This window comes from Magnolia sinica, chromosome 5, assembly GCF_029962835.1.
Source record: "Magnolia sinica isolate HGM2019 chromosome 5, MsV1, whole genome shotgun sequence".
Taxonomy (NCBI): Eukaryota; Viridiplantae; Streptophyta; class Magnoliopsida; order Magnoliales; family Magnoliaceae; genus Magnolia; species Magnolia sinica.
The window spans coordinates 6,625,834-6,697,922 of NC_080577.1; the positions used below are offsets into that span (position 1 = coordinate 6,625,834).

General features: G+C 40.4%; 4 protein-coding genes across 4 annotated transcripts in view; 2 read left to right on the forward strand and 2 right to left on the reverse strand.

The window, feature by feature from the left end:
- Positions 1-9,253: 9,253 nt before the first annotated feature.
- On the reverse strand, positions 9,254-10,251 carry LOC131245279 (fasciclin-like arabinogalactan protein 13). The gene has a single exon (XM_058244619.1). It carries the CDS (start codon positions 10,170-10,172, stop codon positions 9,402-9,404), a length of 771 nt encoding a protein of 256 aa, XP_058100602.1. The 5' UTR covers positions 10,173-10,251; the 3' UTR covers positions 9,254-9,401.
- Positions 10,252-25,926: 15,675 nt separating this feature from the next.
- Positions 25,927-26,595, forward strand: LOC131246907 (probable O-methyltransferase 3). The gene has a single exon (XM_058247373.1). The coding sequence runs from the start codon at positions 25,927-25,929 to the stop codon at positions 26,593-26,595; it is 669 nt and encodes a 222-aa protein (XP_058103356.1).
- A 9,308-nt stretch (positions 26,596-35,903) lies between these two features.
- LOC131245280 (trans-resveratrol di-O-methyltransferase-like) lies at positions 35,904-38,663 on the forward strand. Its single transcript, XM_058244620.1, has 2 exons — positions 35,904-36,760; positions 38,346-38,663. Exons 1-2 carry the CDS (start codon positions 35,969-35,971, stop codon positions 38,646-38,648), a joined length of 1,095 nt encoding a protein of 364 aa, XP_058100603.1. The 5' UTR covers positions 35,904-35,968; the 3' UTR covers positions 38,649-38,663.
- A 30,790-nt stretch (positions 38,664-69,453) lies between these two features.
- LOC131245281 (uncharacterized) overlaps positions 69,454-72,089 on the reverse strand; it is a 5,885-nt gene continuing 3,249 nt past the window's right edge. The window contains exon 2 of the mRNA XM_058244621.1: positions 69,454-69,619. Within this exon, the coding sequence (XP_058100604.1) occupies positions 69,582-69,619 (38 nt within the window). The 3' untranslated portion in view covers positions 69,454-69,581. The remainder of the gene's footprint in view (positions 69,620-72,089) is intronic.

A 72,089-nucleotide genomic window follows, 5' to 3' on the forward strand; every position in this document is an offset into this window, starting at 1 on the left:
ATGTGGTGGGACCCACTGTGTAGATGGATGGAAGATGTATCATGCTAGTCTACTCATTGGGTGGGCCATAGTTTGGAAACAAAAGGAGCAGCAAAATGATTAAATAAAAATATGCATTTTAAGTAATTAAAAGGGCATTTAGGTAATTAGAGTAAAGTTCTATTTAAAACGGACTAGGTTCGCCTCAACGTGGAAGAGCATCTTATCTATCATTGAGCTATGGGTATGAATCCCAAGGGTTGTTGTCTTCAAAATCTTCAAGAGTGGAAGATTGTAGACTTCTAATGAATGGTCCCAAAATCTTCAAGGCTGAACAATACCTCATTGGAGACTGTCAATTTAAAGAAAATGACTTAATAATGAAAGGGTTGAAATATTTCAATATGAGATTATTATTTTTCTGATTATCTTTTTTTTTTTTCCTCTCCTATTTTTTTTTTCCATAGATCCACCGTAAATGGGTTTAATCATTAAAAACCAATCCATATCTTGTAATAATGCACAAGTTCTTGTACCAACCCCCACAGCATGTCTTTTAGTCCATTTCTCTGCCTCCCATGACTTGCAAACCACTTCCCTCTTCATATGCATTGTACATGTCACCCACCTCTCATAATTGAATTTTGTTAATTAATGTTGAAGCCGTTGTCATCAAGTGGGACCCATGTAGATGCTTGGAAGATATATGAGGTCAGCCTACTCATTGGGTGGGACATAGTTGGAAGCTACAGGGGCAGGCAAATGATGCAATAAAAATGTGCTTTTTTATGCAATTAAAAGGGTATTTAGGTAATTACAGTTTAGGTTAAAACAAGGCGTTCAAACCCTAAGCCTCAATGCAGAAGTGCATCCTGTCTATCATTAAGCTTTGGGCTTGAATCCTAATAACCATTGCTGTAAAAGTCTTCAAGAGTGGAAGATTCTACACTATTGATAACTGAGCTCAAAACAATGATTAAGGAGATAGTCAATTTAAAGAGAGTTAAATAATCAAAGGTTTTTTAAAAAAAAAAAAAATTATTTATTTCTTTTCTTTTAACACACATACTCACACTCACACCCACACACACCACAATGGATACTCGAACTCATACTCGTTGTATTAAAACTCTTACGAGTCTTCCACTTAGCCATGAGTAGAGACCCAAATAATTAAAGAGTTGAAATATTGGAATATAAGAAATTCTTTTTCCTGTTATTTTTCTTTTATATATATATATATATATATATAATCCTTCATCTACCATAGACCCATCCAAAATGGGTTTAATCTTTCAAACACAATCCTACATCCGCTGGTTATAGTGTCCAACATATTGATAACGCCCAATCTCTGAATATATCTCTGAGCAGTTAGAGAAATTCTAAACACACTTATCATTATTATCTTAACCAAATTTTGTTCTAAACATTTTCTATTTAAATCAATGATATCCCATCATATCATATTAGGAAAAATCAGTATCACAATAATTGAGAAGTCTTTATGGTATCAGAGCGAAAGATCTTGTATTTGAATATCATGAGTAGCAAATATACATCCCTAATATATTATCCCATGAGAAGCCCAGTATGTTCGATTGCTGCTTGATTAAATTAAGAGGATTTTAGGGCTCGAGCTTTTAGATCAAGTGGTTGTTCGACGTGCTATGTTCAACTCCTCACAGCATGCTTTTTCATTCCTCGCAAATCTTCTCCTATGACTTGCAAGTCACTTTCTCCCTCCATGTGCTTTGTACACTTCAATTTTGGAGTGGGAGTGGCCCTAAAATGGACCAAACCTACTTTTCATGCCTGATGCCGGCACTAAAATAACAGTTTCAATGTTCATCTGTTGTTCTTCAAATGGTCAGCTATTTTTGCTGAACTTTTTTCTTCTTTTTTTTTTGCCAACTTAAATGGATCTGATTTTGTAGGGATTGTATTGCCCCACATAGGCCTTTGTGGTAGATGGTCTGGATCATTCACACGTGTGAAGGATATTGTTTTTCCTCTCGCATGAAACTGATTTTTCAGGATAGATGCGAGCGGCGTTTTCCCTGTCCATCCTTGCAAACTGACAACCAAACAAGCCCTTTGTTAAAATGGTTCAGATGGAGCTAGATTTATTTTCAAATGCTCGTGTAGTTGGTTATCCTATTGCTTTCCATTCACAGCTGGAACCATAACTATATATCAGAAGCGACTGAGAGACGCGATTGCCTGCGCACCCATCCCAACACAGTATGCCACCCTGTATTGGAAAGAGTTAAAATTGTCAAAGATCTGAAAAAGTCTAATCTGAGTTTTTTTTAATTATTATTATTACTCCATCTCATTATTATTTTTAATCGTTGGGTTCCACATATATATTAGATAACTGATACATGACTCCAGATCTAGCAAGGTCTTTAGGTCACACATATGTCCAATGGGAACTACTACATATGTTTTTAAATTAACCATCCCATACAAGTGTTTCTACACATATATGTATAGAGAGATGCTAATGGGCTAGTTGTACGTCCAACTACTTTGTGTGGGGCCACATGGTGTTCGTGTGAGATCTTACCCATCTTGCAGGGTTGTTCCATAATGAAAATGGAATTCCAAAATTAGGTTGGATCGTCCTGATTTTTGTGACAACCTTGCTGGACGGACGAGATGTAATACAAACACCATGGTGGGTCCCACATGCCAACTAGTTAGACGTAAAACTAGTTGTGTGTGAGCATTTCTCTCAAGGTTTTACTAATGTCCACACCTTAATGGGACATTAGCATCGTCCCGAATTCTTTTTAAATAACACACGAGATGACCGTTCATTCAGTTGTATGAGTAAATCATTGTGCAAAAATAATACCAATTGGGTGATCTTAATCTTCTTCCTAGTAGCCTAGAAATGGACAGTTTAGATTGATTGGAGAAACAAAATATGTTCAATTATCATCTTGAAGTATCTAATAGATAGATCACGGTTTGTATTTTTTATGATTTTAAAATAACACTTAAATTTAATAATTCTAACTATGTGATTTATGGCTCATGAGCAACGGTTATTTGTAGCAAGTTTGCCCCATTTGAAGGGTTAGGATCATCCAATCATCATGATTCTTACACCATGGTTTGCTCATAGTTGTACAAATGAATTGTCCATGTTGACAAAAAGTTACTTCACATGTCATTTAAAAGTTTAGGAAATTGTTACTAATATCAGACTTTTTTGCTTTTCTATGACCTTACCAACGTCTCCAAAGCTTTTAATTGACACTTGGAAAGTCCAATTATCAATCAGGGTTCAATCAGGGTGGTTCATTCCATAGTATTGCTGAGAGCAAGCCATAATGTAAGAATCATGCCTATAAGATAATCCTAACCTTATGAACGGGGCTGATTCGTTCCAGCCCTCTATTTTTTACGAGCCATAAATCACATGGTTAGAATCACCCAACAAAAGTGCTACTCTAGAATCATAACCAATTCAAAGTGAGAGGGTTCAAGATGATGATTAGACCTATTTTGTTTCTCTGCTCAATCTTAATTCCCTGTCCATTGCCAACCTTACTTGATTTGGTTTCATTTCATTGTTTTATAACTTCTAATTGACTATTGAGACTAATATTTTAATATGAAATTTTCTATATATCTGACCTGAAGCTTTATACAGTACATGTGGGTTTCCAGTTCTTATAAATATGCTTATGCTTTGGTAATCCAAACCACTGTTCCCTTGTGCCCGACCATGGATGGACCAGTCTCCACGAAATCACCTCAATACAAAGACTAACATTTCGCTTTGTGGTCCAATAATTGCCAGCTGAGAGGAGAAACACATTTCTGAATTTATTTATTTATTTATTTATTTTTTTAAAAAAAAAGGAAGAAGAAAAAGTCCAAGTATCAATGGCTAGGATTTTTAATCTAGAAGGTTATAGAACATGGTCCACCCTCCATTACCAAAGGTTGTTTTTGGCCCGAGTTGATATAAATCTAGAACATGGTCGATGATCATTGGGTGAGAAAAATGGCACCACATAACTGTTTGTTGTGGTTTCGCTGCCCGAGCGTCTCTATCATTGGAGGATTCCTGCATGGGATAAATCTCATTTGGCTTGTGGTTGTGGAGGAGCTAAATGGGCTTATCAATTAACCATCTGAAAGTGATTGATGCAATTTTTCTAGTGGCCCACATTCACAGAGCCCTATTAGATGGATAACCCAGATCCATCCACCATTATGGGTGTCGGTGGCTCATAAGTTCAACCCAAAATTGACCGGCCACACACTTAGTAGGCCCAAAACCAGTTTGTAGTTTCATTTAAATTGAATCTCACCTTTCATGGCCTGGCGTGGTTGTCTGACAAATGAGAATTCGAGTATAAGCTTTAGGCCCAACACATCGAGGCCGTCCAACAATGGTCAGGCTAAGAATCAACATGACTTTGACCCACTTACTAAAAAAGCCCAGAATTAAGGCCCGATCTCAACTTGTGACCCAGTTTTAGATGACCTGGCCTGAACCACAAGGATATTCCTATGGCCAGGCCGGCCAGACCGACTAGTAAATAGTTATATTTGGATGACTACTCAAGCCCAATCAATTGCCTGAGATGAGATGCTAGGCCTGATCCTTGACCGATTACTAAGACATGTCCAGTCCGGCCTAGCCCATTTTTATTTTTTTTTAAAGTATGAGGAGGCCTCGAACCCAAAACCTTCCGCACATTCTTCCACAGAAAAAGCACGTATTTTTCTGCTCACACATGAGTGCAGGAAATGGTTTAGGAAGATCAAACACCAAACCGATCCTTTTACTCAAAATGGGTTACACTTTCTAACCTAAGCATGACCTGAAACCCAACAGGCTCAACCCAGGCCCTTTAAACACCTAACTGGTTTTAACACTTGGACTCAGTCAGACCTGATCCAGCTTGACCCTACTACTTTAGGGCGTGAATCCTACAATTTGTATATAGGACAAGCTTTGAACCCCAATCCTTTAGGGTATGTTTGATAACACCACAAGAAGCTACTTATACCAAACAGGCAAGGGTACATTTAGTAACACCTCTGGAAGCTACTCATAGGTCTGAGTGTTGAACCCAATCCTTTAGGGTATGTTTGGTAACACCTCTAGATGGTAGTTCTGATGGCTTCTTTTACAAAATAAAAAAATATTATAAAGTATAAAATGTCGTAAGTTTTGATAGAGAAGCTGCCGCCAAATGCACCCTAATTAAATGGGGTTTTAAGACTCAGTTGTGCCCCGTGTGACCTAGGTTCCGCTCCACCTTCTGACACTACAAGTATCTTTGGATTACTCAAATGCCTTCTGATAAGAAATTAAAAATAACAAATTACAATCAGAAGAACTTGACAAAAATAGCTAAATAAGAGATGGTATGCAAACGTGGGACCCACCCGAGTTTATCTAGTAGGTGGAATTATAGCAAAGAAAGTAGCATGCACACCTCATAAAACCAACATTCATGCATTATGTTACTCTTTATTTTTATTTATTTTATTTTTTATTTTTACACACGCACACACAACCACACACTCACGCCATGGTGGGATTTCACCACCTACGAGTACTTGAACCATCAACCAGGTGTTGAAACTCCTGAGAGTCTACCACTGGAGTAAAACCAACATACATACATTATGTTACTTATAAATGTAAGAAAGACTGCTAAATATAGATGCATTAAGCAACCAATTGATAGAAAACTTCAACAATGTAGGTTGCCATGTCCTTGTCAGTGCCTCACCCTGTGTCATACATGGTCCACTGCTCATCTAATGTAGTGCCATGCATGTCAATGTCCACGTAACAAAATGTCCTGTATTTTTTTAATAATCTTTTATATAAGATGTGTGAGGCACTAACCTTACTTCCTGTGACCGCAAGCTCTACGGAGCCCACCACCATTTCTGTCCATCAGTTTTGCCAGATCATGTTAGGACATGAGCTCGAAATAAGCAGGTCCAAAATTCAAGTGGACCATATCACAGGAAATATGCGATAGAAATGACCGTTGAAAATATTTGTATGCCATCTAATCTTTCTGCCGTTTCTTGTGTTGTGGCCCACTTGAATATTAAATCTGTCTGTCTTTTTAGGTGGAATCCTAACATGAGTTGGTGCATATGGATGGAGTGGATGTAACACAGACAACACGGTGGAGCACACAGAGCTCAGGGTTACAGAGGGGCTACCCCGGTTAGAGGAAATTCACGTCCGTGGGCTATGGCCCATACAAGAGGTGGCAAACTGATTTGGACGGTCCGGATGGATGACCAAGTAGTGGATAAACATGGTTCATAAACTGAATTTGGGTGTATATTTTGGGCTATTGGACCTGCTGAAAGGGTACGACTATTAGTGCGTGCATATATACAAATGGTGCACAGGTCGAGATCATACAAACAACTGTCCATTAATTGGAGATTATGACGTCCAACTGATTTGATGCACCACCTTAGTGGGCTCACGGATTGGACGGTTAAGTTTGAGGTACATGTATGATACGTATACAATTTTGGTTTGCATGCTTGTAGATCAGAGTATCCATGTTATACGTACGTGGCGGGCACGTGTGAATTTATCATTGCTGAAATTCAAACTGATCGAGCAATCCTAAACGTCCAAGCTGTCTGTCAATTGGATGATTGAAGTAAACTGGTGAACGGTCCAAATTCAAATGACAAAATCAAATGATTAACACTGTCGGCTCAGTATCATTTTTTGGGTTATGCTTCATCCACGATTCAGTCAGCGATTTGTACGGCCTAGATTACCGTGCACCTATGCCATATGCAAATAGATGAGTCAACACGATAATAACAATGCAACCATTGACCGCAGCGTGGGAATCCATACACGCCACACGCAGATCTGATCCTCATCGTCACCACCTAGGGTTGCAAATGGGCCGGAGTGGCCCGTGGGATTTCGGGTCTGGCCCAGTTTGACCTGTAATTGCCGGTTGTGATTTTGGGCCTTGGATGGGTTTATTATTAGTAGGCCCTTTGGATGGGACAATCTTAACCTTTCCATTGTTGGCATAAAAATACAGGAAGAAATGATCGAACACCTTACATTCAATGTATGAAAGACCAAAGAATAGATGGCTAGGATCTTTAAATTTGGGAGATTTGGGGGGCCATCATCCATCCATGATGAGTTTTATAGATCTATGGATTGGATGGACCATGGCCCCACGTGTACAAACAGAAAACACGGCCTCGGTTATTAATTAGTTATTTGGAAGTGTGCATGTCAGGTCAACGGACTTGTTGGAAGCCACGTTTTGGCTTCCAATTGGTTATTTGTTTGCGACTCCCCAACACGGATCGCTAAAACGGATTAGGTGTTACCCGCGTAACACTGTATTGGTTGTTTCCCTGACCGTGGGGCCTACCTTGATGTATGTTCTATATATCCACGCCGTCCATTAGTTTTTTCAGATCATTTCAGGCATGATCTCAAAAATGAAGCAGATCCAAAGCTCAAGTGGACCGCACAGTAGATATTTAATTTCTACCATTAAAAACTTCCTGGGGTCACGAAAGTTTTGGATCAAGCTGATATTTTTGTTTTCGTCTCATCCAGGTCTGGATGACCATATCAACAGGTTGGATGGCAAAGAAACATTATGGTGAGCCCTAGGAAGTTTTTTAATGATGGGGATTCAATGACTACTATATTTCCTGTGGTGCAGTCCACATTAACTTTTGATCTCCTTCGTTTTTAAGACCATGACCTAAGATGAGTTGAAAAAAAAAAAAAAACTAATAGACGGTGTGGATATACAGCACATGCATTAAGGTGGGCCCCACGGTCAGGAAGCACCCTCCCACCACCGTGTTACCCGGGTAATTAACACCTAATCCTGGCCAAACATGGTTAAACGTTCTGATGATCCTCACCATCTATCTCTCGAGTCCACAATGGATGGTTCATAGCCCAATACAAAACAAGACATATTCTCACTTCAAATTCTCCAGGTGAAAGTGGACCATTAACTACCCGTTTGAACGCCACAATCAGATGGTTAGGATTTTCAATCAGCGTGATTTTGGATTGAAACCTCTTTATAACTGATCCAACAGATGGACAGTCCGTATCATCCGACAGAACAGCACTTAAAGGTTCGATCACTTGGCATGTCCAAGTCATGGGCTCACTTGGTTTTATGGTCCAGCGATCTGCACCTTTCATCTGTTGGGCTACCATTGACAGGAGTATACAAAAGAAACCAATGGGATAGTTTTGGCCTCCGTAAATTTCCCTGTGAATCTAGATCTTCAGCCATTTTTGCTTTTAACAGTTTCTTTTAAGGCCAATAACTGGACGGATAGGTTGTCTAGCCAATTCAATCTTCATCCACACTAAGGCCCATCAGGTGGATGGTCTAGATCATACGTCTATACAGCCAACTCACATGTCTGCGCTTGATATCTATCGTATGCATTTACACCTTGCTTGAATGTATGTTCTAGACCGTCCATATTGGTGGCCTTACTTTTGTCCACAGTTCTACAACAACTAATGGTCGGCTCTAAACAAGATGATTAGAATCAAAATGGTCCAGAGTCCATGTTCAGTGGGAAATGGGTGATTTCTGTGGCCTTCAATAAATGGTACAGCCCCCAAGTGGATTGCTGTGATCATCTCAATCTGACCATTCAGGAGATGGGCCCACTATTAATTGTCAGTGATCTTCTTCCAAGAGGAACTACCTCAAACTCAACAAAGCCAAAGCCAAAGCCATCCGTGCATGTATGTAACCACCTGGAGCCTAAAGAGACGGTCTGAGCAACTCAGAGAGAGTACTCCAAGCAGTGATTCATATGTCAAACGGACGCCAACTGGAGCCCGGGCAGTTCCGTGGGGCCCACCGGGATGTGCGTTACATCCACTCCTTCTATTATTCGTGCCAGCTCATGTTAGGACGTGTCCAAACTAACTATCATCCGATAGTCGAGTGAGCCAAAAGTAGCGATAGGGACACCTACGATTGGAACCTTCTTGGGCCAGAGAAATTTTAGATCAGGCTGATAGTTGGTTTTTCCTTTTATCCTGATGGGACTCATTTTATTATTGACCGTTTGGATGGCATATAAACATCATGGTGGGCCCCAACAGAGACTTTGGTTAGACGGGCTCTTTGTAGAAAATTCGCGTCGGTGGCGAACGTCGAGAATGCATGTGGTCTTCCTAATATGGAAACGCAGGGAGAGAGAGAGAGAGAGAGAGAGAGAGAGAGAAAGAAGAAAGTATCATCATCAATAAAGAGAAAAACCATATGACAACAATGAAACAAAATCACAAAGAACACAAATGTACGTGGGCATGCCAAACAACCCACGAAATGACTTTATACCATGAAAATAACAAGAATGCCATCCATCAATCCTCACCAAACAGTCCCCATGATCATCATCAACCCAACCCCAACCACAGCACTCCACCTTACATTCATCTCCCTAGAACCAGCATTGGGTGTCGAATCCGCCGATGCCGATGGCCCACCAGACGATGTAGATGATACCGGTGGGGACCGATTGGCAGACGGGGACGAAGGTGGTGGGGCCTTTGCTGTCACATTGGGCTTAGGCCCAAAGATATCCAAAGGTAGCAACACCTTATCCAGCTGGTACACTGCCAATGGGAAATCCGACCGGATTGCATTATTGATCTGGGTCTCGACAATGCCACTCGACACGTTCACCTGGTTGGCTGAGCTAGAGAAATTCAGGTTGTAGAGTCCGCCGTCGCTGCCTGACGCCTGTGTTCGGACGGGGTTGCTTACCGTCTCGAACATTGCCAACGTGTAGAACTTAGGTAGCACATGGTACAGTAACAGTTCAACCTGTTGTTGTGTGGTTAAGCCGTTGAGCGTGCCGGCCTTGAGGTTGTTGAAGGCGTTGTCGGTGGGGGCGAGGAGTGTGAGCCCTTGATCTGAGTTGTTGACTTGGTTAACGATCTGAATGCCGACTTGGGTGGACCCCAGTAGGCGAAGGAGGGTGGTGTATTGGCCAGCTTTCACTAGGGTGGCAGTGAGGTTGAGTGGGCCAGGGGCTGGGGCTGGAGCGGAAGGAGATTGAGCTTGGACATGTGAGGTGGTGAGGAGGAGAGCTAGGGATAGGGCTAGGAGGAGCATGGTGAAGGGAGATGGAGTGGCCATGGAGTTTATGATCTGTGGTGGAGGATTGTTGGTGAGGGAGAATGGGGTTTTATGGGATAAGGTGGGAGAGCTGGGGATATGTTGGAATGAGCTGGCTTTGGAGGTGAATCGCGACATGCCCACGGGCATTATTAGTAACTCAATTCATGGGTTGACGGTAAGATTAGGTTGACAAAGTAGGCCGGGTTTTGTTAAGAATTACGATGTTGCCATCCCCGGGTCTAGCGTCATTGGCGCAGTTAAAAATCGAGTCTAGGCCGCGGGTTGGTCCACCCGGTCAAAATCTGGTTAGATCTCTGCTTGTTGAGTGATGCTTGAGTGCTCTCTCTGTAAGTGACAGTGCTATTAGCTGTACTGGTTCACTTGGACAGTCCAATTGATTAATCTGAACTGTTCATTAAGTCCATAAGACATTTCATGCATGAAATTGCACAAAAAATTGCATTACTGAGATGATCGAATCCCTTGTTAATTTAGCCTTATTTTCTATAGCATTCTTTTTGTGAGTATGATGGGATGGTTATGATTGCCTAACAAAAGCCTTCCTTTAGAATCATAAGCAATGCCCAAATTGTTGATTTGACCTATTTATTTTTTCTGTAGATGATCACAATAAAAGCCTTTGATCAAAAGGTTAGTATTTTTTGGATTAATGTGTTTTCATGGTAATCCTGGAAATCGGCGTGGACCTGAGGAACAATTTAGATCAATTGATTGTACTAAGTGTACGGATGCAATGGATTGAGATTTCACGAGCCACACATGTAAGAAAGTTTGTTCACACCACATGCATGTGTCAAGAGGCACCGAATCTGGACGATCTAGTCCATCAATTGGGTGGTCCCAACTCCCAACCATGTCTATGGCCTTTGTTTTTTAAAATAAATAAATAAATAAATAAATAACTCAAACCTAACTTGAAAGTGAGGTCCAAGGACCCGATGGGCACCCACTCCGGATTGGATCCATTCCGGATAGGGGTCCTCATAAAGACATGACAAGAACCCGATTGGCCAGGGTGCTTTAAGGGCCCAACGCGAACCCAACCCTCTAACAGTCCTACATTGGGTTTCTAATTTGGAACCCCTCCATTTGATAAGATGGGCCCATATTTAATGATCCGAACCGTCCACTTGGTTGATCTATGATCTGAGATCTGAGCTGATTGTACGATCCTGATCGTTGCATTAATAGACGGATAGATGGTTGAAAGTGACTGAACACATTAAAGTAGTCAAACGATCTCGAACGTTCAGCTGGCGGACATAATTTTGTTTCGTTCCCTATATCTTGTAGTACGGTTGGAAAGACAAGTGTCTCTTAAATTGAGGCCCATCAAAGAGATGTCCCATTAACTGGACGATCCAGATCAAGGGATACATGCGTGGATGGTGTGTGTAAGATAGTATGATTCACATGGGAATCATTCCAATCTATTATTGATTGTTACTAGTACAGAAATCGTTAACAGTAGGGGTGTTGAGGGTTGATATGATCCGTCCCTTGCGATTATGATTTTGAAAAGCAATTACAAGTCATAACCCACATATCATATTTATTTAGCCATCCTAATCTTACGTATAAGACATTATTATTATTATTATTATTATTTGTACAATTTGAGCCGTTGGCTATTTTTCATTTTAACCGTTCATTAGATGACATCAACTTAAATATAGTGTTTGGTCAATGATCCATCTAAAGTAGACCATCAATTTGAACGGTTCAATTTTGCTAACATGTGCATTCAAACTTACACAATCGTAAAATCACAACGTGGTTAGCTTCCGTTGCTATTGAAGATAATTAATGATTGACCTAATGAAATGACACTTTTGCCCTAAGAGAATTTTTTTTTTTTTTTGGGTGAGATCCTACGAGCTTGGTATGCGGCAACAACATGGCCATGGCCTAGACCATCAAATGATGCACTGTATTCATGACATTTGATCTAAACCATTTAAATTGTGGATCAAAAGGGACCAAATAATGTGAATAACTTTTTCGTATTGGTATTGGGATCAAATGTTATTTCTTGTAGTTTGTGGTTGACAATTTTCTTTAAACGGTCAACTTCAACAGAAATTAGTTGCAGGGTACTTGTATCCTTATATGAAAAAGGGCTGATATGCCTAAAAGTCTTTAAAAAACAATAATAATAATAATAATAACATTACAGCCGGTGCAACGAGAGCATTGAGAATAAGGACATTTCGGTCATTTGATGGGAAGGTAGACCCGCTTGGGCAGTAATGATGGCCGCGGGGCATGTGCATCATGGCTGGCATGTTGTCATCACATGGCATGAGGAGCCGGACATGCATATTCTATAATCATTTTAAAGCTAGCGTAGGATCGGATATCATGTCATTTCCAGATACGGTAATATTTTCGGGTCGTATACGGAAAGTTGTGTAATTTCCAGATACGGTAATATTTTCGGGTCGGATATCATGTCATTTTCATTAGGAGAGTGAGAGACATGCGATTGATTTGATTAGGTTCTTAACAGTACTAAATCTTCCATCAACAAAATCACATTACACGTGCCTTGGCACGTGTTAGGTACATCTGTAACGGTAACCGTGTTAATAAAATGGATGGCTCAGTCATCAGGTTGGTTTTACTGTACACAAGCAACCGACGGTTTTGAATGAACTTGACAACGATACGCATTCAATTCCAATCTGTGGTCCTCGTGATGAGTGGATCGTGCTGATTTTTATGATTGTTTTACGGTCATGCTTTGAGATTCCTTTGGCACTGCTCAGATGTCCCACACGTTTGCTAGTTCTGCACGTGTGCTACATGCAAAAGTGCATGTACGGATGGAAATATTCCTCGCGCTATAGTAACTTTTCATTTGCCAACGAAGTTTGATTATATTATTGAGAAATTATCGAAGTTCGTAAAGTCTATAATTAGTAAAGATATTTGGAAGTCCTGCACAGCTCGACACGCTGACCTGGCACGTGTGCAGGAAATCTAAGTTGCGCATAAAGTGGACTTAACCATGGAGATTATCTGGCACAAATTTAAATCCGGTACGCTCATTTGGTGGGCCACCAGGTAAGGAAAACAATGGACGGTTCAAAAGTAAATTTAGTCAGTACTTGATGACTGGAAATGCCTGATACTTCTGCCGGGTCATATTATGCTTGTGGCGCACCTTATGCACGGCTCAGATGTCCCACACAAGTGGTCTTGGCACATGTGCCGCGAATGATTTTGATACAATGCATCGCCAAGCATTAGTGCCTTTTATGCTGAGACTTACCCGTTGGGTGTGGGACCATGTTTCAATGACCTGAACCGTTGATATGATAGAGTTGGGTGTGGGACCACGTTTCAATGATCTGAACCATTGATATGATAGCGGTGGGAAGCCAAAACTTCTTCAAAACTTGAAGATCTTATCGATGGCCTACAAACAGTTAGAAGAGACGGTTCATATTTAAGGAAAAAAGAGTTAAATGATAAAGTGTCAAAATATAATTATTGAGGTTTTTTATTATTTTTTTAATCGCCATCCACAGTGAGGCTTATGATATGTTTGGATCGTTGATACATGACCCCTGATCAAACGGCTAGAGTCACGACAAAAAAAATTAAAAAAAAACACATCCGGACACAGGTGCCACGCTGGACAGGGCCCAACCTGACCACTATCACTCAGGTAAACTCCATTTCATAATACACGGTTGTCGCAGAGCCATCAATGGTTTTTTTTTTTTTTTTTTTTTTTTTGGAGTGTTTTGATATTCATTATTCATGCCATCTCACTCACAGGTAATTCATGGGACGCCTATTGCCTGTGTCCCGCCACAGCTGTTAGCCCAAAGAACATGGCCCCACCATGATGTTTGTAAGAAATCCAGCCGGGACATCCGTTTTTCTGGTTAATTTTAGGAGAAGAGTCCAAAAATAAGTCAGATCCAAAGCTCAAGTGGTCCACACGAGAGGAAAAAGTGGGGAGGGAAATGTCTATCGTTGAAAGCTTTCAAAGGTCCACTGTGATGTTTATATGCCATCCAAACCATTCTTATGGTCATTCCCCACTGTTTTTTGTTGTGTGGCTTACTTTAGTTTCTAATCTGCCTAATTTTTTAAGTCATGTCCTAAAATAAACTGAAAAAACGGATGAGGTGGATTTCTTGCAAACATTACATTGAGCCCCACGTTGCTTCTGCCCACGTGAACTTCGTGTGGGCCCGACCTAACCTGGCCGCAACACCTTTTACGCAGCGCCCAGAACCCATGGTTTTAGGAGCAGCTTTTTACATTATTCTCATTGGTGTTCTCCATCAGATCTTTTCCAAAGGAGTATATTCTGTACTTATGGATCAAATAATAGTTCTAACCTAAAGGACGGAATGGATTTATTTATAAAACATGGTAACCCAGCTTCGATGTTGTAGACCATTCCGGTCCTTCTTGGTCCCTGAAATTTCACACGTCATCGACCAGAAAATATCAATGGGCCAGGCTTGGGATTGGCTTCTGTTCATATTTTTAACTGTTTTGGCCCAGCCTGATGGGCTGTCCCTATTCAAAAATTTGATTTGACAGGTCGAGCCTGGCCCATTAACAGCCCGCTCTAAATAGTGCATGCGCACATTTATGAATGACCCATGAGAAAAACATGTGGGGGTGCTTGAAAACAGAAAATGATACATTAGTACACAGGGTACGAGTAGAAGGCGTAAGAGGGCACAGGAAGATCAATGGTGGCAAACTTGGCGACGTGGGCGCAAGTGCACGGAAGATTAATGGTGGCAAACTTGATGACGTGGCCACAAGTGCCATAGTGGCACATGGAACACGTGTATTACTCGATTCATGAGAGACATACACATGTGGGGTGCTTGAAATGGAGGGTGTCACATGTCACACATGTAGAATATTGGCACATTTTACAATATTAGCATTAGGAGTGGGAATGGGCCAGGTTAGGCCCATGCCAGGCCAGATGCTTAAAACCAATGCCAACAACAAATTTTAGCTGGGTCTAGGCCTGGCCCAAAATTTGATAAAACTCTATCTCTTGCTTGTGTGTACGTGTAAGAATGGTTGGACATAAGAATAATATATATACGTGTGTGTGTGTTGGGCAGGTTTGGACCCTCGACCCACAGAGCAAGCTACTGGGCCAGCCCAGCTTAAGGCTGGGTCAGCTCATTGGGTTGGGCGGGCAACCCGGTCCGTTGCCACCGTTAATTAGCATATTTGGCAAGCAAGAATCCTTTCCACTTGCAAGATGGCATTTTTTTAGAGGGAGCTGAGAAAATAAATAAGTTCATTGTCAGGAATTTTTTCATCAAAACTACACAAAACCGTGGAATGGTTAGGTTAAAAAATGCTACAAACTAAATGTCTGGGATTATGCAATCAAGAAGACTTTATATTTTTATCAGCTAGCAAATTGAATCAACATGTTGCGAAAAAACACCTGCACAAGATTAACGCAAACAATGCAATCTAACAAAAGAAAATGGCTAAATTAATATTCAAAAGATAAAGGAAAGAAATAAAAATAATAGACAAGAGACACACAAATTTACATGATTTGAAAATATATTTAATTTGTAGGACGGTAATTAAAAACTTTCTTCTTTATTAAAAGAAAAAACAAAAGTACAAGAATTATCTTTCTTACTCTTCCCCTTCCTTTGTATAAGAAACTTTCATCTAGTGCAATGGGCTGACATTGGAGCCCACCACAATCTCAGTCGAAATTGCTTCCCATTTATCAGTTTTGCTGGCTGAGGTTGGCATATAAGATTTCAAAAAATAAAAAAGATTCAAAACTCCAGCGTGCTGCATGGTTGAAGTGGTGGGGATGAAAATCCTAGCATTTAAACCTTTCTGAAGCCCATGAAGACGTTTATATGCCATCCAAACTGTTAATAAGGTTACTTTGAAATGAAAACCCAAACATTAGCCTAATTCAAAACTTCTGTGGCTCCATGATAGGGCTGTCAACGCCCCGGCGTGGGATTGACATCGGCACATGCACTGCTCAACTCATGAGAGATACATGTTTGGGATGTTTGGAATGGACGGTGGCACATATCACACACATAGAATGAATATTAGCATGTTTTACCATATTAATTAGCCTTAGGAGTGGGATGGGCCACACCAGGCCCGACACCTAAAACCAAGGCCCAAGCTCAAAAATTGGTTAGGGCTATAGGCCATGCCCAAAAAATAATAAAACCATGTTTCTCGCTTGTATTATCTTGGCCTATCACTTGATCAAGTGGGCACACATGGACAAAGTAATAGATATTTTAGAGGAACAAATCAACAATATACCTTCAAAATAGATGAGTTACATAAAATGCTTGGATTAACATATATTTGTGTGTGTGTGTGTGTGTGTGTGTGTGTGTGTGTGTGTGTGTTAGACAAGTTTCAGCCTCCAACTCACAGTACAAGCTATTGAGTCCAAACCCAACCTAAGGTTGGGTTAGCTCCTTAGGCTCGGGCAGGTTACCCATTCCATCGCAACCATTAATTAATTAGCAAAAGTCACGTACAGGAATCATTTCCACTTTCAAGATGCCATTTTTTCAAGGGAGCTGAGAAAATAAATAAGCCAATTTTCAGGAATAGTTTTTATGAGACCACACAAAACCATGACATAGTTTGGTCAAAAAATGTTATAATCAGATTGCTAGGATCATCCAATAAGAAAAACTTAAAATTTTTATTGTCCACTATACTAAATCAACATATTATCAAATAAAACCTACACATGATCTTTACAAGTGATATCACAAAAGAAAAGGGCACCAATATCCACAAAAGATAAAGGTAATAAACAAAAATACTAAATAAGAGACATCAAGATTTACATGGTTCGACAATATACCTATTTCATGCAAGACAACAACATATAACTTTCTTCTTCAATAAAACAAAAGAAAACAAAAGTATAAGAATTATTTCTCTCTAATTCTTATGTTGTATAAGAAACTTTTTCCTAGAATTTCATAAGATTTTGTCCCTTTCTACCAATGTCCCATTAATATAAACCACATGATAAGAGAGTGCAAGGGGCAAATCCTAGAGGAGCTAAGCTTCATAAATAACTATACATATGTATAGGCGTATGTATGAGAGAGAGAGAGAGAGTGTGTGTGTGTGTGTGTGTGTGTGTGTGACAGAAGGACGTCTCCTAATAGGAGACGCCAAAACCTCCATATAAAGCACCATCTCAAAATTCTCCTACTTGAAAATTAGTTTATTTAATAGTAATAACAGTTACTGAAACATCACCAATCACTAGGTAACAACATGACTAAGAGAAGTCTTGCACCAAACAAACTTTTTTTTGTAATAGGCTTCATCAATATATTCGCAATGAGATCTAACCATCTTCTGTCATATCGCAAATAAGGTAATACTGAATACAATGTACTTGGTCTGAGCATGAAATATCAAATTCATGCTATGTATAACGTGCTCTAATTGTCACAATGAATCATCACTACCTTTTGCTTTAACTTTAATTGATCTTCTAACAACCCTTTCAACAAAATACCTTTCTTATATGTGTGTGTAACTGGCATGTACTCTTCTTCCATACCAGACAAGGCCACCATTGACTGCAATCTTGATATCCAACTAATCGCACTACTGGGTAAAGAAAAAACATACCTAGTAGTAGATCTTCTTTTATTATGATCCCCTGCATAATTTTCTTATACGAGCCCAACTCTAATTTTTTTTCTCCAATACAACTAATAATCACCTATGAATTACCCTTCAAGTAATAAAGTAACCACTTCATAATAATCTAATGATCTCTATCCAAAATTTTCATGTATATACTCACTATTCTCCTTACTTGTGCAATGCTTTGTTTGGTTCACACTGAGGCAAACATAAGGCTCCCTACCACTAATAAATATGATACTTAAGATATATCTACATTTTTCGTTTCAATGCTACGACATGGATCTAAAGATATCTTGTAATTAACAGGGAATTGCGTACTGACTGGGTTAGAATTTTGCATGTATATATAATCGTGCAAAACTCTCCTAACATAAATCTTCTAAGTTATTCAGATTTCTCTATTATTCATGTCTCTAAGTATGGTAATCACAAGGATTTTATTAATAGCACATAAATCCTTCGTATCGAATTCTCAAGCTAAAAGAGTTTTAATATTGCAATAATATCTTTACTAATACCTGCAACTAGCATGTTATCCACATATAATAATAAGATAATGAAGCCACTATTGCTATGATCACGAACATAGGCACAATGATTTATTTTGAATCTCTGAAATCCTAAGCTCATAATGAAGGAATCAAACAACTTGTACCAATTACCTACTTTAAGTCGTAAAGCAATCTATTCAACTAATGAATGAAATTCTTCTTATCTTCTTCAATAAACCTTTTGGGTTGGGTCATATAAATTTTTTATTAAAATTTTTATATAAAAAGTAGTTTTTACATCCAAGTGCAATAACTTCAAGTCAAGCATCATTGGCATATCTAACAAAGTAAGAATATTATTTAATTGGATAACTAAAGATAAAATTTCATTAAAGTTAATATCTAATTTCTAAGTATATCCTTCCTGTACTCGGGTTTCGTATCCTTTAACATTCTTCTTAGTATCTTCTTCAGCTTGTAAATTTATCTGCAACCAATAACCGTCCACCCTTAAAAATCTTTTGAATCCGATGCTTAATCATACGAATCAAATTTAGAATCATCCTAATTTGCTTTCCTAAGTTTACAATTTTTATATGTAGCCATTCTTTTCGTAATTCTAACAATTTACTTTTTGTGCCTTTTCAACTTGAATTTTTTCTGATCTCTCCCACCCGTACCTTTCTCAGTGGATTTTCCTCTAACCATTATAGTGCCACCAATAGATCCCCCATATACAGGACTATAAAAGACAAATGGAATAAACATAAACCATGGATAAAAGGCACAAAGATTTATATGTTTCGATAATATACCTATTTCACAAGGAAACAATATGGAACTTTCTTACACACAAGATAGAGGATCGAGACTTCATCAATGCATTAGAACCCTATAACTCACTGTACTTACTTATCCCTATTTGTTTGGAGTTAAATAAAAGCCAACCATTTTGTTTGGATCCTTTTCACTCTCCTAAAAGATATGTGAAGAAAATTTTAAATTTTAAAAAAGAAGATTGATTTTATCGTCCTATTATCATAATCACGAACATAGGCATAATGATTTGCCTCACGTAAATGAAATTTTAAACTCATAATTAAGGAATTAAATTGCTTGCACCAATTCTTGCTTTAAATTGTAAAGCAATCTATTCAACCAACAAATGAGATTTTTCTTATTTTCTTCAATAAAGCCTTCGAATTGAGTCATATAAATTTTTTTCATTGAGATTCTTGTGCAGAAAGTAATTTTTTATATTCAATTACTCTAGCTTCAAGTCGAGCATCGCTCTCATATTTGACAAAGAACAAATATTACTTAATTGGATAACTAGAAATAAAATTTTATTAAAGTTAATATCTGATTCTGAGCATACTATTTTACGACTAATCATGCTTTGTATCTTTTAACATTTTCGTTAACATCTTTCTTTAGCTTGTAAACTTATTTGCATCTAGCAGTCTTCCACCCGTAAATCTATTTTAAATCCAATACTTGATTATACGAATCATATTTAAAAATTTTCATATTTATTTTCCTGAGTTTACAATTTTTGCACGTGGTGCTTTTTCTATAATTTTAACACTTTCCTTTTTATGCCCTTTCAATTTAGATCTTGTCACTGGTACCTTTCTCAGTAGATTTTCTTATAAATATCATAGCGTCGTTAGAAAATCCCCCATATGTAGAACTCTTAAGCACTGTGGACACGATTGACTCCATATTGAGATCTAAACCATGTTTATATTCATAATGCAATTATTAATCCATGGATTTGGCATTAAACGAACGAAAGTGTGACATTTTCTTCATCATCAATTTTCACATCAACCACCACCAATATATTATTCAAGATATTAAATCCATTTAAGTATTCCTTTAAAAATAAAAATAAAAAATCATCCATTCTTCTTTAAGTTGTACAACTACCGTTAGAAAAAAAAAACTTGTTTAACATCGATTTCCCATTATACAAGCTTCATAATTTGTCCTACAAACATTTTACGATTGTTTAATCCTATATATAGAATAAAACCAAATTATGTAGTGCAAGAAGAAGCTATGTTATAGCTTTTTTCTTTAAATACTTCATCTTTCATCTCTAGAAGTCTTCTTCTATTTTTCTTCTACTGTAATTGTGCAGCATTCTTTCATCAACATCACATTCATCTTTAGTTTCCACAACACATAATTGTATCCATCAAATTTTATCACCTCTAATATGATAGAACTTAATCCGGCTATCTAAAATATATTTGTGACAAACACCAACACCAATCCTGTGCTAAAAGACTTTTCAACATTTGGCTTTGATACCAATTGTTGCAGAAAAACACTTGTACACAATCAATTGATATAAGTAATGTAAAATCACAAGAGAAAATAGTCAAACCAATACCAAAAAAATAAACAAAATAAATAAAAAGCATAAAGATTTATATAATTTGGCATTATGCATATTCCATGGGATAACAATATAAATCTTTCTTACATGCAAGAGAGAAATAATGATTTCTTAAAAAAAAAAAAACAAACTTCAAAGCCTCTGTGTAAGGCACTGCCTTAACACAACAAATCATGGTATCTAGTTTGGTATGAGAGGATAAGACTTCATTGACACATCAGAACCTTACAATTCACTATATGAAAAAACAGTGTCATACTTGCGTGAAGTAAAAGCCAACAGTTTTGTTGGTCTTTTTCACTCTCCCAAAAGACATGTAAATAAAATTTTAAATTTTAAAGAGGGACATTAGGTTGTCGTCCCACCTTTAATGAAACTTATATATTTTACTAGCATCATTATCATCCAATGAATGGACAACTATATGTACTCAAAATTTACCATCGTACATGTTTTCTACAAACAAGACTTGTCTATATTCATCCACCCATTCTTTTATAAGACATCTATTTGATAAAAGATAGCTATTTGATACCATGGTTGGTTATGATGCTTGATAAGTAGGCACATGGCATATGTTGACTCAGATCAAAATAACTAAATTGCGGGCACCAATATTTTTAAGTTATAGTCTAAAACTTAGATTAGTTGAAATTTTCTAACATTTAATCCATTGATACTTGTTTATCATCCAATAAATGTCCACCAATCTGATAGTAAGTAATTAAAAATGCTCAATTTTTTGGGTCAAGATACATCTAAATTGGTACACAATTTCGATGATTTAATTTGAATTTCTTACATTGCATGTGTGCAATTTTTAAGTACTTTTTAAGTCCCTGCGTATCTTCCAACGCATTCTGCCAAGTATCAAATTATTATTATTTTTCTTTGGCCAACAAATCTTCATAATCTCCCTAGAGGATTTGATCGTACCATGCTATGAGTTGCACCAATCTTGGACGCTCCCAAGTACAACATGTGCCATGTGATGTCAACCTCATCTGGATAGTTCAACTACTGGGTCCCAAACCAGAGATGTCGTAAGCTAATTTGCCCCTCAATTCAGATATCCTGATTGATGGGTCACTTCTCAAACCTATGGAAACGAGATGTTTAACTAGATCACACCACACACACACTATAAGAAAATTGGCCCAAAAATCCACTGGTAAAGGTTTTACTGGCAGTCAGGGACCTTTACCGGCGGTTGTGTTGGACGCCCCTAAATCGTAAGTTTTTGTTGCACTACTAGAAAAATGGTCAAATGCTACGGATAAAATCCGTAGCTAGTGATATATGGCTACGGTTATAGTCCATAGCTAAAGATTTCTAAATTTTCTCGATGGCATCGACAAAACCTGTTGTTGAAAGATTTGAGACATCAACAACAATCTCAACCATGTCTTCAATCTTCATTCCTTATAACTTTTTGTCCACAACTCTAATTCTGACATGCATCATAATTCCACAATTGCTTTTTGTGCATCTTTCGTCTTCCTTTTACGTCTTTACCAAACGCAGAGAAGTTGCACAGAACTTGAACTTCTCTGAGAGAACTACCTTAGTGAGCATGTTCACTAGATTCACACTGGTGTGAATCTTCTCTAGAATCACACTTCCTTCGTCAAGTATCTATCAGATAAAATGGTGACGAACATCAATACGTTTAGTACATAAGTGATAAACGAAATTTTTAGCCAAATCGATTGCACTTTCGCTGTCACGATTAACCTACATGGCCTCCTGTTGAAGCTTCAACTGATTTATCATCCCTCTCAACCAAACATATTTCTTGAATGTCTTCGTCACTACCATATACTCTACTTTAGTTGTGGAAAGATATACCACAGACTAAACTTCAACATCCAACCAATCACTCCACCCACTAGCATAAACGAGTAACCGGAAGTCAACCTTATATTGTCCACATTGTCCGCGTAATCAGAATCCACATAACCTACTAACTTGGCCCCTGATTTCTCAAGAGATAAAACTTAGTCCTACGTACCTTGAATGTATCGAAGTTGCTATTTCACTACTTCCCAGTATTACTTTCCAAGGTTAGACATGTATCTGTTAACAACACCCATCACATGTGAAATATCCGATCTAATATAGACCATGGCATATATCACGCTGTCAATCGTGCTCGAGTAAGGCACACGAGACATATTATGCTTTTGTTCATCTCTTTTGGGACATTATTACAAAGAAAGCTTAAAGTGAGTGGCGTGGGGAACGCTAATCGGCTCTGCCCTATCCATCCCATATTTAACCAATACCTTCTCAAGGTATTCCTTCTAAGATAACTAGCTAAAACATGCTTCTTTTTATGTCTCTGTGTATATCAATGCCAAAACCCTACTTGCCGCCCCCGGATCTTTCATCTCGAATGTCCCAGATAACTGAGTCTTCAGTAAGTCGATCTTACATATGCTATGACTGACAATCAACATACAAGACCAAGATAATAAATTTTTCATCACTTAGTGTCTTGTAATAGACATAATAATCATATTCACTCTTGGTAAATTCTTGACTCACCATAAAAGAATCAAACTTTTGGTACTACTGCCTAGGTAATTGTTTCAGGTCGTACAACAACATCTTTAACCTGCAAACCTTGTTCTTTGCCCCGTTTATTATCTGCTCTTTCAATTCCCCATGCTGGAAGGCAGTTTTCACATCCATCTTCTCCAACTTGAGATCATATTGGGCAACCAGGACCAATACAAATATGATAAATACTTGTTTCACCACAAGTGTGAATATCTCAGTGAAGTTAACACCTTCTCTCTGAGCATATTCCTTCACTACTAATCTTGTCTTATACTTATCATGGTTTTTTTTTTAAGATCCACTTGCACTCGATCGTTTTACAGTAAACGGGAAGGTCCATCACCTCTCACGTCTCATTATTGTACAAGGAGTCAATCTCATCAACCATCACAGTTTTTTACTTTTTAACATCTTTCTCATCAAAAGCCTCCTGAAGAGTAAACGGATCACCCTTATCTGTAATGAGGGCATATGCGACATTAGGTCATCCATGTATTTCACCGGTAACCTAGGATCCCGCATCAAATTGCTTGTCGCTGGTGGCTACTCCACCTGCTCATGTACCTCTGTCTATGTCTCTATAACGACCTGAGTATCATTTGTGTCCATCATGAACATCTACAACCAAAATTTTCAATTCCTCATGCTCGTCCTTACATAACAAGGATCTCTCGTCGAATTTGATGTCACCATTAGGGATGATTTTCCATATGACCTGGTCATATAGCCTATACCCTTTTACACCACTACTATAACCGATAAAAAATATAATTCTTTGCTCTTTTGTCTAGCTTATCTCTCTCAATTAACGGTACATGAGAGTAAGCATCGCAACCAAATACTCGTAGTCCCAAGTAATCTACCTTCTAACCACTCCACAATTCCTCTGAAATTTTACAATCAATGGCCGTAGAATGAGACTGATTTACCAACTAACAAGTCGTGTTAACAGCCTCAGTCCACAGGTCTTCACTCAACCCAACATTACTGATTATGCATCAGGTCCTCTCCAAAAGAGTCTGATTCATTCTCTTAGCCACACTATTCTATCTGATGTGTAGCAAATTGTGTTTTGCATCACAATTCCTTCGTCTTTGCAATATTGATTGAATTCTCCATAAGTGAAATTTTCATCGTTATATGTCCTTAGTACTTTCACTTTTCAATTTGTTTGTTTTTCATAATTGTCTTCTACTACTTAAAGTTTGTGAAAATATTAGATTTATTTTTCAAAAATAAACACATACCTTCTCAAATTAGTCGTCAATGAACGTGACGAACCATGATGACCCTCCACCAAAAACTACAGATGATGGCCCCTATACATCAAAATACACGTAGTTAAGAATACCCTTAATTACATACATGTTTACCATATTTATTAAATAACTTAAATTGTTTACCATACATACAATACCCGTATATACTCAAATCAAAACTTTTAAAAACTGAAATTAAATAACGGTCAGAAAGTACCTTCATGCCCCACTCGCTCATGTGGCATAGATGTGCATGCCACATATATGTAGATGTGGAATCTGTTGCAGACGCTACGGCTCCACCCGATGAAGTGTTCCCGATTAACTTGTAAAGGTTCACGTTACTCTGTGCCTTCATGATTACGAGTGCTCCCTTTGAAACTTTAGGGACATAATCAAAACCGGTGAATCTGCACCCAAGCGCCTCGAGTGTTCCAAGAGATATCAAGCTCTTCCTCATATTAGGAATACGTCTCACCTTGGTCAAGGTACGCTTCATGCCATCAAACATCTTAATGTGCACCTATCTAACACCCACTACACTACAGGCATTATCATTGCCCATAATACTTGGCACTATCGCACTCTCTATAACTGGTTAACCAACTCCAATGAGGACTCATGTGATATGATGTCCCAGTATCCATAATCCACTTGTCCCTTCAATCATTGTATAAGTGTCCAACTGACAACACATCATAACCACTTGTACATTCAACTAACTCGACAATGTTAGTCTCCCCGAAAGAAGCCTCTAAATTCTTTTTTCTTAGCCTCAGGATTTTTGCAAACATTCTTTATGCGCCCATACATCCTACAATTCCAGCATTTCAACTTACATTTGCCATTGTCCTTGGATTTGAACCTTGATCGAAAAGACCCATTATTCCGTTCAAAATTTCGTCGCCTCATAACCAATGCATCAGTGGTGCTCATTGAATACCCACATTAAAAACTTCCCTGGGCCCGCCATAATGTTTATTTGCCATCTAACCTATTGATAACGTCACACAGGCCTGGACAAAGAGAAAGACAAATATCAGCTAGTTTCCAAAACTTTTATGGACCCTAAGAAGTTTTTAATGGTAAGCATTCAATCTCTACTCTACTATGTGGTCCACTTGGATATATAACAAATACATCAAGGTCATGTACAGGAAAATGTACACTCACTGACATGTTAGCCGGGTAACACCTAATCCGCTCCCCTGCAAGGAGATGAGGCCAATGAGGTGTTGAAAGCCCAAGGCCATATATGGAACCATGTGCTTAACTTCATTACTTCCTTGTCCCTCAAGTGTGTCGTTCAACTAGGCATACCAGACATCGTTCACAGCTATGGCCGTCCCATGACTCTCTCCCAGCTGGTGGACGCACTTTCGATCGCTCCTGCTAGAGCGGCTCATGTGGGCCGTATCATGCGTTTGTTGGTCCACTCGGGCTTCTTTGCCTTACAAAAAATCAACGGTGATCAAGGAGGAGATGAAGAAGGATATGTGCTGGCACCACCTTCTAGGCTCCTGTTGAAGGACACTGCGACATGCATGTCGCCGTTTTTGCTGGTGGTGCTAGATCCAGTTGTAGTAATGCCGTGGCATTTCTTGAGCACTTGGCTCGTAGGGGATGATCCAACAACAGCCTTCAAGACCGCACACGGTATGGACATGTGGGACCACATGGCGCAGAGCCCTAGGCATCATAACTTATTTAATGATGCCATGGCTAGCGATGCTCAGGTAGCCATGAGCATAGTTGTTAAAGAGTGCGGTCTGGTCTTCCAAGGGTTGCGATCATTGGTCGATGTCGGAGGCTGCACAGGAACTGCCACCAGAGCTATCGCCAATGCGTTCCCACACGTGAAGTGCACCGTGTTTGATCTCCCACACGTGATTGCGAGCATGCCAAAGAGTAAGAACGTAGATATGGTTGGAGGGGATATGTTTGAGCCCATTCCTTGTGCGGATGCAGTTTTCCTCAAGGTATACTTGTTTTACTTGCAGTTTACTATTCCGAAGTAGAATTTTCCACTACAGCTAGCGATCAATCTGAATAAGTGTGTCATCTACTGACGACCGTTAGTAGTTGGGACCGCTACCTCATATGTTGGTGGACCTTATATCTAACTATTTTCAGTTGGTGGGCCCTATCAGAATGAGATTCCTAGATTTAGAAACACCTATTAGAGTCTCCTATTCGTCCAAACAAATAGATAGTTTAAATTATAAATATGACCCGAGTAATTTTTACAAGTGATCCTGGGTGTCCAGTTTATAATTAGGGTTTGATCGAATGCTTAGTATTGTTGGATTGGTGTGATTTTTACATGTGGCCCATGAAATAATGTATGTTTGACCAAATGTACAGTTCAGATCACCAATGAAGTTCTCGTAACCCAAAGATCTCTGGAGCCCACTGTGATGTGGGTGGGAAATTTGTCTATCAGTTTTTCCCGCTCATGTTAGGACGATTCAAGATCCACGTGACCATATCACAAGAAACGGTGGGGATTGTACGCTAACCATGGAAACTTTCTCGTTGCTGTTGTTTCCGGTGGTGTGGCCCACTTTATTCTTCGATCTACCTCATTTTTAGGATCTCATGCAAAAAAGATATGACAAAACTGATTGACAGAGTGGATATAACATTGATATCACCACGGCCCCACAAAGCTTTTAAGTTACTGGAAGTGCTTGTAATAGGTGCTACTGGAGTAGAAACCGGTCCACAATATTATTATTAATTATCTGTTTGCATGGCTATTTTATCAGTTTGCGTGTCTCTGTAGCCATCCATCTTGGAAGCGGATTGGCTGGTGTACCACACACCACCGATATGGCTGGTGTGTTGACATCACCAAGTGGGTCCTATCATGAGCTATGAGTCATATCCAAACATGGTGAGCTAGTGGCAATGCTTAGCCGAAATTAAGATACATCCGAAAATGAAGTGGCCTACATTGTAAAAAGCTATGATTCTCGAGCAGCGTAATAGTCACTGCTTGGGGTTTGCCGACCAGCGCGTGGCTCGCTAACTGGACGGTGCTCCATGAGCCCTGCCATGTTGTATGTGTTTTATCCATGATGTCCATCCATTTTTCCAAATCATTTTTGTGTGTGAGCCCAAAAATCATGCCCTAAAATGTGGAATATCAAAAGATTATGTACCACACCACAGAAAGTTAGAAACAATGGTGATTGAAGGCCCACCATTCAAAACTTCTTAGAGGCCACAAGTTTTGGATCCAGCAGAAATTTGTGTTTTACCTTCATCCAGGTCTTCATGAACTATTTATCATGTTGAACGAAAAATAAACATTCCACTAAGCCTTAGGAAGTTTTCAAATGTGAGCATTCAATCCCCAATGTTTTCATGTGGTGCGCTCCACTTGTGCCTCTATTTTGGACTTATGTCTTAAAATGATAATAATACAAAATGAATGGGTTGCATGAATAAAATATGTACATCAATGTGGGGCCCACAAAGTACTGTCCAATTGCAACATTACTATTGACGATGTCAGTATGCAATCCGCGTCCATGTTAAGTGTACACGTGGCATACAAATTAAACCATCCAAAATTCGACAGGCATGCAATTTATATGGACCAAAAGACCAACAACTTCACACTTACTAAATTAGCTAACCAGCCTATTCATGTGCATTAGTTGACGGTTAAATGAAAAATCCAATGGTCCAGTTTCAGCAAAAAGATTCAATGCGCCCATAGTTCATCCCACATGACTTGTATTTCAGGCATTTTAGTCGATGTCTTTTTTAGATGAATTCTTTAATTGAAAAAAGTATCCACAAAAATAATACAAGAAAACTTGGATACATGAATTAAAAATCTTAATAATATTAAAACATAACTTGTTTCCTCGTACCTTTGGAGAGGCTGTGTAATTTATAAGAGAAGAAAAACTATGATTCTCGTGTAGAGTGTGATAGTCATTGATCAGGCACCGATAAGTTGTAGTACACGTGGAATATGACTAAAATTAAATTAAACATTCCAAAATTTGACCCCCAATTAATGGGAGTGGATTAGGTTTTAACCTGGTAACATATTAGTGGGTGTTATTTAGACCGTATGCGGCCCACCTTGATGAATGTGGTATATATCCATGCTGTCCATCCATTTTCTGATCTTATTTTACAGCTTGATCCAAAAAATTAAGCAGATCCAAATCCCAGGTGGACCGCACCAATGGAAACTGTGGTCATTGACCAGTAAAAACTTATTGTGGGCCACAAAAGTTTTGGATCAATCTGTTCTTCGTATTTTCATTTCATCTAGGTTTTTATAACCTTATCAACAGGTTGGATGGAAAAATAAACACTACAGTGGACCCTGGGTAGTTTTTAGTGGTGGGAATCAATCACCACTGTTTCTGGTGGTGGGGTCCACTTGAGATTTGGATCTGCTTAATTTTTGGGATCACATCCTAAAATGATATGGAAAAACGGGTGGACGTGTGGATATATAAGACACTCATCAAGGTGTGGCCCACGGTCAGGGTAACACCAACTAAATTGTTACAAAGGGATAATCCACTCCCCCCATTTATATCGTTAAAAAGACTAACAACTCCAGACTTAACTAAATTAGCCAACCAGCCTATTCATGAGATGGTTATATGAAAAACATGTAACAGTGAGGATTAAAACCTAACAACGGTGGCTCATGTAATTTACAAGGAGATAATGCCACCTGTATCTAGCTACTTTGTGCATGTGTATTAACCATCACACTCTGCCATAGTATCAAATAAGTACTCTTTAAAATGGTACAACTTGTGGTGTGCGACTTAACATTAGGCAATATTCAATTAAGAAAATAATGAAAGACAATTAATGAAAACCAGATACCGTGTTCAGTGGGCAACTTAATACTTTGTAATATTGAGGCCGAGTTCCTTGCTTGTTCCTAGCCTTTAAAAAAAAAAAAAAAACAACAACAACTGAAGAATATATTCATATGGAGAACGATACGAGTTTTTCAGGTGGGCATTACCAAAAAGGGCAATGACCTCACTTATCATGTAGCTCTAACATTAAATCCTCATAAATATAGACTAACCTATCTTCTGCCTCCATCCTCAGCCCAACCAGACAGCTTAGTTTTTAGCCCTGGGGTCATGGTAGTTGTTCTATCCTGGGTATTAATCTGATGGCCCATCATGGATGGAACATTCCTAGAATATACTTTCAACCGGTCAATTCTAACTTGCCGTTATTCACACGAAAATACATCTAGCAGTTTGCTGGAATGCACCCAGAAGGTATTGCTACAAGATACGTGGGTACTTTGTCCTTTGGATCTAGGATTATCTTTCAATGATGCGGACCATTTATGTGATGGGCTTCACAGAGATGGAGTAAAGAAAGAAATACAAAAGTTCTTGATGTGGAGTATCTTAACCTTGTTCTTTGGTGCCTTCAATCTGGGCAAAAAACAAGGGCATGGATCTGCCTCATTTTTGGCTCATTTATTAAAATGTACTGAGAAAATGGATGGATGGATGGCTTGGATAAACAGATATATTACGGTGGGCCCACAGGAGCCCCTGGTCGGACATGGATTATTGTCCGAGTGGGGTCGGATGCAATCGGCTTCCACTTGCAGACGGGTTAGATGCAAAACTTGCGTTGCGTGACATTTACCCGCAAGGCCCCAGTCGCATTCACGATGTATCACGCAATTCTCGTGCACAAAGTTTGTACTGGTACAACTTCACTTTGTACAACCGGGACAGCTATTTCATTTATCTAAGCCGTTGATATTGCATGCATCATCGTAGAGTTAGCATGCACGAAATATCTCAAAGATTGTAATATCCTAACCATTCGATAGGTGCCCAAAAATAGATGACTAAGAAATATTCACATTCAACCAATATTTTATAGCTAGGATCTTCAAATCATAGGCAGATGCTATCCATGGGGAATTCCATCGGTTTGGATTGCTGAATCACTGGCCTTGCTTGTGCTAGCTGAAAGCCAAAGCATGCTGTATATGTTAGATACGGGGAGATTTGCAAATCCAAAAACCGTGTGCAGCAAGCTGTTAGCTTAGATTTTTTCTTCTTCTAAGATTAGATTGCTAGCTATGAAGATTTCTTTCTAGATTTCTCTGAATTATTTTTTCTTTATTTAGCTACCCCTAGGATGAATCTAGACAGGGATAGTTTAGTAATTTCACACAATAAGAAAGCCTATAAATAGGCAGCAGTGTAATACGATTTTCTTATTCCAAAAGGCAGTTGCTGTTCTCTCTTCTTCTTCTTCCAAAAGTTGCTGTTTTTTGTTTCATGGTGGCTGCAGCCACACGTCAGCAGGAAGCTGGGTTTTAGACCCAACAAAGTGGTATCAGAGCCGACGATCCTTGGGCCTCATCAGCAAGAGGCAGATCCTGCACTCCCGGTTTTCAAAAAAAATCAGTTTTTTTTTCAAAAGAAATCAGATTCCAGCCGCAGGTCTTCAAAAAAAACTGTATTGAAAAAAATTAGATTGCAGCAAAAAAAATCTGTTTTTCAGAAAAATCAGATTGAAAAAAAATCTGTTTTAAAAAAAATCAGATTGAAAAAAAATCTGTTTTTTTTTAAAAAATCAGATTGTAGCAAAAATCTGTTTTCAAACAATCAGATTGAAAAAAATCTGCTTTTTCAAAAAAAATCAGATTGCAACAAAAAAAAAAAAAAAAAAAAAAAAAAAATAAAAAAAAAAAAAAAAAAAAGTTTTTTATAAAAAAAAAAAAAATCTGTTTTTCTAGTCTATCCTTTTTTTAAAAAAAAAATAGAAAAAGATGGCTAGCACAATCCAGCCGCAGGTTCCTAAGTTGTCAAAGGACAACTATGAAAAATGGTGCATCCAAATGAAGGCATTGTTCGGGTCGCAAGAATTATGGGAAATCATCACGGATGGGTATGAAGAACCCACTATGGAAGAAGAAGCCGTCTTCACCAATGAAGAAAAGATCACTCTAAAAAATCAGAGGAAGAGAGACAATAAAGCTTTGTTTCTCCTCTATCAAGGGTTGGATGAATCCACCTTCGAAAAGATTGCCGAAGCAATATCAAGCAAGCAAGCATGGGATACCCTTGGCACCATCTTCAAGGGTGTAGATCGAGTGAAGCGGGTTCGCCTTCAAACATTGAGAGCCGAGTTCGAAGCAACTCACATGAAGGAAGGTGAGAATGTTACTGATTATTTTTCGCGTTTGCTCGTAACTGTCAATAATTTGAAAAGAAATGGTGAAAAGATTGAAGATGTCCGAGTTATTGAAAAGATACTTCGATCCCTCACAACCAAGTTTGAGCATGTCGTTGTGGCGATCGAAGAATCAAAAGATATTGAGAAACTCTCCATTGAGGAGTTGATGGGATCGTTGCAAGTTCATGAGCAACGAATGCAGAAGAATGTTAGTTCCATGCCGATGGAACAAGCTTTGGAGTCAAGATTGACTCTTAATGATAGCAATGGTGGACGTGGAAGTTCACAACGTGGTGGACGGTTTGCTAACAATCGCGCAAGAGGCAGAGGGCGCGGATACCAACAAAGTCATGCCCAAAACCAACAGAAAAATACCAATTTCCATGGAAGAGGAAATGGTAGAGGTAGATCTATGCGTGGACGGGGAAGTACAAAGAACATCCAATGCTATAATTGCAACAAGCTTGGCCACTATGCATCTAATTGTTGGAGCAAGCCGATGAATCAAGACGAGCGATCCAACTATGCCGAAGCATCAGGACATGAACAAGAAAGCTCCACACTTCTCCTTGCACAAGAGAAAGGTAGTGATCAGCAGGACGTATGGTATCTCGACACGGGTGCAAGTAATCACATGTGCGGCGACAAGAAACTCTTTGTGGAACTCACAGAAGGAGTTCATGGCGATGTAACGTTTGGAGACTCATCAAAAACACCTGTGAAAGGTAAAGGTAAAATCCAAATCTTTCAGAAGAATGGTGTTCCAAACTATATCTCCAATGTGTACTATGTGCCTAACATGAAGAGTAACATACTGAGTCTCGGACAACTCCTCGAAAAAGGGTATGTCATACACATGGAGAACTCTTCTCTTTCCATTAGAGATTTGCATGGACGTTTGATTGTAAAAGTCCAGATGGCAAAGAACCGTATGTTTCCTCTCCATATAAACACAATGCTTGAGAAGTGTTTTTATGGAAAAGCAAAGAATGATTCCTGGATGTGGCATCTTCGCTTTGGCCATCTAAATTTCAGTGGCCTAAAACTTCTGTCCTCATCAAGCATGGTGCATGGTTTGCCTACTATTGAAGCTTCAGAACATGTGTGTGAGGCGTGCACACTTGGGAAACAACAAAGAAACTCCTTTCCGAGTGGAGTATCCCGAAGAGCAAGAGAACCGTTGCTGTTGGTTCACACCGACATCTGTGGACCATTAGAGCCAATCTCTCTTGGAGGTAATAAATACTGTATTACCTTCATTGACGATTACCGTAGAAAATTGTGGGTGTATGTAATTAAAGAGAAGTCTGCTGCTTTTACTATTTTTAAAAATTTTAAGGCCCTTGTTGAAAAAGAAAGTGGTCTTAAAATCAAAACTCTCCGATCTGACAGAGGTGGGGAGTACACCTCAAATGTTTTTCGAGAATATTGCAGGGAACATGGCATTAAGCAACAACACACTGCAGCGTACACGCCACAACAAAATGGAATTGCGGAACGAAAAAACCGCACCATCCTCGATATGACGAGGACCATGCTGAAGGAGAAAAGTCTGCCAAAGACTTTCTGGGCAGAGGCAGTTGCATGTACTGCCTATCTGCTCAATAGGTGTCCAACCAAGAGTGTCAGATTCCGGACACCGCAAGAAGCATGGAGTGGATACAAGCCGAGCGTGGCGCACCTTAAGATCTTTGGGTGTGTCGCCTACGCTCAAGTTCCAGAAGCGAGAAGAAAAAAGCTTGATGATCGTGGCGAGAAGTGCATCTTCATCGACTGCGAAGAGTCAAAGGCATACAAGCTCTACAACCCACTAACCAATAAGCTGGTGGTGAGTAGAGATGTGGTATTTTGTGAGGAAGAAGCATGGAAATGGAACGAGGGAAACTCAGCCAAAGAAAAGCAAATCGAGGTTGAAGAATATGAAGAAGAGAGACATGAGAAGCAAGAGCAGACACCCACATCACCCCCTTCGGATCACAGAAGTCCAGGAGTACGCTCCATCTCTCCTGGAAGTACTTCATCAAATCAGAATTCATCCAACACATCTTCATCCGATTCTCCTTCACCCTTGGCTCCCATTAAAATGAAAAGCCTCAACGACATCTATGCAGAAACCGAGGAAGTGAATTTACTCTGTCTGTATGCGGACCACGAGCCTCTCACATTCGAGGAGGCTATGAATGAAGAATGTTGGAGAAAGGCGATGGAAGAAGAGATTCATGCCATCGAGAAGAATCGAACATGGGAGTTGACCTCACTCCCCAAAAGCCAGAAGACCATTGGTCTCAAATGGGTGTACAAAATCAAGCGGAACGCCGATGGTAAGATCGAACGATATAAGGCAAGGCTCGTAGCAAAAGGCTACAAACAGAAATATGGGGTAGACTATGAAGAAGTTTTCGCCCCAGTTGCTCGCCTTGACACTGTAAGAATGATTATCTCCCTTGCAGCTCATCACAGTTGGATGATCTACCAACTGGATGTGAAATCTGCATTCTTAAATGGGGTACTCGAAGAAGAAGTATACGTTGACCAGCCTGAAGGCTTTGTCATGCAAGGGGAGGAACACAAGGTGTATCGGCTAAAGAAAGCCCTATATGGGTTGAAGCAAGCTCCCCGTGCTTGGAATGCACGGATTGACAGTTATCTTCAAGAGAATGGCTTCGTCAAATGTCCGTATGAGCATGCAGTCTACACAAAGAAGAATGCCCGTGGTGATATCCTTATCGCTTGTTTATATGTTGATGATCTGTTGTTCACTGGGAACAGCCAGGCGATGTTTGAAGAATTCAAGCAGGCTATGTTCAAAGAGTTTGAGATGACTGATGGTGGATTGATGTCTTTCTTCTTGGGCATTGAAGTGAAGCAACAAGTCGACGGCATTTACATATCCCAGAAGAAGTACACAAAGGAACTTCTTGAGAAGTTTCAGATGGTCAATTGTAAAGCCGTAAATACACCTGTAACAACAGGCCTGAAGCTCACAAGAGATGGAGAAGGAAGAAACGTCGACTCAACCCTATTTAAGAGCCTAATCGGAAGCTTAAGGTACCTCACAATCACTAGGCCAGATATAGTCTACAGTGTTGGGATTCTAAGCCGGTATATGGAAGCCCCAAAAGAGTCACACTGGCTAGCTGCAAAACGAGTACTGAGGTATATCAAAGGGACTATTGAATTCGGTCTCTTTTATCCATACGATGATGAAGCGATGTTGTATGGATACTCTGATAGTGATTGGGGTGGTGACCAAGATGAAAGAAAAAGTACCACAGGCTATGCTTTCTATCTTGGGTCGACAACATTTACATGGAATTCAAAGAAGCAGAGTGTGGTCGCCCTGTCCACATGTGAAGCTGAGTACGTAGCAGCTTCATCCACTGTATGTGAGGCGATCTGGCTAAGGAATCTGCTAAAGGAGCTGAAGCATCTACAGGAGGAATCCACTGTTATATATGTGGACAACAAGTCGGCAATCGAACTTGCCAAAAATCCAGTTCAGCATGGAAGGAGCAAGCACATCGACACAAGATATCACTTTCTTAGAGATCAAGTAAAGCAGAAATTGGTAAAGCTGGAATACTGTCACACCACTGAGCAAGTGGCAGATATCTTCACCAAAGCATTGCCAACTGACACATTCAGGAGACTTAGATCAATGCTTGGAATGAAGCCGGTTTTGGCTTGAAGGGGAGTGTTAGATACGGGGAGATTTGCAAATCCAAAAACCGTGTGCAGCAAGCTGTTAGCTTAGATTTTTTCTTCTTCTAAGATTAGATTGCTAGCTATGAAGATTTCTTTCTAGATTTCTCTGAATTATTTTTTCTTTATTTAGCTACCCCTAGGATGAATCTAGACAGGGATAGTTTAGTAATTTCACACAATAAGAAAGCCTATAAATAGGCAGCAGTGTAATACGATTTTCTTATTCCAAAAGGCAGTTGCTGTTCTCTCTTCTTCTTCTTCCAAAAGTTGCTGTTTTTTGTTTCATGGTGGCTGCAGCCACACGTCAGCAGGAAGCTGGGTTTTAGACCCAACAGTATAAACTCTCTGCCCGAGCATTTTATGCTATCTTTATATATGGGTATGCGTGGGTGCGTTAACAGGCAGAACTTGAACGTGAGTTACGCTAAAAGGAAGAGGGAAGAACAAATCAGTAGTTTGAGACGTGTGTTAGCGATGGCGATGGCGATGGCGGTCATGCAAGGAGATGAGGCCAATGAGGAGTTGAAAGCCCAAGCCCATATATGGAACCATGTATTTAACTTCATTAATTCCATGTCCCTCAAGTGTGCCGTTCAACTAGGCATACCAGACATCGTTCACGGCCATGGCCATCCCATGACTCTCTCCCAGCTGGTGGCCGCACTTTCGATCGCTCCTGCTAGAGCGGCTCATGTGGGCCGTTTCATGCGTTTGTTGGTCCACTCGGGCTTCTTTGCCTTACAAAAAATCAACGGTGATCAAGGAGGAGATGAAGAAGGATATGTGCTGGCACCACCTTCTAGGCTCCTGTTGAAGGACACTGCGACATGCATGTCGCCGTTTTTGCTGGTGGTGCTAGATCCAGTTGTAGTAATGCCGTGGCATTTCTTGAGCACTTGGCTCGTAGGGGATGATCCAACAACAGCCTTCAAGACCGCACACGGTATAGACATGTGGGACCACATGGCGCAGAGCCCTAAGCTTCATAACTTATTTAATGAGGCCATGGCTAGCGATGCTCAGATAGCCATGAGCATAGTTGTTAAAGAGTGCGGTCTGGTCTTCCAAGGGTTGCGATCATTGGTCGATGTCGGAGGCTGCACAGGAACTGCCACCAGAGCTATCGCCAATGCGTTCCCACACGTGAAGTGCACCGTGTTTGATCTCCCACACGTGATTGCGAGCGTGCCAAAGAGTAAGAACGTAGATATGGTTGGAGGGGATATGTTTGAGTCCATTCCTTGTGCGGATGCAGTTTTCCTCAAGGTATACTTGTTTTACTTGCAGTTTACTATTCCAAAGTGGAATGTTCCACTACAGCAAGCAATCTGAATGAGCCTCTGATCTTTTTTAATTTTTTCCTTTTTCTTTTTATTTTTTATATTTTTGGGTTAGCTTGTTAATACACACCCCACTGTCAGTGTACACCCCATTGTCAGTACACAATCTGAATGAGCCTCTGATCTACTCACAACCGTCAGTAGTTGGGACCACTGCCTCATATGTTGGCGGGCCCTATCAGAATGAGATTCCTAGATTTTGAAACACTTCTCTTATTCGTCCAAGCAAATAGATGGTTTAAATTATAAAATTGGCCTGAGTAAATTTTATAAGTGATCCTGAGTGTCCAGTTCATAAGGCTTTTGATTGAATGCCTAGAATTGTCGGATTGGTGTGGTTTTTACATGGTAGCCCATAAAATGCATGTTTGACGAAATGTACAGTTCAGATCACCAATGAAGTTCTTGTAACCAAGTTCTTTGGAGCCCACTGTGATGTCAGTGTGAAATTTGCCTATCAGTTTTCCCGGCTCATGTTAGGACGGGAGCCGAAAAATGAGTCAGATCCAAGATCCACGTGACCGTATCACAAAAAACGGTGGGGATTGTATGCTAACCATGGAAACTTTCTTAGAGCTGTTGTTTCCTGTGGTGTGGCCCATTTTATTCTTCTATCTACCTCATTTTTGGAATCTTATGCAAAAATGATATTGAAAAACTGATTGACGGAGTGGATTTTACATTGATATCATGGTGGGTCCACAAAGCTTTTATGTTTACGGAAGTGCTTGTAAGAGGTGCTACTGGAGTAGAAACCGGTCCCCATTTATTAATTATCTGTTTGCGTGGCTTTTTTTTTCTTTTTTTTTTTTTCTTTTTTTTTTTTTTTTTTTAATCGGTTTGCGCCTCTATAATCATATTTTTTACATCTGAGAATGACTCGACATTCATCAATTTTACATTTGAGAAATGATAAGTGCTGCCTCTGGGATTATAGGGATACTGTACGTACGGTGCATGCTTTTCTGTCATTGGGTTATTTAAGGAAATCAAATTGAGAATGGCTCGACATTCATCAATTTTACATTTGAGAAATGATAAGTGCTGCCTCTGGGATCACAGGGATACTGTACGTACGGTGCATGCCTTTCTGTCATTGGGTTATTTAAGGAAATCAAATACGTTCAAAAGGTTGGCCACATCATTTAGAACGCCTAATGTCAAAATAGCAATGATCCAGAACCTTATATGATGGATCAGATATTGATCGAAATCACAATCAGATAATATTAGTCATCAATTGACGACTTTTGACTTATGAACGAAACAACTGGTCTATCAGTCCTCAATGCTCCTCCAATCAGAAACTATGATCGCCTAGCATCTTCTGATTTTGGATGAAGCCCACCAGATGAAAGGTCCAGATTTAAAAAACGCAAACCATGTTGAATGTCTAATGACGAAGATAACATTGGTAGAATTGGACCCTCTCTCTTCATATCATCCCATTCATCTAATTATTAAATCATGGCCAACAATGGGTGCTTAACAATCATGATAATGGATTACAGTGGATTCTACACGATTGGAGTGATGAAGAGTGCGTGAAGATTCTGAGACGGTGCAAGGAAGCGATCCCTTCAAAAGAAGAGGGTGGGAAGGTAATTATTCTGGACATGGTCGTGAACATGAAAAATGGAGATTACAAGTCAACTGAGACACAATTCTGCTTCGATCTATTGATTTTGGTTCTCTTTGGTGGTAAGGAGAGGGGTGAGCACGAATGGCGAAAAATCTTCATTGATGCCGGTTTCACTCAATACAAGATTTCACCTGTCCTTGGTATGCGGTCCATTATCGAGGTATATCCATAATTATTTGATGGTTTGCAGTGTTTAGTTTGTTGCTAGTTCAGTTAATTCTTGAATTAAGAACACCTTTGGATTTATTAAGTGGTGTTTATGTATTGGGCTTGTGGTTGATGATGGTCATCTATTTCTGTGTATGTGTTTAATGCTAGTGTTATTCAATGAAATGGAATTTGTAGTTAGGATTGTTGGGTGATTTTAGTTTCTCCCTTTTTGACATGACCAATGCATGGTGAGGCACACTCAATGAACAATTCGGATTATTGTGAAAGTGTTGGGGCATGATGATTCCAATCAAAGGTTACAAATGTGGCGCTTATGTTAGCACCATATTCAATTACAATGCAATAAAAGTATTTATAGTAAATCCTAACACCAATTAATCTAAATTCTTCCTTATCTTTTGTAATTTCTAATCTTAACCATCAATTTCAACAAATTATTGAAAATGATAAGATACCCCTTAATCTTATCAAAACCATATACATCATGAGGGATTGGGCATAACTTAATCATATGATGTTCCAATCGCATGCTCTTGAACTCGTTGGAAAGTTATAATAGGCTTTCAAATGGAACTAGTTTCATATCGTTTTGTACATCATAGGTATCCTGAAAGTGACTTATAAAGAAGTGATGAAAATAATAATTAAAACTTTAACTCAATTTAAATAATTAAAGTATGAGAATAAACCTAATTAAAAGAAACTAGCATGAGTTTATAATCACTCAACCATAAGCCTTGTCATGTGGGGTCTAGGATGGCGGCCTACTTTTCAAATGATCCCAATCATCGTCCTTTAAATTTTTATTTATTTATTTAAGAAAAAAAAATCATGGAATACATGATTCCTTGAAAATATGGAAAGTCGAATGATTTAATTGCGGGTAGTTTTACAATCAATAATTCGGATTGACTTGGCCAGATGCGGCCTACATCAATATCTTGTTGAAGCATTCAACAATAAATTTATTCCAATCACCATCATTGTTTAAGGTACCCTATTTTGCAAGGATATCATTGTTGCAAAAAAATGAATTTAAAAAAGGAAAAACTAAATATTTATGTTTTGTCCTATTTTTGTTTGTTGGGTAGTGTTGGTTTTTCGATTGTCATATAATGTTATTTTTAGTCACACCATCGAATATAAAGTAGGATGAGATAGTATTTATACTAGATCACTTTTCTTATATCTTGTATTGGAAAGCAAGGTTATGCCTCGTGGATAATTTCACTCGCGCGCTGGGCAGGGCTGCAGCATAGTCTCTTTGAATCGAAGAGCTTTTGTTTTTATGTTTTTTGTTTTCCTGTTTGAATGGCGTCCTGAAAGGGGCCATACATGCACAAGTTGTCGTACTTGCTACACATCCATGGATGTATCAATGCATGCACCATGTGTTTGATTTGAGTAACCTCTATGAAAGAATTTTGTTTTTTCATTTCAAAAGTACAGAAAAGCCGTCTCTCAATATTTCTCCTGTTCTTCTCTACTTCTTTCTCCATGGCCAAATCAAAGAGCAAACTTCATATTATAGTGTTTGTGATCATGCATGCACCTGATCTTAGCCATCCATCTACAAGGACAGCTATTGTTTTTTGGGGATAGAGTTGTTGAGACATAGTGCATCGATGATTTTTTCTTGTGAGACAAATCTATCTTTAAGACAGCGATAATAATATGCCACACAGTTCTTCGTTCCATTTTTTTTTTCTTTAATCTTCATATCATATTTTTCTGCTTGCACTTTGTAATTTAGAACCAACAATCATCTCTTTGCTTCCCTTGAGGATCTGGCAGTTTGAAGGAAGATTTCTTATTCCCCATTTCTGCATACGGATTTGGAGAACGATTGGAAAAGATGCGGTTGAAGAATGGAAGAGAGAGAGAGAGAGAGAGAGAGAGAGAGAGAGAGAGAGAGAGAGAGGGAAAATGTTGAAAATTCAAGTAATTTGATGAATGGAAGAGAGGGAAAGACGGAAAAATGAGGAAGGAGAGAAGGAAAAAATGTGGAAAATCAAGGTTGAAGAATGGAGGAGAGAGAGAGAGAGAGAGAGAGAGAGAGAGAGAGAGAGAGAGAGGAAGGGAAAATAGGAGGGAGAGAAGGAACCAATTAAGAGAGGGTCATTAGAAGGGGACAAGTTGGAGCAATCCCTCGAAAAGCTAAATCTCTCAAAAAGTTGTTTCTACCACGCTCCTTCGCTCCCTCCTTGTAGAATGAGACGGATTGAGAGGATTCTCGGCATCCACGGTTCCTCAGCCCCTTTTTCTTATCTCGGCGCCCCCATGATTCTCGGTAGAAACAAATGCTCATACTACCAAACGTTGATGCAAAAAATTGACTCCAAAATCCTTGGTTGGTCTGCGCGATACCTGTCTCAGGCTGGCAGGTGTACTCTCATAAATCACGTTCTTGGAAGCATCCTGATCCACTTGATGGCGGCTACTACTATCCCCTCCCGGGTTCTTGACATGATTGAAGCGAAAATGGCAAATTTCTTCTGGGGCTGGCAAGAGGGGCAAAGCTAAATTTCATTGGTTGAATTGGAAAAAGATAGCTTTACCAAAGGAGGAGCGTGGACTGGGTATCCGCCGCCTTAAGGATGTCCTTAAAGCCTTCAGGCTTAAGATGGCATGGACAGTGCTGAATAACAATGGATCCAGCAGCTGGGCAAATTTTGCTCTTTCTAAATACGGACTTCCGCGCTCAGGTGAAGCAGTGTAAGCCCACCGATGTAACACATCCCCGTTATGGAAGCAGGTTGTTACTTTGACCCATCTGATTGAAAATGCTTCTCAATGGTATTTTGGCTTGGGTGAAATGAATCTTTGGTGCTGTAATTGGTCAGGTCTTGGCCCGCTGGAAAACTTTACTCTCCACCCAATTCCTTCTGACATTCTTCCTCTTAGAGTTAACGAGGTTATATCTCGTGACAACCCTCAAATCCCAAGTCCGATCGCCAACCTTCTGCCAGACGATATCATTTCAGCACATTGTTGCAAATGGCTTCTGCACAATGTCAGCTCCTGATGAGCGGTTCTAGCCCCTCGACCGCATGGGTGTCTTCACGATTAAATCTGGTTAGAACCTGTGCAAATCAAGAAACCAAGTACTGGACTGGACCAAAAGAATTTGGAACCCACTCCTTCCCCTTGAAATCTCAATGTTCGTTTGGAGGGTTATTCAAGGGGCGATGCCAACTGATGATAGAGTGCAACGGAAAGGTGTCAGCTTAGCATCTAAGTGTTGCTGCTGTCGCCTTTATCAAACCACTACCACTCCACACAGTGAATCAATCACACACCTAGTCATCAACGGGCATTTGACTGACCGTGTGTGGAAGCGCTTCAACGCCATTTTCAACATTTCTGCTCCCCACCATAATTCTGTCTTAGCTACGCTTACTGCGTGGTGGACCGCCCAGCCCCCGCGTCGGGGTCCTTCTCGTGTCCAGTGTGCCATCCCCTGTTTAATTCTTTGGGAGCTGTGGAAAGCAAGGCACGCCGCCCGTTTTGATAATGTCCAGCCCTCCACTAACTCCGTTGAGAACCGCATCAGTTGGTGGGTAGCTACTCTGAATCCTGAACGCCATGGGGCCAAGCCTTTCTCCAGATTTGATATCCTTCTGTTACAAAGGCTAAATATTCATCGCAATGCAGATACTGCTCCTTCTTTACGGGTGATAATCTGGTCCAGACCCAAACCTGGTTGGATTAAGGTTAACGTCGACGGTGCAGCATTGGGAAATTTGGCTTTTTCTGGGGGAGGCGGCATCAGTAGGGATTCCTCCGGTTCTTTCCTCTTTGCTTTCTCATTTGGTTATGGAGTTGGCACCAACAATAGAGCGCAACTCTGCGCCCTCCACGATGCTATGGTCCTCTCTCTCAATCGAGGCTTTCATCAAATTATTATGGAATCTAACTCTAGCTGTGTCCTCGACGCTTTCATTGGCAAATCTTCCCCTGCTTGGAAATGGAGTTATTGGTGGACGAGGATCAACAGGTTGAGAGATAGGGGCTGTTTTCTGATTCTGCACTCCCTAAGAGAAGGTAATGGCCTAGCCGATGAGTTGGCCAAGGTGGGTGCATTGTCCCAACAGCAAGCTATCTTTCTCTCAGTTTCTAAGCTTCCTTTCAGCGTCAGGGGTCTTTATAGATTGGACAAAATGGGTCTCGGCTCCTTATGGAAAGGCTAATGGACTAGCCGTCAGATGGTTTTTTTGTTCGTTTTTTTCTCGCTCTCCTAGCCTCCTTTTTTGTCCCCAGGAGTTTTCTTCTCGTGCCTGTACAGAGGTTTAGTGTTTTTCTTCTGTTTTGGTGGGGTCTATCCTTTTGTTTTCCCCTCTCAGGCTGTAATTTTTCTGTGATTAATGGAATTGGGGCTGGGCCTCTTCTATAAAAAAAAAAGTTGGAGCAATCCCCCAGGGATATTGCTGGTGATTCAGTCATCAAGGAATCTACTTCTCTGTTGAAGGGTGCATGTTGGAGTCAATCCCCCAAGCAGATGTTGTTTTTCTCTATGTACTTGATACTGCGTTTTCAACAGCTTTTAGTGTGAGCAAGCACCATTTGTTTACTACTCAAAAATTATTTATTTAAATTGTGAGTAACCACAATTACTTCTACCAATATCATTAATACATAATTATTACCGTTAACTAAAATGAGATGAACTTAAAATCCTTCTAATCGAGTCATAAGAACTGTCACCTGTGGGTATATATCATCATCTTATATGTTGGCGGGCCTTACTACTAGCCACATTCCTTTTATGAGTACAAATACCTCCTCCTTAGGAAACAAAATCAGCCGAGTTTGGACCACGCCAAGCTAGCCCCAGCCCAAAAATCGATAAAATCTCTATTTCCCTTTTGAATGTTCCTAGTCTATCCATTGATTAAGTGGGCCACACTTTCATGAAGAAATAGACATTTTAGAGCGAAACCACTTAGTCTACATTTAAGATGGATGGATTACCTAACATAGGATTAGAAAGGCATATCTATGACATATAACACAAACAAACAAAGTTGGTTTGGCCGGGCTATGCCGGGCTATCTTAACTTCAGCCCAAGCCAAAGTCGAGTTGGGCAGGCAACCTGATCCATCGTCACCCTTAGCCAGGTATCAATAGGCTGGAGGCAACATATTGGGCCTAAGCCTCTGTGTTCCGAGATTTTGCTTCGTTATGCGTGAGGCATGGGACTAGGTTTTATAAGATCTTGTTTTCAAATGGGCCCATGACCAGGACAAAGCCCATTTCGTGAAATTGTTCAATTCATGGGCTGGCCCAATCCAGCCCATTTCGATCTCTAAGGTGAGCTTCTAATTAATATGAAAAAGACTTGCAGTGTATCGATACGAGAATCTTAAATATTTTTCATACAAGATATGTACTCACTATGCTCAATGTGTGTGTGTGTGTCTATATATATATATATATATATATATATATATTAACTGTCCTATAAGTCTACACGGATATGATAGTAAGATAATTAGATAAGCATTTGTTCTGTTTCATAATACATCTAAAGTGAAAGAAAAAAAATATTTTAAACAGTTTAACTTGAATAACCATATGCCAAATAGGCAATTTCTAAATAATTTCTATGTGCCTGTGTATCATCCATCACACCCTACCAGAATATCAAGTTTTTCATGTTCATAACCTGGTTTGTTTTGCCTCTGTTGAGACTCAGGATCAAGAAGCACCTATCGTTGCGGTACATTGGGCCCAAATGCTGATTTTCTCGGTGATCACGATCATCTATGTTGCGGAATCATTTTTCAGCAGGCCACCATATGGAAATTTTGTTGAATAAATGATTTTTATCATCACGATCTAGAGATAAATGAAGAACAATAAAAAGTAAATTTTCACTAGCTATTACTCAATTCCAAAAATCAAGAGGATCCCATTAAAGTGAAATGTTTAAGTAGAAAAGAATTTTAATGGTCAATTTTTGCATATGATGGCCCTTGTCTTACTTTTACTTTTCAGTAAAAGATGTAAGCATTACATGAATCGCCAGACTAGTCGTCCGAGTCTGGCGATGGAGGAGGGGCATCCTTGTCCTGCACACAACATAAGATAGCCCTCAAAGCACGAGACACCTTCTTGAACTTTCGTTTCACTAAGGCTCGAGTCTCACCAACCTCTTATCGCAGGGCAGCCTGACCCTCCTCAAGTCGAGCCAATCGGGCTTCTATAGCAGCCCAATCACTGTCACACTCCTGTGTAGCAGGAGGAGAGCCCTCATTAGTGTTCTGGGCCTCCTTTTCCTTTTCTTGCTCTCCTTCCTCCCTTATCTCATCTCCGCCTTCTTCATCACTCTCCTCTTCTTCGTTTTCTGTCTCATCCTCACTCTCATCGAGTCAGGCCTGACGCTGTCGTGGCCCAATCTTCATGTTGTTGAAAGTGGTGTCGTTGATAAAATGGATCGGCACAGGAAGTTCTGCGCCAAGTCTGTAGGCGAATTCACGTGCAAGCTTGCATATAAGTCGGCCGAAGGGGAGCGAAATAGATGTCCTAGAAGAGCGCGCAGTCTGCACTATCTATAGCAGTACATATGTAGACACGCACAGCTTCTCTCCCTGCCCAGCTTGGTACAGAAAGTCTACCATCAGGCGCGTGCACTCGCTGCAATTGCTCCACCTGGGGTACACGTTGTACGTGAAGATGTGATGGAGCATGCGGAAGTCGTCGGTCATATTGGATGCCAGGAGGTTATTGTTTGGATTCCAGTGGGCCAGTTGGCCACAAAGGAATCGCGTGCGGCCATCCCTTTCACGTACACTCCTAAGACTCTTCTCACTAGCATGGACTTTACCAAGCGGCATTCCCATGAGTCGGGCTAATAAGCCAACATCAATTGTGGCTTCCCGCCTTCCCACAGGAATTTTGAATTACAAGGGCTCCAGTGTTGGCTCTCGAATATGGGCATAGAAGGCTCAGACAGTGCCCACATTTGCACGAGACTTGCCCTCAAATATGGGACTCCACCCGGCATCCACCAGGCGGTCCATCACCAGATATTCTCCAAAGAGCTTCTCGTCCACGTGTGCTTCAAAGAGGACCCTATGGCCCTCAAATCTTCCATGGGATAGATCCGCCAATAGAGTTCTCTCGAGGGGAGCCTGGGGATCAAGGTCCCGCTTTGTCCTTATCTCACGATCGATGCTTATACCTACAGCGGCGCCTTTCGGCCTCCTCGAACGAGGAGGGCGGCTAAGCCCGACTTCATCCGTGGAAGCTCTCTTCTTCCCCATGAGAGAAAGAAGCGTGGAGATGGAGAAAATAATCGTTACAAGCTCGAAAAGAGTCATATGAGCCAAATAACCTTAGAAGGAAGGTGGATTGGGAGAATTTTTTGAATATGAGACAGCTCAAATGTGTAGGGACAAGAGAAAATGGGAGTAGTAGGAGATAGGATTTGGAGGAGGACGATGGAAAAGAAGTATGTGGTGAAGGAAGTGAAGAAAATTAAAGAATGAAAGGGGATTTGAGAGGAAAATGTGAGGTTTTGAGGGATTTAGAGAGCTTGGAACGTGGTGAGGGAAAGAAATGAAGAAAATGGGATGAAATAAAGGGGTCCCACATGATTTCGTGGGCCCCACAGCCTTGCACAAGTGCCGGCTCGACCGGCCCGACGTAACTCGACAGGCTCGGACCGTCTGGGCGGCGAGGCCTCACCGATCTGGCGATGTCATCACCGATCCCTGGACCTCCGGGCGAGGGATCGCCCCATGGGCGATGACATCCCCCCCGGGGTGCTGGAAATGTGCGGGGTCCACTTCGGCCCCCCCAATTTGCACTAAGTGGGCCCCCGACTCCATTTGAGTCATTTCGGGTCCCGATTCGCGTATATTCATGATTTTTGGGTTTGTTGCGTGTGAAATGGGTTGGAGTCTCATCTAAACCCGTCAATCGATAGTCTAGGAACGATCTGGGGTCACCACGCATGATCACAGATGTGTACGGGCCCCGATTTCGACGGTCAGATTCATCTATGAATGATCAGTTTCGTCGACAGGCGAAATTTGGAAATCCTAGGACTGTTCCTACGTTCATCGCACCCTCCTAAGTCAAAGTACATCAGTGTGTGTCGTGAGACCATAACCCAGGTCCAGTTTAATCCAAATTATGCTCTTATACCAACTTGTAACGCCCTGAAAATCGGGGGTCGAGTAGGAGCCCAACTCCCGAGTTCCAACACATCACTTATGCAACATAGAAAATGATGATTAAATGTTGTCTGTATTAGTGCCTTAAACATGAGTGGGATTATACCAAACAACATATCATACTTTAGAGACGGTTAAATTTCACAAGAGGAAGACTGTGATAATTATATAAAATGTATAAACTGTTGTAAGTTTTCAAAGTGCGAACATGTTACCAAGTTAAATATATATATGTATACTCCCAAAATGGACAAAATAAATATACATGGATGCTCCAAAAAAATGTAAAATGACAAGTGTAATGGCATCTAGACAGCATCCCTGCAACCCCGTTGATCAGAACACGGTCTACCATCCTGGCAAGGCCAACCTTGTGGTAGACGCGTTGAGCCGCAAGAAGACGATAGCATTTGCGACTCCGCTGATGATAGCAGAGTGGGACATGGTAGAGTTTGTGCGAGACTTTGAGTAGAAACTTACGGTCGAAGAGCCGTTCGAGAGCATCGCACACATGCGTGTACAGCCTCTATTGATGATCGAATCATCGTGGCTCAGGGGGAAGATGAAGGGTTGTTAGAGTTGAGGAAATGAGCTAGTAATGATGCAGACTCTGAGTGGAGAGTTGGTACGGATGGGGGCTTTCGTTATCGTGGCCACCTATGCGTGCCAAATCTTCATGACTGAGAAAGGAAGTTCTCGAAGCCGCTCACAATTCGAGGATGGCGATGCATCCTGGCAGTATGAAGATGTATCAAGATATGAAGAGGTCGTACTGGTGGGACAACATGAAGGTCCACATAGCAGATTATGTGTCCCGTTGTCTCACATGCCAGCAGGTCAAGGCAGAGCAACTCCGACCTCCTGGATTACTTCAGCCCATGCCCATAGCAGAATGGAAATGGGACTTCATCTCTATGGATTTCATCTCTGGGCTACCGAAGACGAGGAAGGGTCATGATTCCATTTGGGTGATTGTGGACCGGTTGATGAAATCGGCCCATTTCCTCCCTATTAGAGTTTCGAACTCGGCAGACGACTTGGCCAGATTATACATCAGGGAGATAGTGCGTCTACATGGAGTTCCTATGGAGATGGTGTCGAACTGAGACATGCGATTCACATTTATCTTCTGAACCCGTATCCAAGAAGCAATGGGTGTGAAGTTAAAGTTCAGTACTGCGTTCCACCCATAGACTGACGGGCAGACGGAACGGGTGAATCAGGTGTTGGAAGATATGCTGCGAGCTTGTGTACTAGATTTTAAGGACAGTTGAGATGACTGTCTTGCTTATGCAAGTTTGCCTATAGCAACAGCTTCCAGGCAAGTATTGGTATGGCCCCCTATGAGGCATTGTATGGGCATCCGTGTAAAGCACCGCATTGCTGGGCAGAGGTTGGTGAGAGAAGTTTAGTTGGCCCCGAGTTAGTACAGACGACCTTAGAGAAGATCGACATTATCAGGCGTCGACTTCTTGCAGCGCAGAGCAGACAAGAGTTACGTTGATACGAGGCGGCGACAGTTAGAGTTCAAGGTCGGGGACCATGTGTTTCTGAAAGTTTCCCCCATGAAGGGAATCATTCGGTTTGGAAAGAAAAGGAAGCTCACGCTGAGATTCATTAGCCCATTTCAAATACTAGATTGAGTGGGTGTGGTAGTGTACCGCCTTACTTTGCCCACACTACTCGTAAGCGTGCACAATGTATTTCATGTATTTATGCTGAAGAAATACGTTCCTGACCCTTCCCACATTATCAAATGGGAGCAGGTACAGCTGAGTGAAGACGCTACTTATGTACTGCGACCGACGCGTTTCTTGGACAAGAAGGAGCAAGTGTTGCGCAGTAAGGTTATTCCGCTAGTGAAGGTATTATGGACGCACCACACTAAGGAAGAGGCTAGTTGGAAAACAGAAGCTGAAGTTCGCAAGAACTACCCTCAGATTCTCGAGGAGTACGAAAAGGTACTAATTTCGAGGACGAAATTTTTCTTTAAGGGGGGTAAATTATAACGTCTCAAAAAAATTCATACAAAGACCCGAGTACCACCTCAGGCAGAAATCACTCAGGACTAAATCCTTTAGAAATTAGACAAAATTAACTAAGTGCTAAACTAGATTAGCTGTGAAATTAGTTTGAACCACTTTAAATACGAACTGCAAGACCCAAAACTTATAGAATCATTAATGCTACATTACTGATGAGGGTCGAATATTGTATATTAGACCCCAATTATTACCTGATTTTACATACATGATGATGCTGAACATCATATTTTAATCGTGTTTGTGATGCAGGGTGTAATTAGGAGTTTGGACTGAAAAAAGATACTAAAAGCATGGAATTTACACTCCGAAGTTACCAAGGCAAGGGATGGACTTCAGGGGACCAAGATCGAAGAAATTACATTCCAGAGATTCAAGAAAATTAGGTCACTCACATTAAACGGGCCCAAAATTGGTCCAGAATGCAAGATCACATGGTTCCAATCATCCATTCAGCTCAAAAATTCATACATGGACTGGGGGCCATAAATTAACCGTACATGTAAAATTTTAGCTATTGGATACCTCTGGAAGTGGCCCAATGGACAGATCAGCCCCTTAATTCCTTAAGTGGGACCCACCTGATCTCTGGATATGCCTCAGCTTTGGACTCAACGACTTAAATGGGGATACAAACTAAATGGATGGATTGGATTGCTCATAAAAATCACAGTGTATCCCACATGTGCATCGTGCATACACATGCGCACGTGCACTGGCCGTGCACCAAATATCACAAAGTCGGTCAGCACACGCTGACCGACTCCAATTTCCAAAATATAAAAGGCCATCCGGCGTCTTTACGCACAGAGGCCGTTTTTGGCTAGTGGGTCCCACCTATATCATATTTTGATGATCTGAACCATTCAACGTGTCCAAAGGGGGGCGTGACCATCACCTAGCTTCCCTTTTTAGCCCATACACGTGTACGCATGTGAATCGTCAGAAAACGGAAGATGAACGGTGAATTGAGTTAGTACAGTGGACCACACAAGAACCTACTAAAACTACTCCTTCCCGACTGGTTTTTCGCCAGGATTTCAATGGACGGGGTGGATTTCTTCATAGACATAAAGGTGGGGCCCAACGATCATTGCAGCAGCGGTCTGTAAACTCTGTTTCGCAAACAGAGCCTGTGGACGAATCTTGTGGGCCACCACCGTGCTTCATCGGTCTGATCTAGACCATCCATCTGAAGCCCATGCTCCCTATCATCCAAGCCTAGATGACGGAATTGCAGGAATAAATGAAGATTGGATTTCAACCATCCAAACGGAGGATGGACGGTAGCACAAAAGATTGTGTGGACCACACCAAAACAGAAGAAAAATGGTCATGTTCGACCGTTTTTCCGTGATGATCTCAGTGAACGGAGTGGATTTTTTATCAGAGATCGTTTGTGGGGGCCACCAATACATCAGCGTAAGGAGTTACGCAGGTAACCGACTTTCCAGTTTCGCAGTTTGCTGCGTAAAAAAATTTCCGCAAGAGATCTCCACCGCCTCTACACCCAGTCGTCCATCCTCCATCAGCCTATAAAAGAAAGAGATGTCAGAGAGGTGATTGATTCAGTCCTAGGAAGAAAGAGAGAAAAGGAGCTCGGTTGTGGACGTGAAGGAATCAAAGGGATGTGTTTTATCTCCATTATATTTTTCTTTCCAACTAATTCTTTGTTCCATCCCATGGATTTTTAAACCTCTTAGTTAGGGCTGAGATGAAGCCCCTAATTTGAATGACTCTTGTTTATTGTTGATTTCATTTGTAATTGATTGATTTATTTCTTTCTCTAGTGTAATTAAATGAAAATTTCATACCTCTCTAATCTATAAGCTTAACCAAAGTCTAGATGTGGATGTTGTTTGGAATCTTATTCTAGGTATGTTTGTGTCTGACCATGAACAGGTTTCCTACAGAGAAAGAAATAAATATATTTCAATAATAAAATAATATATAATATATAAAAAGTTGTTTTGAAAAATACTTTTTCTGTGGGTTTTTAGGAATAGTCCCACATGGAAAAGGGAAGAGAAAAATTTGTGGTTTATATGAAGGATGTGGAGTATTATAATATTTACCTACCTAGTCCGTTGACTATGGACCTTACGCTCGGGCTCGGGCTCGGGCTCGGGCTCAGGCACGGGTACAGTCTCGGTCAAGGGCTCGGTGCGAGGGCGTGGGCATGTGAGGCAGTGTGGCTGTAGAGGCGCTAGTGGCACACTTTGCACTTTGAACCGGAGTAAGATGTGGATGGGTTTCTAAACCATCTCAACTCACTCCAGCAAATCCATACGAACTGAGACAACCAGCCCTTCTCCACTCATATATTTTAGTGTTTCCAGCAACATAGCAAGGCTTAAACCTTAGCTTGAAGAACAGACCAGTTGTGTGGTCTAGGAAGGTTCAACTGAACTAGTGGCTGAAGATTTGAACTGACCTGTGCAGAAGTCGAAACTACTTTTCTTTTCTTTTCTTCTTCTTTTGGGATTTTTCTTTTATACTGTAATATTGCCAGAAAGTATGTAATTGAGTTCCATTTGGTGGGCCTTCGTGTTTGCTGAACGCAGACCCACACCAGGCTCGTCGTATCCTAGAAGCTGTTTGCCTGTAACCTATCAGCATACTCAATTCACTTAAGTAGGGGCAAATAACGCTTTAAGGATAGCGTTTCAGACGTGCTTCAGCCTGTCCTGATTTCAGATTATTTTGCAATTTTTGGTTTCCACATTATACAGAAATACATTAATCTATATAATTTTTAACAATCTTAAAGCGTTCTTTATTTGATGGAAGCTGACAGTGTTTCATCCATCAAGTTGATGAATCAGGACTTGATACGTCTTGATCGGTTCGATGGAACCAATTTTACAAGATGGCAAGACAAGCTGAAATTTCTCCTGACGGCGCTGAAGATCTATTATATATTATATCCAAATTTGTAAGCACTACTTGAAGCATCTGACAAAGACACACCTGAACAAGTAGTTGCCCACACCAAAAGAGCCGAAGACGAACTCTTGTGTCGAGGACACATTCTGAACGCTCTCTCTGATCGCCTGTACGATCTATACCAACAGACGTCATCAGCAAACGAGATCTGGGCTGCTCTGAAATTCAAATACAAGGCTAAAGAAGAAGGTATCAACAAGTTTCTCATCACCAGGTATTTTGACTTCAGCATGATAGATAATAAACCGCTGCTGCCCCAAATCTAAGAACTGCAACTAATAGTAAACAAAATCAAAGTGATAAAAATCGATCTTCCTGAATCATTCCAAGTTGGGGCTATAATCGTCAAATTGCCACCGATGTGGAAAGACTATAGAAAGAAGTTGTTGCATAAAATCGAGGACTACACACTGGAACAAATCCAAAAACACCTCAGGATTGAGGAAGAATCCCGTAACCGCGATAGAAAGAATGATAACGGGAATACCTCGTCCAAGGTACATGCAGTAGAAAACACTAATAACAAATATCCTGAGAAAGACGATTCCCTTAAACCTAATAAAGGAAAATTCAAGAAGAACACCCAAAAGAAGAACGGAAAGTTCAAGGGTCCATGCCATATTTGTGGAAAAACCGAACACTATGCTCGAGTATGCCGCTATCGCAAATCTAAAAAAGAGGCAAGTGCAGTAGAAGAAGGCGATATTGTGGCTATGATTACTGAGGTGAATACCATCCATGGCAAAGTTCCAGGGTGGTAGTATGATACTGACGCTATTATACATGTGTGCTACTACAAATCAGCCTTCAAAACATATGAGGAATTGACCAATGGTCAAGAAGTCCAAATGGGTAATGAAGTCCGATCGAAGGTCGTCGGCAAAGGAACTGTCGAACTGATATTCACCTCTGGAAAGAAAGTGATTCTAACTAATATACTGCACGTCCCAGACATGAGGCGAAACTTAGGTTCTGGGGATCTTCTGAGAAAATCAGGCATACTGGTGGTGTATGAGTCAGGTAAACTGATTCTGTCCAAAAATGAGAATTTTGTCGGAAATGGATATGCTTGTAACGGAATGGTTAAGTTTTCTCTGAATGAAAGTAGCACTTCTACGTATATGGTTGAATCCGCTGAACTGTGGCATGATAAACTAGCCCATATAGGGTATAGTACCTTGAAGTTCATGGCTAAGAATGGTTTAATCTCATACACAGATAATGAAACCGAAAAATGAGAAGTGTGCATAAGATCCAAAATGACAAAGAAACCTTTTCCGAGTGTTAAAAGATCATCTCAAGTATTGGATCTTGTGCACAGTGATATCAGTGAGTTAAACGACATTCTTACTCGTGGAGATAAATGGTACTTTATAACCTTTATAGATGATTGCTCTGGGTATGTATATGTGTACCTATTAAAGAGCAAAGATGAAGCATTAAACATGTTTAAAATATATAAAGCAGAAGTAGAGAATCAACTGAATAAGAAGATAAAAATTCTCCGTAGCGATAGAGGAGGAGAATACTTCTCCAATGAATTCGATAACTTCTGTGAAGAACATGGACTGATACATCAATGTACAGCGCCATACACACCTCAACAAAACGGAATAGCTAAAAGGAAGAATAGAATGTTAGTAGAGATGGTCAACTCAATGCTGATAAGAGCAAAGTTGCCACTTAGTCTATGGGGTGAGACACTGTTTGCAGCGTGTCATATAATAAACAGAATTCCGTCTAAAAAATATAAAATATCTTCATATGAAATATAGAGAAGTAGAAAACCTAATTTAGGATATCTAAAAGTGTGGGGGTGTCTTGCATATAGCAGAACCCCTGATCCAAAAAGAACTAAGTTAGAACCAAGAGCTATTAAGTGCACCTTCGTAAGGTATGCACAAAATAGTAAAGCTTATAGACTTCTAGACATGGAGTCTAATTCAATAATAAAATCAAGAGATGTTGAGTTCTTTGAAAACTCACTATCCTTGGAGTCAAAAGATAATGAAATCCAAACTCTAAATAGAGAACCAGATAGCACAGCTCCATAGATAATGGAAGCTCCTATTGAACCTCGTAGGAGTCAAAGAACAAGAATGGAGAAGAGTCTAAGAGATGACTTTATAGACTCACAACGTGTCATTTTCCATTTTGTAGAAGGAGATAGAGAAAATGTTATAAGGAAAATACCTATAGTAATGACTATAGAAGATGATCCTAAAACATATAAAGAGGTTGTATCCTCTAGAGACTCAGCTTTCTGAAAAGAAGCTATAAACGATGAAATGGAATCCATACTATCAAACCAAACATGGGAACTAGTAAACTTACCTCCAGGTTCTAGACCCATAGGTTATAAGTGGGTATTTAGGAAGAAATATCACACTGATGGGACTATCCAAACCTTTAAAGCTCGACTAGTAGCTAAGGGTTTTAGACAAAAAGAAGGGATATATTACTTTGACACATACTCACCTGTAGCTAGGATAACATCCATTAGGATATTATTTGCGCTAGCTTCTATACATCATCTTCACATCCACCAAATGGATGTAAAGACCGCATTCCTGAATAGTGACCTCAATGAGGAGGTATACATGGAACAACTTGAAGGTTTCGTTCTACCAAGAAATGAAAACAAAGTATGTAGATTAGTCAAATATTTGTATGGATTAAAGCAAGCACCAAAACAGTGGCAGGAGAAGTTTGATTCTAAAATACTATCTCATGGTTTCATGCATAATGTAGTTGACAAATGCATATATTCTAAAGTAGATGGTAATTATATCATTATTATTTGTTTGTATGTTGATGACATGTTAATAATAAGTAATGAAATGGAAGGTGTGACTAAAATAAAGAGGTTTCTATCTTCCGTATTTAAAATGAAGGATCTTGGACAAGTTGATACCATTCTAGGTATCAAAGTTAAAAAATATTGTGGGGGTTATGCTTTGTGTCAATCTCATTATATTAAGAAGATATTAAATAAGTTTAACCATCTAAATATAAAAGAAGCAAAGACCTCATTTGATCCAAGTATCAAGCTAAAAGAAAATACTGGAAGAACAGTTGCACAATTAGAATATGCGAGTGCGATAGGGAGTCTTATGTATGCTATGCAATGCACTAGACCTGATATCACATATGCTATAAGTAAACTTAATAGGTTTACTATTAACCCCAGTACTGAACACTGGAATGCAATCAGTAGAGTCTTTGGTTACTTAAAAGTAACCAAAGACTTAGGACTATTTTATTCAAAATTTCCTACAATATTGGAAGGATATACCAATGCGAGCTGGATATCAAGTGTAGGGGACAACAAGTCTACTACGGGGTGGGTATTCACCCTAGGAGGTGCAGCTGTATCTTGGGGATCCAAGAAACAGACTTACATAACGCATTCGACTATGGAGTCTGAATTTATAGCCCTGGCTGCAACAGGCAAAGAGACTGAGTGGCTAAGGGATTTTCTATTAGAAATTCCTTTATGTGTAAAGCCTATATCAGCTGTGTCACTACATTGTGATAGTGAAGCCACATTAGCTAGAGCCTATAGCGGCACTTATAATGGTAAGTTTAGACATATTAGTCTTCGACATGATTATGTCAGACAATTGATTCGAGATGGAATCATTGCTATTTCTTATGTGAAATCAAGTAATAACCTGACAGATCCTTTCACTAAACCTCTACCGAGAGAGGTAGTAAAGGCTACATCTAGAGGGATGGGGTTGAAACTCTTCAACTAAAGTTCCACCAGTGATGGTAACCCAACCTAAAGTCAGAAAATCTCTAATTTTGGGTTTAATGGGTAAGAACAAGTCACTGATATGTGGAATATTTTCAACACTAAATTATAAAACCTCATCCATAATAGATAAGTGCTGAGCGTTACGATAGAGGGTTGAGTCTTAGAACTCTTAATGAAATTCAGTTTATAAGGACAAGTATCTTATAGTAACGGAGCCACTGAAAGGATTTCACCTATATGAACGTATAGATGGTGCCGTCTCTCATGAGAGTTAGGAGTTTTCTCTCGGGATCATTCACGAATTAGGATAAGTACATGGACATTAATTGTGCTGAGCAAGATTGTGGGAACTCTAACAAACACATAGTGAATATGTGTGTGGTTTCTCCGACTCTGTTATCTAGGAATAACTGGTTCAACGCTACAGCTACCAGTCATTTCAACAGAGTTTTGAAATACTTACATTAAGGAAAGATTAAAATCGAAAGATATCTTTCTTTATGCATATAAGCTGATTATTTTGGCAGTATTGTTTAACCGAGAAAATAATTTTATAAAATCAAGTGGGGGATTGTTGCAAAAAATATTGATTTTAATAAAATATATTTCAATAATAAAATAATATATAATATATAAAAAGTTGTTTTGAAAAACACTTTTTCTGTGGGTTTTTGGGAATAGTCCCACATGGAAAAGGGAAGAGAAAAATCTGTGGTTTATATGAAGGATGTGGAGTATTAAAATATTTACCTACCTAGTCCGTGGACTATGGACCTTGCCTGTTCCAGTGCGTAGCACTGGAACACCCACACGCATGCGCGCGCGCTCGCGCTAGCCCTCGGGCTCGAGCACGGGCACGGGCTCGGTCTCGGTCTCGGTCTCGGTCTCGGTTTCGGTCTCAGTTTAGGTCATGGGCTCGGTACGAGGGCGTGGGCATGTGAGGCAGTGTGGCTGTAGAGGCGCTAGTGGTGCACTTTGCACTTCGCACATCCGCATCGTGTCACAAAGGGTCGCTCCTTCGCGACCTTGAGCGAACCGAAGCGAGACGTGTGCGAGTCGCGGTGCGACTAAGTAGCTATGGCGGGTGACTGGTTAGCAGAGAGACTAAAGGACTGGGAGAGAAATCTCTCAGTATAAATAGAGGGACTGAAAAGAGATGTTGTAGTAGAAACTGTAACAGCTGAGCCATTAGTGTAGGGTCCAACTGTAACTACTGCATGGTTAGCCCAACAGCTAGAAAACGGCTAGTTATTGTCTCACAACAGTCAGCATGCAGCAGATTAATGGCCCATGCACAACAGTCAGAAAACGGCTATAAAACGGCTAGTTTTCCAATAGCCAGAAATAGCTTAATGAAATTTAAGTCTTTTGACCATAAACCCCTAGCCACCATAGCCTATAAAAGGAGGGCCTGGATGGGTTTCCAAACCATCTCAACTCACTCCAACAAACCCATACGAACTGAGACAGACAGCCCTTCTTCACTCATATATTCTAGTGTTTCCAGCAACATAGCAAGGCTTAAACCTTAGCTTGAAGAACAGACCAGCGGTGTGGTCTAGGACGGTTCAACTGAACCAGTGGCTGAAGATTTGAACTGACCTGTGCAGAAGTCGAAACGACTTTTCTCTACTTTTCTTCTTCTTTTGGAATTTTTCTTTTATACTGTAATACTGCCAGCAAGTGTGTAATTGAGTTCCATTTTGTGGGCCTTCGTGTTTGCTGAACGCAGACCCACGCCAGGCTCGTCGTATCCTAGAAGCTGTTTGCCTGTAACCTATCAGCATACTCAATTCACTTGAGTAGGGGCAAATAACGCTTTAAGGACAACGTTTCAGACGTGCTTCAGCTTATCCTGATTTCAGATTATTTTGTAATTTTCAGTTTCCACATTATACAGAAATACATTCATCTGTATAATTTCCAACAGAATCTACATCTATTCATACCTGGCCATGGATGGAAAGATGTGATCCTTGTGCTTCAATGGAATTATACATCATGTGTGCTTGACCAAGGACACAGAGTGTGCTTTATTTAGTAAATTTATATCAATCTGAATTAGGGTGAATCAACAAGTAAAACAAGGGTTATGATAATTAGGGGTGGATTCAAAATTCCTAGTATTCTCCTTGATTGAATTTTCCTTCTTATTCTCAGTTATTTTTCATAGATTTTTGTTATATTACTAGTTACACTATTTGTTAGATTAGTTAAGAAGAATCGTAAAATTCAAATTGTGACAACCAGTCCTCGTGGGAACGATCTCGTAATAAGTATCGTATCTACACCTGATTCGTATACTTGCGAGTTTAAAATCATTTAAATCAGGTTGGTTTAAATAAAACATCAATTACCCTGAAATCCAGGATCAATCTCTAAACCCGGTTGCTCTCGGGAGCGCATCGAAACTTCGTATCGGACCTGGACCACGCGTCGAAAGTCCGATTACTGCAAAACCATACGATTAGGACCGCCTTACTAGACTTGACAACCGTCTCATAAATCAAATCCAGATAGTATCCAGAAGCGCACAACTTGAGCCCGAAGCGAAGTGTGTGAGAAACGCAAATACCTTTGGGAAATAAACTCAGATTTAAGTGAATTGGGTCATTCGCTTGTAGGCCAAATTTAAGCTTTCAGACTATCAGAATCTGACCCAAATACACCTTCGGATCAGGGAAATTTCCTATCACAGGTCCATGCACTCGTGGCCCTGATCGAGCAACGATGGCCGTTGAACTGAAACTGGTCCGCCACGGTCGATCCACAAATATGATCAGACTGAAAACTTAGCCTGACCTATATCCAAGTCAGGGAGCTTAAGTCCGACCGCATGTAGAAAAGGAGCCTCCAGAACAGCTTCGTTGGACCGAAACGACCACTATTTGGCTATAACCCAAGTATATCATGGCCATGGTGCCATTCCCATCAGTTCTAGGCCTATATAAGCCCCTTAAACCCTCTCTCTCTCATTCCATACGAATTTGGAAAACCCTAAGAGAGAGAAGAGAGAAAAGAGAAGGAAAGAGAGAGAAATTGAGAGAGAGAGTTGGCATTTGTTTCTGGGATTCAACCCCGCCACTCCATGTGCTTAACTACCACTTCTATATTGCTATTCCGGCGATTCTGATCCTATTCTTAGGTAAGAAAACCTAACCCTAATCTGCTTTAGGGTTTTAAATAGTGTAAGTGATGAAATAGCTAACTTATTTTATGTTATAGGTGGCCATCGTGCCGTAGACAAAGACTTAGCATACAAACTGAGTTCGATACTCGTTTATCGGCAAAAGGTGCGGACTATAGATATTTAGGTTATCATTTTCAAAGCCTTCAATGTCAGTTAATGATTTATGACTGACTTGATTGCTATCACATATGCTTAGATTCGATGTTTCCGTATATTACATATGTATGTAAACTATGTTGATTTTAATGCATTCCAAGTGTTTGATATAATGTTTGAATGAATTTGAAATTATGATTTGTACTTGCCATGAATATTAGTTGTTAATGCATGATCATGGGACATGTGGCAACTCTTTTGTGAAAGGGTTCGCTACTATATGTGTTTTTCTTTAACTACCTTATTACATGTATGTACTATGTGTAGTCTAAGTGTTTGATAAAATGCTTGAGTGTGAAAATGCTTGATGTAATGTATTTGATGAGAGCGTTGAGATGGGATTCTAAATCCCCTTATCTATAGTTATAGTTTCCTTTATGTAATCTATCTTGCTACTACATGATTCATGTATGCAATGCCTATGTATGTTAACATGTGTACTACGTATTTGTTGAAATACTTAAACGAGATGGATACTGAAATTAGTTGTCACATGCTGTCTTGACTATCACATGTGAATGTCATTGCTTGAAGTGTGATTGGGGCTACGATGTAGTCTAGGCAATCGGTAATGGTTCACGGTCAGTGGCCGAACTGTTTTAGCCACGACGGATGCGTTCGATGAATCCGAGTCGTACGTCGTTTGACGACAGTGGTTAGGCCACGCGGAATGCTTATACACTTCATGTCAATTAAGTCTACGTACGCTCGTACTAGTCGAGCTTGTCAAGTAACCCGATTGGCCCAATGTATGTTCACCATGTATGGACACTAATGTTTGAATCTAAGGTACCAAACTCACCAGTGAAAAGCTCGTTTAACCTTGGTACCTCGATCCGCTAAGACTCATGAGCCGGACATGGTGGTATGGGACACCGTGGTCGAGCTGTCGGCCTACGCTGGGGCGACGAACCTCCCTTTAGTGTCCAGTGAGCAACCCAAACTCGTGAGCCGAATATGGTGGTATGGGACACTGTATTCGAGCTGTCGACCTACGATCAGGTGACGAGCCCGTAGTGACCTCGAATATACATTAAAACTATGTTAAGGCGACGAGCCTTTTCGTAGTAACTTGGAATATAAACTAGGCCTGCGCTGATGGTGACGAGCCTCTCCATAGTGACCTAGAACTGCTATTGTATGCGATTAACTAGGATTGACGACCCTAGATGGATCATTGTTTGGGTAAATGATATAAAGGGGGTGCCTTAGCTTCCCAATCCTGTTGTATGAATATGCCTAATTGAGAACTTGGATAATCATGCACATGCACCGCATTGCATGTGCCTTTGGCGTTGGAGTTAAGCACAGCGGGAGTGTTACATGCCACGATCGTGAGATGTTGTCACAAGAGGGAGTGCAGGCGAGGGCATGCATCATTAACACATATCATCCTTGCATTAACTAGAGTACTTAGGGATGTTTGTTGCATTGCTTTATCATTACTGCTTGACTAAATTGATAACATGTTAACCTTTGCTTTATAGCTCCACTGAGTTGATCACTCACTCCCACGTTCTGGGATGGTGTTTGAACACCAAACAGACCCTGTTGTAGATGCAGATGATGGCGATGCTTTCGAGCTCTTATACTCATGATATGTGGGACTCCACCCGGCATCCACCAGGCGGTCCATCACCAGATATTCTCCAAAGAGCTTCTCGTCCACGTGTGCTTCAAAGAGGACCCTACGGCCCTTAAATCTTCCATGGGATAGATCCGCCAGTAGAGCTCTTTCGAGAGGAGCCTGAGGATCGAGGTCCCACTTTGTGTTTATCTCATGATCGATGCTTCCATGTATATTCATCATCACGACTGCGATCGTGATAATGAATATACATGGGTGCTCCAAAAAAAGTTCCTCTGAGTGAATATGTATCTAAGGTTCTTATGGTCGCAAAAGAGCTCGTACTCCTCTCCATAGAGGTAATGTCTCCAGAGCTTTAGTGTAAAGATAACGGCCGCCAACTCTAGGTCGTGCGTAGGTTAGTTTTCCTCGTGTTGTCTCAACTGTCGCGATGTATAGGTAATAACCCTGTCCTTTTACATCAAAACACAACCTAAACCTACACGAGAAGCATCAGTGTATATCGTATACTTGACTCCTAAATCTGGCAATACTAGCATAGGGGTGGATGTCAACTTGTCCTTCAGTTCCTGGAAAGCTACTTCTGCCTTCTCGTTCCAGGTAAACTTGAGATCCTTCCGAGTCAGTTGAGACAACGGTCTGTCTATCTTGGAAAAGTCTCGAATGAATCGATGGTAGTAACCTACCAGGCCCAGAAAACTTCTCACCTCAGTAACTCAACTAGTCTGCTCTCAGTCTTGAACTGCGGCTACCTTAGCAAGGTCCACAGCTATCCCTTCCTTGGACACCACATGTCCCAAGAACTTGACTTCTTCTTTCCAGAAGTCGCACTTCTTGTACTGTGCAAACAACTGATTTTTCCTGAGAGTATCGAAAACTGCTCACAGGTGTTTCTCGTGCTCCTCCCGACTCTTGGAGTATATCAGGATGTCATCTATAAATACGATGATGAATCGGTATAAGTACGGTCTAAACACCTTATTCATCAGATCCATGAACACGGCCGGTGCATTTGTGAGTCCAAACGACATCACCAGGAACTCGTAGTGCCCAAAACTGGTCCTGAAAGCTGTTTTCTGTACGTCCTCTTGCCTGACGTGCAACTGGTGGTACCCTGACTGCAGATCAACCTTCAAAAAATACTATACTCCCCTCAACTGATCGAACAGATCATCAATCCTGGGCAAAGGGTACTTGTTCTTCACCGTCACTTGGTTCAACCTGTAATAATCAATACACAATCGTAGAGATCCATCCTTCTTCTTTACAAATAACACAGGTGCTCCCCAAGGAGACACACTTGGTCGTATGAAGCCCGCATCCAACAGATCATCGATCTGTTTCCTCAGTCCTCCATCTCACATGGATGCATGCGATAAGTCGGAAGAGATATAGGTGTTGCACTAAGCACTAGATCAATGGTAAAATCAATCTCGCGCTGAGGGGGTAGTCCAGGTATCTTTATGAATACGTCTGAGAACTTTTGGACTACAGGGGTGTCCTCAAGTGCAGGACCATTAACATCCTCTAGTAATGAAGCGTAACAACTAATGCGATAGGGTTAACTAACCTGCACTGGGAATGTAAAGGTCGTGCCCTCTGGTTCATGGGCTGTCACCACTCTAGTATCGCAGTCGATCTCTGCCTTCACCTCCGTGAGCCAATCCATACCAAGAATGGCGTCATAATGGTATAACGGAGTGACAATCAGGTCAATGCTTACTGTTCTGCTCCCTAAGTCTATTGAACAACCCTTACACATCCTGGTAGCGTCTGAGAAAGTCCCTATGACGGTAAGGATTCTCACCCCAACCATAGGACTAGTTTCCAACCCCGGTCGCTTAACTATTGCGCACGATATTATAGAGATAGTGGACCCGGTGTCCGCTAATAAGAAGATTGGTGTACCTTGAATATGCGCAGTGACTTTAAAAGCCAGTGGTACTGCGGTTGCCGTCTCGGATGCCTCAGCTGCAAGTGCATGAGTGCACACGAGCCTGCTAAAAACGGTTCGGCTGCGGTACCATGGGCCGTAAATCGAAGTACAGGCTGCTGGAAAGATGGATGTGGTGGTGCTAACCGTAGGGGTGGAGTCGAGAGAGGTGGTGGCATCTGACGGTTGATCCTCTGAGGGGACGTAAAACCGTTATCCCTCATCCTGGTGAAACAGTATGTGTCAGCATGACCCGACCTCTGACAGTAGGTGCACCATATATCAGGTCGTCTTGTCGGGGCTGGTGTAGTTACAAGTCTAGGAGGCGAATCCGCACGCGGTCTCTTACCGAGGAACGGTCGGCTCGGTAGATCTGGTCGAGGCCTCTGTCCCATGGGTGCTCGCATACAGGACTGCCCATCCCTGTCCTGCTCAGCTCGCAAAGACATGCTCACTATCTCAGCATAGCTAGGTATGCTAGTGCAGCACATCTTCGAGCGGATCTCGGGTTGCAGACCCTCAAAAAATCGCCGCATCTTCATTGGATCATCAGCTAGGATCAATGGAGAATACTTAGCCAGCTCCATAAATCTGTTCTCATACTCTGCCACTGTCATCCCTCCCTGACGGAGGCGAAGGAAATCTCCCTCCTTCTCATGACGGTACGTGAGAGGGAAATACTTCTAGTGGAAGCGCGTCTCAAAGGCCTCCCACGTCCACACGTAGCCAACAACAATAGTTCGCAGGACACTATCCCACCACAAACTGGCCTCCTTCTTGAACACAAAGGTGACCAACTCCACCTACTCTGCTTCAGTGTAGTGCAGCGACCTTAGCATCTTAGAGACGCGGTCAAGCCAATAATCAGCCTCCTCGGGTCTGTGAGTACCAGCGAAAGTAGGAGGCCGCAAGTGTTGGAATCGCTCGAATGTGCCGCTGGCACTTGCGTTCCCAGCAGGGTGCACAGGTGGTGCAGGTGGAGCCACACCCATAATCTGGCCAAGGACCCCTGCGATGGTAGCCAGAAACTGCTGCTGCTGTTGCTGCTGTATCTGCTGTTGTTGTATCAACAACATCATCTGCTCCAGCCTATCAGGAGGCAGAGCAGACTGTGGTATGTGAGGCGTTGAGGTAGATGTATGGTTCTACTCAGGAACAGATGGTGCAACAGGTGTCGGCCCATTAGTGGGGCCAGTAGTCAGCTGAGAATCCGACATAGTGTCATGAGTCGAGCCCAAACTGGGGTCCGTCTGACTATCGCTTAGGGGAGGTGCCCCATCAATCGAATCGCCAAATGTGAGACGTGTCGTGCTCCTTGTGGCCTTAGGTGGTATTCCCTAAATACAACATAGGGTGCAACCCGTGAAATTTAGCATACAACACTCAATTCTCCAAGCATACTTCACAGTCCATAACGAAAGGAGTCACGTGCATTTCATTTAACAAAATTTGCCACAATATATGAGATATAGTTTTACATGAATCATGACAAGAAACGTATGTGAGCTATTCTAAGCAGGGAGGAGGGGCATTCCTGTGCTGTGTGCAGGACAAGGATGCCCCTCCTTCACTAGCGAATGCTGTTGGATATTTGGGCATGTGGAAACATCTTAATATGGATTGAAACAAATAAATGAAAATGAAAATCCAAGCAAACACAAAGAATACAATTTTTATATGAAAACTCTTGTGGGAAATAACCACAACACTAAAGCGACGATCAAACTATTATTCAGAGAAAATTATATGGATAGAGAAAACTTATAGCCAAAATCATCTCTCTCTCGGAGGCTCTAAAAAAATATTTTTTAAAAAATAACAAAATATCGTAACTTTCTCTTAACCCTAACATAACTAACCCTAAAAGCTACCATTTCATGAGGAAAATGTAAAAAATACCCCTCTAAGAGTCCACTAACACTTGATCCTTGTTAGCAAGTGAAACATGAGTCATATGAGCTTAGAAAAATGAATTGACCTAATAGTGATTTTGGTGTCACAACTTTAACAATCTCTAACTTGATAGTAAAATAACTTATTCGCCTGACCAATCTTCTTCTAAGCATCACCATCATCGTTTCATACACACTCCAACTCTATTCCTTTCTTGCAAAGCCCAGAGAAGTCGAGCAATACTTGAACTTCACTGGAGGAACAATCTTTGTAAGAATATACGTTGGATTCTTAATGGTGTGAATCTTTTCAAAAGTAACATATCATTTTTCTAGTAGTTGCGGGATAAAGTGATAACGAACATCAATGTGCTTAGTTTATAGTGATATACCGAGTTCTTCGCCAAATTAATCACATTCTTGCTATTACAATGCACAAGCACAACTTCCTACTGAAGCCCAACTCATCCATCATCCCTTTAAATCAAACAATTTCCTTAAATGCCTCTGTCACTGCCATGTATTCAATTTCGGTAGTAAAATGTGCAACCACAAACTGAAACTTAAACATTCAATTGATAGCTCTACCTACTAGCATAAACGAGTAACCAGAAGTAAATATTTTATTATTCACATTCCTTGTATAATCCAAATCAACATAGCCTACGAGTTTCTCTTCTGAATCTCCGAAACACAAGATGTAGTCTATCGTACCTTATGTATACTGACGTTACCATTTCACTACTTTCTAATGTTTCTTACTGAGAATTGATATATAGTTGCTTATAATACCAACTGCATGTGAAATATTCAATTTCATACAGATCATAGCATACATAAGATTGTCAACTGCGCTTAAATAAGGCACACGAGACAAATATCATTTTTCTTCGTTCAACGTAGGATATAATTCCAAAGAAAACTAAACTGAGCAGAGTGGTGTGTGTTTATCGGTTTCACCTTTTTTCAGTTTGAACTTGACTAGAACATTCTCAAGATACTGATCCTTAGACAAGTATAGTGTGCTCCTCTCCTTATTCTTATGTATATTAATGTCAAGAATCCTCTTTGCATGCTCTAAATCTTTCATTTCAAACTTCATGAATAGCTGATCCTTCAATGTATTGATTTTAGACATGCTATGGTTGGTAATAAGCATATCATCAACATATAACACTAGAATGATGAATTCCTCCCTACTCAGTAATCTAAAATAAATGTAATGATCAAATTCACTTCTAGTAAAATTGTAGCTGAACATGAAATAATCAAACTTCTTATACCACTGCCTAAACGACTGTTTAAGGTCGTATAATGACATCTTCAACCTAAAAAAAAAAAAAAAAAATCATTCTTTCTATGCACCTCGAACCATTCTGGTTGCTTCATGTAAATCTTCCCTTTTAATTTACAATGTAGAAATGCAATTTTAACATTCAACTGTTCAAATTCCATATTATATTGAACAACCAGATCCAATATAAAATTGATAGATATCTGTTTTACCACTCGTCCGATATAAAACTGATGGATATCTGCTTTACCACTGGTCCGATATAAAGCTGAGTTTTAACCTTTCACCCTTTTACATTCAATCACCACTAATTTCTCTCATGTGGCTCACTTGAGTTTTGAATCTATCGTAGTTTTTTGTCCCAACATGATCTGAATAAATGAATGGATGGGGTGGATATCTAATAAAAATCACACTATTTTCCCCTCGTAGAAAGTTCATGCTAGAGGCTTTCGGGGGAAATTTGCTTAAAGATGAAGTGGGATTGTCACACCACCAGGGAGCGCAGATTTGGTACTACCCCCACCAGGACACAACTAGAGACAGACGGTAATGTCAGGGGTACTGTGTGGCCTACTATGATCTATATGTTTTATCCATGTTGTCCATCTTTTTACTAGATCATTTCAGGGCTTGTTTGGGAGCGTGGATTTGGAACCCCCTAGATTTGAAATCCTCCTATTGTATTTGGCACCTTATAAGATTCAAAAACAACTTTAATCCAAAAGTAGCTATACATGGTATATTTATAGGGGTTTGAATTTAATTACTAAATCAACTTTAATATATCTAATTAGTGAAAGTACGTAACGTTTGACACAATGGTTGTAATAAGCCCGCTGAAATATATACTTTGACTGAAAATGATGAAATTCCAAGTCTTGGATGGGCCACAAGCACAAAATCATGTCCGAGTAACTAACCAACGATTTTTAACCGTTGATTTACATGGACAATATTTGGACGGCGTTGATCATCATATTCAAGTAATGATAGTGATGCAATTGATAATCTAGTTGTTTAGGGATATTACTATTGCGCCATGTGCCCAACAGATTAATATTCTAGTGACACACATGTTACAGATGCAACTCTTGGACAGATTTTAGATGTAATCCAAGCTTTTACAATGTATTGGAAACCCCTAGATTTGAAACCCCCAATTACTTTATAGTGCCAAACAACCAGGAGATTCGAAATCCCTCAAATCCCCCAATTCCATGGTGCCAAACGACCCCTTAGAGAATTATCCAAAAAGGGAGTCGGATTGAAGGCTTAAGTGGACCACACCACATGAAGCAGTGGGGATGAAAAAGCCTACCGTTGAAAACCCCTGTGGGGCCACAAAAGCTTTGGATTAAGCTAATATTTATGCTTTCCCTTCGTACAGGACTGTGAGACCTTATAAGCAGGCTGGGAGGTTTTGGATCAAGCTGATATTTATGCTTTTCCTTCGTACAAGTTTGTGCGACTTTATGAGAAAGTTGTATTGTAAATAAAGATCATGGTGGGCCTTGGATGTTTTCAATGGTAAGAGTTTAATCCCCACTGCTTAATCTGGTGTGGTCTACTTAGAGCCTTCGATATGCCTACTTTTTGGGTTAATGCCCTAAAATGATCTATCAAAATAGATGGACGGTGTGGACCAAACATATAATATAGATCACGGTGGGCCTCTGATATGACCGTCTGTCCTAACTCAGTCCTGGTTTAGTACCCAATTCGTGTACCTTGGGAGGTGTGTTTACATTTGGTGTGTTGACGTAATCAAGTCCCATGGGCCTCACCATGATGCATGTGTTATATCCAAGCTGTTCATCTATTGGACAAGATCATTTTAGGTTAGATTTGGCTGGATCACGAGAGATGAAAGCAAAGCCTGTTTAAAAGTTGTCAAGTATTCATGAAACTTGGAAGCGGATTGCTCGGTGAGTAACTCACTGCCCTTAGCATACTGAGTAAACTCAGTGAGGTTCACCATAATTTATGTATTTTATCCGCTCTGTTCATCCATTTTATCAGATAATTTTAGGGCCTGAGCCAAAAGAATTAAGCATATACAATGTTCAAATGGACCACACCACAGAAACAGTTGAATTGTACATCTACTGTTGAAAATTTCTTGGGAGCCACAGAAGTTTTGGATCAATCTTATATTTATGTTTTCCCTTCACCCATGTTTATATGATCTTATGAACAAGTTGGATGACAAATAAACATCATTGTGGGGCCTAGCAAGGTTTCAACGGTGAAAATCATTATCCCCACCGTTTTCTGTGGTATGATCCACTTGATCTTTGGATATGCTTCAATTTTGGGCTCAACCCCTTAAATTAGATGGAAAAATGGATGAATGGCGTGGATAGACAACATACATTCAAGGTGGGCCCAACTGAGTTTACGCCCTATGATAAGAGCGTACTGAGTTCCGATTTCTCGAAACTTAGCCTCATCTCTGACAACTGCATATGCAGTAATGATATGGACCACAATCAAGACACCCCAAATGTGCCTATGGTCCATCAATTTAATTTTCAAACAATGCTGATTGCCTATGATAGCATAGCCTGTTGGAGGAAGCTAGGTGAGGCCACAATGATGTTTATGAGAAATCCATCTGTTTTTATTAGATCATGTTAGGAGATTAACCCAAAAATGAGGCTGATCCAAAGTATATACACTGCGTAACAGGAAAAGATGAGTAAGGAAATGCCCTCCGTTGAAACTTACCGAGTTCATCATAAAGTTTAAATGTCATCCATACCATTAGTAAGGTCATCCCTACTAGGATGAAATCAAAAGACAATAATATTAGCTTGATTCAAAACTTCCAATTGGCCATAAATGTTTCAATAGTGTAAGTTTAATCCACACTGTTTCTTTAATGGGCAGCCCACTTAGAGTTTTGGATCGGCCTAAATTTTGGACCCATGTTCTACCATGATCAAAATGGATGAACAGGGCAGATATCTCACAAACATCACAGGGGCCCACCTAGATTACTATTGGAGGGGTTCTGTCACCAGCAATCTTGGTCACAGTGCAGTCCTATGGTGGTGCCTACTTTGATGTATGTGTACAGTATATCCACGCTGTCAATCCATTTTTTCCAGCTCATTTTAGGTCATGAGAACCAAAATGCAGCAGGTACAACTCTCAATTCGACCACACTATAGGAAAAGTGACGATCAAGCATCCACCATTAAAAACTTCTAAGGGACCACCATATTGTTTATTTGCCATCCAACCAGTTCATAAGGTCATGATAACTTCAATGAAGGGAAACAATAAATATCAACTTATCTAAAACTTTTGTGCCCCAGTTGCAGCAAAAAGATTCAATCCATAGTTCATCACTGAGGAGTTCACCTGATGGACAGAGCGGATTGATTGCACGTATGCAACATGTTCAGCTTTCAAGAGATTGGGTGCGTTCTAGCGGATTCCTATCCCACATTATTTGTATTTCAGGCATTTTATAAGTCGATTTCTATTTAGATGAATTGTTTAATGGAAACGTGAATACATAAATTGCTTCCTCCTTCATTATTTGGAAATGCCGTGTAATTTATAAGAGGAGAAAAACTATGATTCTCGTGCAGAGTGTCACGCCCCAAAATCTGGGTACCCAAATAGGGTGTCCAAGACCCGAATTCCAAACCCGTGACCTATATAAAAATAAAAATAAAAATACAATTAAAGTATAACAATTTTATATGTATTTCATTTTATTTTTTTTTCACACCATAGCCCAATACTTTAAAATCCAAACATAAATTAAAATATCTAATTACATAATCTGTTATTACATCGATGCATAATTATTTAACTTAACTTGAAGTAAGAAAATCAAGCACAAACATTACTACACTCAGAGTTCTAAAATAAAATAAAATTTATTCTATGTAGAATGACATGCCACGTGCTTCTAACCACATTCCATGCTCCACTACTAATAGTAGTACCCTGCATCTTCAAAATATTCATAACCTGAAACGGTTAAAACATAATGAGTTGATAACTCAATAAGATCACATCAATCCCGAGTTGAAAATCTCACAAATATTACCAAATTTAATCTCGACATATTAATCAAAATAAGACGAACATTGGATGTAAAATCATAGTAAATAATTTGACATTCATGAATATGGAATGAATAAATTGTTTAACATAGCTTTTCTAAAGATGCTAAGATTTGGAGTAGGCAAAACACTCATGTGTGCTGATCCTTTTAGAGGATGACCCACGGCAGAGCACCGGTGTTGATCCTTTCAGGGTATGACCCTCGGCAGAGCACCGGTATAACCTTTTAGGAACAAAAGCCCAAGGCAGTGTACCTGTGTGTACTGATCCTTTTAGAGAATCACCCAAGGCAGAGCACCCGTGCCGATCCTTTTGGGAATGACCCTGGGCAGAGCACCCATGTCGTGTTGATCATTTTGGGAATGACCCTGCGCAGAGCACCCGTAAGAATCATTGCATAAAACAAATAATTGTTCACATAAGATGCATCTAACTTACAAGGAAATATGACAGATATAATGCCTATATTCACATAATGAATATTCATTATCACCACTATATAATATTAAATGAAAAAAATAATATTTGCATTGGTTCAAATAATAAAAAAATATTTCAATGTCTATATTATATAAGACAATTAGTTATGAATTTTTCAATGGGGAATGATGACCTACCTGTTATGAAAAAATTGTGTGATAGGAGGAAAATAATTTGAAGTGATGCTGATTTCTACCTGTACTAACTTGGATTGATCAACTCTGAACTCGATGTGGAACCCTCACGGATACTCTCCCTTCTCCTGAGCTCTCTTTTTCTTCTCACAGATTTTCTATATGGTTTTCTCTCGATAGCATGAGAAATAGGGTATGAAAATGATGTTAGGTGAGTTGGTGGGTTCTGAGTTTAATGGGCGGTTTAGATTGAGGAGTGGGTCCCACCATGATGATGGCAATCATGGGTGATGGGTTCCCATTCGCAACCGTACCACGGAGAAGTGGGAAAGAGAGAGAGAGAGAGAGTCGTGGAGGATAGGGGGGTTAGTTTGTGGGTGACGTGCGTCAGCACGTCACTTGCTTTGCTTTCTTTTTTTTCTATATTTTTTTTTTGAGAATGGGCCCCTACAGGATCACGTGATAAATCCATACTGTTCATTAGTTTTGCCTTTCAAAGTTAGGGCATGAGCCCAAAAATGAGGGTCATCCACAGCTTAGGTGGGCCACATCATATGCAACGGTGGGTTAACGGTGGAACCCACCATTTGAAAGAAACAGAGTATTACATTCTACCCACCTTAACAAAATTTCGTCCTCGAAATTTATATACCTAAAAGAGGTTATGGTACTTTTCTCGAATTTCTTATTCTCGCTCCCACGATGCTTCTTCCTTGTTGTGATGACTCCACTGTACCTTCACAAGTGGTGTAACCTTCGTACGAAGTACTTGCTCCTTACGATCGAGAATGCGCACAGGTTGCTCTTCATATGTGACATTTTCTTGAATCTCTAGCAGCTCCCATTCGATGACATAAGAATCGTTCGGCTTGTACTTTCGAAGCATGGAGAAATACATTGTGGATATTAGATAACTGAGGCGATAGGGCCAGCTTGTATGCTACAACTCCTACTCTTTTTAGGATCTCGAAGGGTCCAATAAAACGTAGCGCGAGCTTCCCTTTCTTTCCAAAACGCATAACTCCTTTCATGGGGGAAACTTTTATGAACACATAATCTCCCACACAAAACTCTAAGTCTCTGCGTCGATTATCTGCATAGCTCTTTTGGCGACTCTGGGCGGCACGCATACGTTCCCGAATGATGTCAATCTTCTTGGAGGTCTCTTAAATAAGTTCTAGTCCCTACAATGTCCTTTCTCCTACTTTGGTCCAACAGCTTGGTGATTTGCAGGGTCTTCCGTGTAAAGCTTCAAATGGTGTCATACCAATGCTGGCTTGGTATCTATTATTATATGCGAATTCCACCAGTAGCAGATGATCATCCCAATTTTCCTTGAAGTCGAGAATGCAGCTACGTAACATATCTTCTAAAACCTGATTTGTCCTTTCTGTTTGTTCATCAGTCTGTGGGTGAAATATTGTGCTACAATCGAGAGTAGTTCCCAAAGCTTCCTGTAGACTTGCCCAAAACCGTGATTTAAACCTGGGATCTCGGTCGGAGACGATGGATACTGGAGTACCATGAAGTTGGACGATTTCTTTAATATCAATTTGACTCGAGTCCACTGCAGATGCAGAAATTTTTATCGGGATGAAGTGTGCGAATTTGGTTAACCTATCCACGATCACCCATACAGTGTCAAGGTGTCGACCTGTGTTTGGAAATCCAATTACGAAATCCATGGATATATGCTCCCATTTCCACTTGGGGACCGGTAACGGCTGTAAGAGTCCTGGTGGTCTTCGATGGTCTGCCTT

What these genes read in the sequence shown, in the direction of transcription:
- LOC131245279 (XM_058244619.1), bottom strand. Translation starts at nt 10,172, where the DNA reads ATGGCCACTCCATCTCCCTTCACCATGCTCCTCCTAGCCCTATCCCTA.
- LOC131246907 (XM_058247373.1), top strand. Translation starts at nt 25,927, where the DNA reads ATGACTCTCTCCCAGCTGGTGGACGCACTTTCGATCGCTCCTGCTAGA.
- LOC131245280 (XM_058244620.1), top strand. Translation starts at nt 35,969, where the DNA reads ATGGCGATGGCGATGGCGGTCATGCAAGGAGATGAGGCCAATGAGGAG. An exon ending in CGGATGCAGTTTTCCTCAAG is followed by an intron (nt 36,761 to 38,345) that starts GTATACTTGTTT and finishes AATGGATTACAG; the next exon opens with TGGATTCTACACGATTGGAG.